This window comes from Oncorhynchus masou, chromosome 5 (genome assembly GCF_036934945.1).
Source record: "Oncorhynchus masou masou isolate Uvic2021 chromosome 5, UVic_Omas_1.1, whole genome shotgun sequence".
Classification (NCBI taxonomy): domain Eukaryota; kingdom Metazoa; phylum Chordata; class Actinopteri; order Salmoniformes; family Salmonidae; genus Oncorhynchus; species Oncorhynchus masou.
The window spans coordinates 54,295,736-54,366,656 of record NC_088216.1 but is presented as its reverse complement, the minus strand read 5'-3'; the positions used below and the strand labels follow the sequence as shown (position 1 = coordinate 54,366,656).

The window sequence follows — 70,921 nt, the reverse complement described above, 5'->3', positions numbered from 1 at the left end:
CATCTAGGCTTTTGTCATTATATTGTTCATTGGGTTGGTTATTATTGAAACCGAAAGATACCCATTTTACATTTCTATGATGATATCTGATAAAATTTAGATATATGGATATTCATAAATTGATCAGCATCACAGGAATTGGATTAACAAAATGCATTCAGTTTGTTAGGTTTATTTACTGCTTGCTTTGCTTTACCATTTAATCAAGGTATTTCTGGGGATGAGGTACTTGTGCTGAGGTACAGTGCCTTGCGAAAGTATTCGGCCCCCTTGAACTTTGCATCACAGTGCATGTGCATTTATACGGAGACTTGATTACACACAGGTGGATTGTATTTATCATCATTAGTCATTTAGGTCAACATTGGATCATTCAGAGATCCTCACTGAACTTCTGGAGAGAGTTTGCTGCACTGAAAGTAAAGGGGCTGAATAATTTTGCACGCCCAATTTTTCAGTTTTTGATTTGTTAAAAAAGTTTGAAATATCCAATAAATGTCGTTCCACTTCATGATTGTGTCCCACTTGTTGTTGATTCTTCACAAAAAAATACAGTTTTATATCTTTGTTTGAAGCCTGAAATGAGGCAAAAGGTCGCAAAGTTCAAGGGGGCCGAATACTTTTGCAAGGCACTGTAGTTGACCCTATGTAGCCAATATCTGGAGATGCTGCCAGCCCTGCAGCAGCCTGTGACTAAAATTAGCCTGTCACTAAAACCAATGCTATCGCCATCTACTTTCTAAATTAATAGCTGAAATGTTTTGAGTCAAAGTATTCCACCCCCTTGTTATTGCAAGCCTAAATAAGTTCAGGAGTAAAATTTGCTTAACATATCACAGAAGTTATATGGACTCACTGTGTGAAATAATAGAGGTTGACATTTTTAAATGACTACCCCCTTCCTCTGTCCTCCATACATACAACCTCTGTAAGGTCCCTCAGTCAAGTATTGAATTTCACAAAGATTCAACCACAAAGACCAGGGAGATTTTTGAAAGCCTCAAAGAAAAGCAGTGATTAGTAGATGGGTAACAACAACAAATCAGACATTGAACATATCTTTAAGCATGGTCAAATGAGTAATTATGATGTGGATGATGTATTAAACCACACAGACACATCAAAGATGCAGTCGCCCTGAACTGAGCTGCAGGACACAAGGAAACTGCTTATGGATGTCAACATGAGGCCATTGGTGAATTTAAAACAGCCACAGAGTTCAATGGCTGTGAGAGGAGAAAATGGAGGATGGATCAACAACATCGTAGTGACTCTACAATGACCTAAATGACAGAGTGAAAAGAATAAAAAATATACAGGAAATATTCCAAAACATGCATATGTATGCAACAAGGCACTAAAGTAAGACTGCAAAGGAATATATTTTTGGCCTGAATACAAAGCCTTATGTTTGGGGCAAATCCAACACAACGCATCACTAAGTAACTGCCTCCTTATTTTCAAGCATAGTGGTGGCTGCATCATGATACTGTATGGGTGACATCAACCAAGACGGCAGGTTTTAGGATAAAAAATCAAACAGGATGGAGGGTAGCCTAGTGGTTAGAGTGTTGGACTAGGACCTGAAAGGTTGCAAGTTCGAATCCCCGAGCTGACAAGGTACAAATCTGTTGTTCTGCCCCTGAACAGGCAGTTAACCCACTGTTCCTAGGCTGTCATTGAAAATAAGAATTTGTTCTTAACTGACTTGCCTAGTAAAATAAAAAAATAAAAAAACACAGGCAAAATCCTAGAAGAAAGCCTGCTTTACACCAGACACTTGGAGGGGAAATCACCTTTTAGCAGGATAATTAACCTACAACACAAAGCCAAATCTACACTGGAGTTGCTACCAAAAAAATGTATTAAAAAAATACAAAATCTTCCTCTTTCACAGAGTATTTTGTGTAGATTGTTGACAAAAATGACAAATCCATTTTAATCCCAATTTGTAACAATAAAATGTGAAAAAATCAACAGGGGTGTAGACTTTCAATAGCCACTGTATATTATAGGTTACAGTAGTCTCCTCTTCTCAGCAGTAGGCTGTATCAAAACTAAGTTTTTCTTGCGATTGTATTTTGACGTCAGTGCCATTGTGTAAAGTTTATTTAGTAGCCAACTATGTACACACGCACACACACACACACAAAACAATTCAGAAAGTATTCAGACCCCTTGACTTTTGCCACATTTAGTTTCATTACAGGCTTATTCTAAAATGGATTAAATTGTTTTTATTCCTCAATCTACACACAATACCCCATAATGACAAAGGAAAAAAAATAACATTTTTGCAAATGTATTACAAATATAAAACTGAAGTCACCTTAGTATCACATAAGTATTCAGACCCTTTACTCAGTACTTTGTTGAAGCACTTTTTGCAGCGATTACAGCCTCAAGTCTTCTTGGGTATGACGCTACAAGCTTGGCACACCTGGGCTCCCGAGTGGCGCAGCATCTCAGTGCTTGAGCATCTCACTGTGTTCTTGGGGTCCTTCAATGCAGCAGAATTGTTTTTGTACCCTTCCCCATATCTGTGCCTCGACACAATCCTGTCTCAGAGCTCTATGGACAATTCATTCAACCTCGTGGCTTGATTTTTGCTCTGACATGCACTGTCAACTGTGGAACCTTATATAGACAGGTGTGTGTCTTTCCAAATCCAATCAACTGAATTTACCACAGGTACACTCCAATCAAGTTGAAGAAACATCAAGGATGATCAATGGGTCATTGTCCTTTTGAAATACAAATGATAGTCCCACTAAGCGCCAACCAGATGGGATGGTGTATCGCTGCAGAATGCTGTCAGACCTCCTCCTCCATGCTTCACGGTGGGAACTACACATGCGGAGACCATCCATTCACCTACCCTGCGTCTCACAAAGACACAGTGGTTGGAACCAAACATCTCAAATTCAGACCAAAGGACTGATTTACACCAGTCTAATGTTCATTGCTCGTGTTTCTTGGCACAAGCAAGTCTCTTCTTCTTATTGGTGTCCTTTAGAAGTGGTTTCTTTGCAGCGATTCGACCATGAAGGCCTGACTCACGCTGTCTCATCTGAACAGTTGAGGTTGAGATGTCTGCTACTGGAACTGTGTGAAGCATTTATTTGGGCTTCTAAGGCTGGTAACTCTAATGAACATATCATCTGCAGCAAAAACTAACTCTCGGTCTTCCTGTGGCGATCCTCATGAGAGCCAGTTTCATCATAGGGCTTGATAGTTTTTGCGACTGCACTTGAAGAAACTTTCAAAGTTCTTGACATTTTCAGGATTGACTGACCTTAGTGTCTTAGAGTAATGATGGACTGTCATTTGTCTTTACTTATTTGAGCTGTTCTTGCCATAATATGAACCTGGTCTTTTACCAAATAGGGCAAAATTCTGTATTCCACCCCTACCTTGTCACAACACAACTGATTGCCACAAATTCATTAAGAAGGACAGAAATTTCACAAATGAACTTTTAACAAGGCCCACCTGTTAATTGAAACGCATTCCAGGTGACTACCTCATGAAGCTGGTTGAGAGAATGCCAAGCGTGTGCAATGCTGTCATCAAGGCAAAGGGTGGCTACTTTTGAAGAATCTCAAATATAAAATATATCTTGATTTGTTTAAAACTCTTTTGGTTATTACATGATTCCATGTGGTGGCAGGGTAGCCTAGTGGTTAGAGCGTTGGACTAGTAACCGGAAGGTTGCAAGTTCAAGCCCCCGAGCTGACATGGTACACATCTGTTGTTCTGCCTCTGAACGGGGCACTGTTACTAGGCTGTCATTGAAAATAAGAATTTGTTATTAACTGACTTGCCTAGTTAAATAAATGTTATTTCTTAGTTTTGATTTCTTCACTATTATTCTACAATGTAGAAAATAGTAAAAATAAAGAAAAATCCTGGAATGAGTAGCTGTGTCCAAACTTTTGACTGGTGCTATATATATAATCCAAATGATGGATTGAATAAAACAATTAATAAATGTTCCATGATGGTAGACTGCCCGTTACTGCTTATCACTTATTAACCATCATTTATCCACATTACTTTAATAAAATATTTCAGTTGTGTATATTACATTTGTTTTAGACCAATTTGATGACTTATTTCATTCCAAGTCATCACCTGATCTCTATAGAACTGCTGCCTTATACTGTCTGACAAAATCACTATTTTAGTAGTTCTTTAAAGTAAATAAGGCATACTTTTATGACAGCTGAATAACAATTACCAATCTTAGATCCTGTCTTTTCAGGAAGAGATACCACACGAAGCAATTGCTCTCTATCCCTCTCGATCGCACATTCTTCTGTCTCTTCTCTCCGACATGTCGGTTAATTACTCAGCAATACTTGCCATCGACTATAATGCAATATGCAAATATGCCTGAAGCATAATATAAAACACACCACACCAAATCATATTACCTCAGAATCCCATGCTGAATCACACAGAGTATACCAAACATTAGGTACACCTTAGTAATACTGAATTGCATCCCCCCCTTTTGCCTTCAGAACAGCCTCAATTTGTCCACACATGGACTCTACAATCTGTCGAAAGCGTTCAACAGGAATATTGGCCCATGTTGACTCCAATGCTTCCCAAAGTTGTGTCAAGTTGGCTGGATGTGGTGGAATATTGATACCCACACACCCAGCATTGTTGCAGTTCTTTACACAAGCCGGAGCGCCTGGCACCTACTACCATATCCGTTCAAAGACAACAACAAAAATGTCTTGGCCATTCACCCTCTGAATGGCACACATACACAATCCATGTCTCAAAATCCTTCTTTAACGCATCTCCTCCCTTTAACCTACACAAATGAAAGTGGATTTAACAGGTGACATCAATAAGGGATCATAGCTTTCATCTGATTCGAAACCAAATGCACGCTGCACATACAGTCTGAGGAGTCTCCGAAGAGCAGGTGTTCTTAATGTTTTGCACACTCAGTGTATGTCTCTGCACTCCTTTAATTTTTATGCGTTGTAGTCAATGTAGTCCTGACATTTAATCCTAGTAAAAATTCCCTGTCTTAGGTCAGTTACGATCACCACTTTATTTTAAGAATGTGAAATGTCAGAATAATAGAAGAGAGAATGATTTATTTCATGCACTCAATTAGTATTGGGTAGCGTTGCCTTTAAATTGTTTAACATGGGTCTAACGTTTTGGGTGGCCTTCCACAAGCTTCCCACAATAAGTTGGGTGAATTCTGGCCCATTCCTCCTGACAAAGCTGGTGTAACTGAATCAGGTTTGAAGACCTCTTTGCTCGCACATGCTTTTTCAGTTCTGCCCACAAATTTTCTATAGGAGTGAAGTCAGGGCTTTGTGATGGCCACTCCAATACCTCGACTTTGTTGTCCTTAAGCCATTTTGCCACAACTTTGGAAGTATGCTTGGGGTCATTGTCCGTTTGGAAGACCCATTTGCGACCAAGCTTTAACTTCTGACTGATGTCTTGAGATGTTGCTTCAATATATCCACATAATTTTACCTTCCTCATGACGCCATCTATTTTGTGAAGTGCACCAGTTCCTCCTGCAGCAAAGCACCCCCACAACATGATGCTGCCACCCCCGTGCTTCACGGTAGGGATGGTGTTCTTCGGCTTGCAAGTATCCCCCTATTTACTCCAAACATAACGATGGTCATTATGGACAAACAGTTCTATTTTTGTTTCATCAGACCTGAGGACATTTCTCCAAAAAGTACGATCTTTGTACCGATGTGAAGTTGGAAATGAGAGACTGTCTTTTTTATGGCAGTTTTGGAGCAGTGGATTCTTCCTTTCTGAGTGACCTTTCAGGTTATGTTGATATAGGACTCGTTTTACTGTGGATATAGATACTTTTGTACCTGTTTCCTCCAGCACTTCACAAGGTCCTTTGCTGTTGTTCTGAGATTGATTTGCACTTTTCGCACCAAAGTACGTTCACCTCTAGGAGACAGAACGCGTCTCCTTCCTGAGTAGTATAACGGCTGCGTGGTCCCATGGTGTTTATACTTGCGTACTATTGTTTGTACAAATGAACGTGGTACCTTCAGGCGTTTGGAAATTGCTCCCAAGAATGAACCAGACTTGTAGAGGTCTACAATTGTTTTTCTGAGGACTTGGCTGATTTCTTTTGATTTTCCCATGATATCAAGCAAAAAGGCACTGCGTTTGAAGGATGGCCTTGAAATACATCCACAGGTACACCTCCAATTGACTCAATGATGTCAATTAGCCTATCAGAAGCTTCTAAAGCCATGACATCATTTTCTGGAATTTTCCAAGCTGTTTAAGTGCACAGTCAACTTAGTGTATGTAAACTTCTGACCTACTGAAGTTGTGATATAGTGAATTATAAGTGAAATAATCTGACTATAAACAATTGTTGGAAAAATGACTTGTGTCATGCACAAAGTAGATGTCCTAACAGACTTGCCAAAACTATAGTTTGTTAACAAGACATTTGTGGAGTGGTTGAAAAACAAGTTGTAATGAAGCCAACCTAAGTGTATGTAAACTTCCGACTTCATCTGTACCGGTTCATTGTTCTTAATGGCATTCACCCTTTGGCTGCTCCAATCCTAGTTAAGCCATGAGTCCAACCACACAGACCTCCTCTCATACTGCCATGACCAGGAAGGCGTTTGATGACTAACAACAATATATAGGTCAAGTCTAAGATCTCAACTAGACCACTGTCTCGCCACCACTGAGATACAAACACACAAGTGACTAATAGTTAGTAAGTTGGTGATATGCACATCCCAAACTTTAACAACAGTGCTTTGCCAAAAATGCAGTACAGATTTGTGGTGCAGCTTGAATTAAACAACAGCATATGCTGTGGGTGAGCTTCCTTTCATTACGCAAAATGACTAATAGGAAGAAAACAATGCGACAGAATGAATTATGACTTCCTGTATATGTGTACTAACAGGGATGACAAAGCACAGTCAGAGGGAGGACGAAGACTGTTGCAAGTTTATACGATGAACAAGAACTTATTAAACCACACTCCCACACTTACTGGTCAGAGAGTGCAGAAGGAAACCAAACTTGAACGTCAACAAGTGGCATTTTGTTTGTTTTACAGGTCACTGACTTTTGTAAGCTCACCATATTATCAATTTGTAATGTGTAATCACTTAACTAGGGTTGCAAAATTCCAGGAACCTTCAATAAATTCCCATAATTTATAATCAGGAGGGAATAAGCATGAAATTCGGTAGCCTCCATCCAGGATTTCTGAAAAACTACAGAAATTATTGAAAGTTCCCGGGATATTGCAACCCTACTCTTAACATAATGAGACATATTGTAAGGATAGTCACTGTCCTCTCACAACAAGCAGTAATGTATCCATATGTTGTGAAACTATTGAATTGATTAGAGACTATTTGAGCAGTTTGGTTTAAATAGCCTCTTCAAGTATAGAATGAACTCAGCATCATCTATTAACAATTGTTTTGACTTGTTTGGTTTAATTTGTGATGTAAAGAGACACCCCAGACGTTTGTTCTGCACGCTGAACTCAATGATGCACAGATGTGGTGATGTTGGTTTTACAAGGATGTAAATTGGCCGAGACAGTTTCCTGGAAACAACAAGGTTATTCCAGCTGGCAAAAGAGAGAGGGAGGAAGGAGGAGGCCGAGAAAAAAACAGGCTGGAGAGAGCGAAATAGAGAGAGAAAGACAGACGTTGTGAGGAATCGAACAAGAATGAAGAAAGATAAACGAAGGGATGAAAAGAAAAACAGAGTGAGAGAGGGGGCAGACAGCAGAGAGAAATAAAGTAGGTTTATGATGTTCAAGACAACAAACTCAGCGTGTGACCAGACCATAAAACCAGGTACTCATTCCAACATAAATGAACATTGGAGAACATCACCTGTGGAATCTGTAGATAATCTCTGAGTTTGCTCTTCTGTTATGAAGTCAGAGCCAAAGTCAACCTCTGTGATAATAAATGGAAACAAATGATACATCTAGGGAGAGTTGACTGAGAGGAGAGAGATAGGGCACCCAGTCAGACAGAACCATGCAGGTGTCTAAGTGACATGGCGAGATGCCAGACTAACATTTTCTGACAGAGCACATTCTTCCCACCCACCCGACACAAATAAGAGGGTCTTCACACTTACTAGACTTTTCACAAAATTACCCTCGACTACACATATACTGCACATGTAAACAGAATTGTTTCGTTGAGCCAACACTCTTACAATAAAAAAATGTAATAGCAAAGCAATGTGTTTGAAACAGCAGAAATTTACAGACACTTTCCTTATTTTTTAGACTAGTTTCATTGAGTTTTTACAGCCTGTTACAAACAAATTATTGCTGTAGCTTTAAATCTCAAGTTTTTTTGCTTGATTGCAATGAGCCACCACTGAGGTACAGGCAAGAAGCAACGTTTTCAGTGGCAATTTGTTAAAACCTCATACAATAACTTCCATGATATAGATCAAATTAAGCCTGGTTTGTTCTAAGTTAACTTTTCTACGGTAGCTTGTGTAACTTTAATACCTTTGCTAATCAAGGGCGTAACTTTGTGTTGCATATTGGGTGGATCCGGGTCAATGGGTTCTAGGGTTGTTTCTGGTCAATTTTTAAGGGAAAATACATCCAAAACTTTCCTGATAATCTGGTCAATGACAGGAGGTTGGTGGCACCTTAATTGGGGAGGACGGGCTTGTGGTAATGGCTGGAGCGGAATAGGTGGAATGGTATCAAATACATCAAACATGTGGTTTCCATGTGTTTGATGACATTCCATTGTCCTCCCCTCACCAGCCTCCACTGTGGTCAAAATATCCCAACCCCAACTGAAATGCAATAATTTCAGTATTACTTTAAACTGTCGGTCTAACTCTATGATTTCAGAAAGTAACCATGCTTGGTTAGTCAGTTCTGGGGTGCGTTCAGTTCAATTGGACGTTTGCTACGATGCATAATGGGTTGTACAGGGGTGTCAGCATTTAAAGTCAGCCTTGTTGTGACTTGATAGTGGGTATTATGCATATTTTTCATGTTTCTCTGTATGCGCCATTCCACATTTAAATTAGTTAATTTACCATATGGTGAGGTTGAGTAGTGGTTGACATAGTACATGCCATTCTACAGACCTAATATTGTGGCGATAATTAAGGCCTGGGGTCATTTTTGTTTGTTTTTGCTGTTCTCCAAATAGCTTTTTAAAGTTTTTTAATTGTGTAGAAATGCAGTAAATGAGCTTCAACTTCCAAAGAATTCATTGGAGGAACACCCCACTTTGCCATACCCTAGGCTTAGCTGAACAGACAGACAGACAGACAGACAGACAGACAGACAGACAGACAGACAGACAGACAGACAGAGACACAGACACAGACACAGACAGACAGACAGACAGACAGACAGACAGACAGACAGACAGACAGACAGACAGACAGACAGACACAGACAGACACAGACACAGACAGACAGACAGACAGACACAGACAGACAGACAGACAGACAGACAGACAGACAGACAGACAGACAGACAGACAGACAGACAGAGAAAGACAGGTTATTGGCCAGTCAATCATGTTACAACCTGATCCACATTCCATCTCACCCTCTGCTTCACAAATTGCTTATCATCAGTTAGTAACACTGTTCTGCATGTACTCTATATCAAATAGAGGTCCAACATTTTTTCTGGTTCACTTGGATTGTCACTTGGAAAGTATCTGTCCTTCTGGAATTCCTTAGAGACTCAAGGAGTATGTTTTGCTGAAAAATCCCATTGGCAGACATTCATATTCCCTTCAAACTGCTATAATATAGGGAAGGGAAGAGAAAGGGGATGCCTAGCCAGTTGCACAACTGAATGCATTCAACCAAAATGTGTCTTCCCAACCCCTCTGAATTCTGTTCAATGCAGAATCTGTAGCTGTGACCCTGTGCTCAACCTTTCTCTTCCCCAAAGCTTACTAGACCTGGGATGAGTCGGAGAGAGCAGGCGAGTACTACAAACATTACCTTACTAATCCTTAATTTACAAGCACTGTAAGTAAACAGAACCTTAAGGTTCTGAGAAAAGGTCATTCGATGTAGTTTTTTTCTCAGGGAGTCTACAGGGATTTCCAGGCTGTGGACGTTTAGTCACACGGCATGATACACTTACATTACCACTGGTATGAATCAGTGAGAGAGAACTTACAAAGATACAGGACTGGAAAGATCAAACTGAGGAAAATATAGCAAAAGAGAGTCTAAGGCACCTGAGGAATACCACTGTTACAATACTTCATCCAGTGTCTTAGGCTGAGCCCCAGAAATAATATCTGGAAATTGTCAGTCGCCCATGAACAATAAACACTAGCTCAGGCATATGACAGTACAGACTTAAGAAGGAAACCTTTGCAGTATGTGGTTTGAGGTTTTGGCAGAGTCTGTGGTACAGTCTGTGTAGCAATACCCAGAAATTGTGCTAGCAGAACAAAATCGTTATTTTTTATTTTATTTATTTCACCTTTATTTAACCAGGTAGGCTAGTTGAGAACAAGTTCTCATTTGCAACTGCGACCTGGCCAAGATAAAGCGTAGCAATTCGACACATACAACAACACAGTTACACATGGAATAAACAAAACATACAGTCAATAATACAGTAGAACAAAAGAAAACAAAAAATCTATATACAGTGAGTGCAAATGAGGTAAGTTAAGGAAATAAATAGGCCATGGTGGCGAAGTAATTACAATATAGCAATTAAACAATGGAATGGTAGATCGGCAGAAGATGAATGTGCAGGTAGAGATACTGGGGTGCAAAGGAGCAAAATAAATAAATACCAGTATGGAGATGAGGTAGGTAGATAGATGGGCTGTTTACAGATAGGCTAAGTACAGGTGCAGTGATCTGTAAAATGCTCTGACAGCTGGTGCTTAAAGCTAGTGAGGAAGATGTGAATATCCAGCTTCAGAGATTGTTGTGGTTGTGGCCCCATTCCTCTAACTCTTACACTTCAATGGCTGTTGCAAACTAAGCTCCAGACAAAACATTCACCATCAAAGACCTTCACCATGAATCTAACCTCTGGCTCAATTGCTAGGGAGAGCCAGATGGTAGATGAGATTACTCAAAGTTTTTATGGAAAGGAGTAGCTGTGCTGCTTGCATGACACCACGTATTCACATCACACAAAAACAATTCCCAGTGAAGACTGGACCATGCCAAAACCACACAAAGCCTCCTATCTGCCCCCAGAGTGTCTATGCTGTCTGCACCTTGTAAGGCTGATGACAGTGATTTAGAAGAGGTATGTGTTAGAGTGGACCTTAATGATGGCTGACAACTGCACAATCCCAGCCAGACCCATTATACCTGTGCCACCCCATAAATCCACTGGCACCATTGGTCTTCTATTACAGCATGGCACATGACAATAAGGCAGACTGGCATGCCACTTCCCATCCCCACAAGCATTGTTTTCACATCTCTGTCTTGTCCTGAGGCTGTATTTATTGTAGCTAGGGATTTTAACAAGGCTAATCTGAAAACAAGAATCCCTACATTTTATCAGCATATCGAATGCGTGACCCGGGCTGGCAAAATTCTGGATCATTGCTACTCTAACTTCCGCGACGCATACAAAGCCCTCCCTCTCCCTCCTTTCGGGAAATCTGACCACAACTACATTTTGTTGCTCCCAAACTATTGACAGAGCTAAAACAGGAAAGGCCCGTGCTCAGGTCTGTTCAACGCTGGTCCGACCAATCTGATGCCACGCTTTAAGATTGCTTTGATCACGTGGACTGGGATATGTTCCGGATCGCATCGGACAACAACATTGATGTATGTGCTGATTCGGTGAGTGAGTTTATGAGCAAGTGCATCGATGATGTTGTACCAATGGTGACTATTAAAATCTTCCCCAACCAGAAACCGTGGATTGATGGCAGCATTCGCGCAAAACTGAAAGCGCGAACCACTGCTTTTAATCATGGCAAGGCAACCCAGAAACATGTCTAAAGGGTGCGGCAGGGTAGCCTAGTGGTTATATCGTTAGACTAGTTAACCGGAAGGTTGCAAGTTCAAACCACTGAGCTGACAAGGCACAAATCTGTCGTTCTGCCCCTGAACAAAGCAGTTAACCTGCTGTTCCTAGGCCATCATTGAAAATAAGAATTTGTTCTTAACTGACTTACCTAGTTAAAAAAAGGTTTTAAAAAAACAGTGTAGCTATTCCCTCCGCAAGGCAATCAAACAAGCTAAGTGTTAGTAAAGAGACAAAGTAGAGTTGCAATTCAATGGCTCAGACACGAGACGTATGTGGCAGGGTCTACAAACAATCACGGACTACAAAAAGAAAACCAGCCACGTTGAGGACACCGATGTCGTGCTCCCAGACAAACTAAACAACTTCATTGCTCGCTTTGAGGAGATTACAGTGCCACTGACACGGCCCGCTAACAAACCCTGCGGGCTCTCCTTCACCACAGCCAATGTGAGTAAAACATTTAAATGTTAACCCTCACAAGGCTGCGGGCCAAGACGACATCTCTAGCCACCCTGCTGATCCCCAACACTGGGTGCCCGCTCCTGTACTCCCTGTTCACCTATGACTGCGTGGCCATGCACGTCTCCAACTCAATTATCAAGTTTACAGTGGTAGGCTTGATTACCAACAACAATGACGACAAGGCCTACAGGTGAGGGCCCTCAGAGTGTGGTGTCAGAAAAATAACCTCACATTCGACGTCAACAAAACAAAGGAGATGATCGTGGACTTCAGGAAACAGCAGAGGGACAGCAGTGGAGAAGGTGGAAATTTTTAACTTCCTCGGCGTACACATCACGGGCAAACTGAAATAATTCACCCACACAGACAGCATGGTGAAGAAGGCGCAACAGCAACAGCGCCTCTTCAACCTCAGAAGGCTGAAAAAATGTTGCTTGTCACCAAAAACACTTACAAACTGTTACAGATGCACAATCGAGAGCATCCTGTCGGGCTGTATTACCACCTGGTACTGCAACTGCTCCGCCCACAACCGTAAGGCTCTCCAGAGGGTAGCGATGTCTGCACAACGCATCACTAGGGGCAAACTATCTGCCCTCCAGGACACCTATACCCCCCGATGTCACAGGTAGGCCAAAAAGATCATCAAGGACAACAACCACACGAGCCACTGCCTGTTCACCCTGTTATCATCCAGAAGGCGAGGTCAGTGCAGGTGCATCAAAGCTGGGACCGAGAGACTGAAAAACAGCTTCTATCTCAAGGCCATCAGACTGTTAAACAGCCATCACTAACATTGAGTGGCTGCTGTCAACATACTGACTCAAATCTCTAGCCACTTTAATAATTAAAAATTGGATGTAATAAATGTATCACTAGTCACTTTAAACAATGCAACTTGATATAATGCTTACATACCCTACATTACTCATTTCATATATATATATATATATATACAGTACTCTATACCATCGACTGCATCTTGCCTATGCCGTTCAGCCATCGCTCATCGATATATTTATATGTACATATTCTCATTCATTCCTTTACACTTGTGTGTATAAGGTAGATGTTGTGCAATTGTTCAATTACTTGTTAGATATTACTGCACGGATGGAACTAGAAGCAAAAGCGTTTTGCTACACTCGCATTAACAACTGCTAACCATGTCTATGTGACCAATAAAATTGGATTAGATTTGATTAGGCTATTGTGCAACTGCTTGAGGTTTTCTTAAGTAAATAGATGTGGGAGTCAGCTACCACTACTCAAACTACCCTGCGGCGCATGGCTGAGGGAACCTGCCGGTTAGGCTGAGGGAACCTGCTGCCAACACAAGCTGCACTATCCAGAAAATGGCTTCTCTTTGTCTTTATCTTCCACACCCTCTCGCTGCCATGGACTGTGAAAGGACAGAGAACAGCTGTTGTACTATCAGACCCAGTGTGTGCCAGATCTGACAAACCCTTGTGTTGACATAATAATCACAATATCACTATAACTACCACACATACACAAGGGGAAGAGAAGCAAGAAGATGCATTTCAGGTACCAAGCCTAGATACATTGTGTGAGTTTCGATGTTGTTTCAACCATTGTGGGGTCGAAGGCAAATACATTAAATATGTTTATGTCACGTTTATGTCAAGTGACCATACTTCCTTTGCTTTGTCTTTGTTTTAGTATGGTCTGGGCGTGAGTTGGGGTGGGCAGTCTATGTTCTTTTTTCTAAGATTTAGGATTTCTGTCTTTGGCCTGGTATGCTTCTCAATCAGAGGCAGCTGTCAATCGTTGTCCCTGATTGAGAACCATACTTAGGTAGCCTGTTTTCACCCTTGAGTTGTGGGTGATTATTTTCTGTTGTGTGTCTTCACCAGACAGGACTGGTTCGTTGTCGTTTCGTTCTTTCACTTTATTGTTTTGCATTTCAGTGTTCAGTTTGATGAATTAAATATTTACATCATGAACACATACCACGCTGCGCTTTGGTCCTCCTCTTCTTCCAACAACGGCCGTTACAGTTGATTTGGTTCCCCATAGTTGCGCCAAGTCAGTTTTGTTGCTAAACAACCAACCCGTCTATAGCTTTAATGATCAGAAAATAGGAAGCAAGGACTAAGATATAAATCACTGAGGTTTCTCTACAAACAGCTGTGGAATGTTATCATGATTTGGTTGCTGAAATTGTACTTACTGTACATGCACACAGCACATACTCAAGAAGAATGAGTTCAAGTTCAAGTTCAGACTCTTTTTCTTGGAAAGCCTGCAGGCGGACCAAACGAATACATTGTGAATGAATCTCTTTGTTAAGCTGCAAAACTGATTTCTGAAATGCCAACCTGAGTATGTCCTTGAAAGGTGTGTGAGGTTTTGAACATTATTGTAGCATGCCCTCATAATGTTGATAAGTTGGAGGAGGATGTAAAGCTACACAAAAAAAGATATCAAAAGCCGTCAATTCAGAATGATAAACTAACTAAGACTATGGTTTTTGCTTTTCCACTTATTGTATATCAGCAGCACGTTAATGGTATTCTCACACTCTGGCTTCAAACCAGTGCACTGCATTTCTGTCCCTGAGACAGTTCTGTGGTTTGGTCATTGGTATCTATTGGCACCTTGTTGCATGCTGAGGAATGTACAGCTGTGCAGTGAAACTATGGTGTGTACTTCACTTCAGAATTTCTCCAGTGTCTCTTTAAGCCCTCAGGACCCCAGGACTGTGTAAAAATCAACGCAGGAAAACATTGACCATGATCTTACAAACATAAATGTATATATGTAATGTATATACTGTATTTTATACCATCTATTGCATCTTGCCTATGCCACTCTGGCATTGCTCATCCATATATTTATATGTATATTTTCTTATTCCATTCCTTTACTTAGATGTGTGTGTATTATGAAGTTGTTGAGGAATTGTTAGATTACATGTTAGATATTGCTGCACTGTCAGAACTAGAAGCACAACCATTTCGCTACACTGGCAATAACATCTGCTAACCATGTGTATGTGACCAATACAATTTGATTTGACAAATGTATCAAACCTTAACACAAAATATAAGCAGTTATGATGGCTGATGGAAAACGTACTACCCTTGCAGAGGTCAAATGATTAGACTTGAATACGGTCTTGCTTGCACAGCCACTTGAAAGGAGCACTTCAATGTGGTCTAAAAAGGCCATATTATATTATCCCATATAGGCTACTTCTCTTCAAGACATAATATGACATTGAGCCAAAATAACATTGAGGGTGAATTCGTAATAAGTGGGCACTTTTTGCATTTTCGTCTTCTGTAACCTCTTTCGACATCTATTCAACATACAGTGCATTTGGAACGTATTCAGACCCATTGACTTTTTCCACATTTTCACCTAAAAAAATAAAATAATAATCCCTCACGAATCTACACACAATACTCCATAATGACAAAGCAAAAACAGGTTTTTAGACATTTTTGCAAATGTATTAAAAATAAAAACCTGAAATCACCTTTACATAAGTATTCAGACCCTTTACTCAGTACTTTGTTGAAGCACCTTTGGCAGCGATTACAGCCTTTTTGGGTATGATGCTACAAGCTTGTCACATCTGTATTTGGGGAGTTTCTCCCATTCTTCTCTGCAGATCCTCTCAAGCTCTGTCAGGTTAGATGGGGAATGTTGCTGCACAGCTATTTTCAGGTCTCTCCAGAAATGTTTGAGCGGGTTCAAGTCCGGGTTCTGGCTGGGCCACTCAAGGACATTCAGAGACTTGTCCCGAAGCCACACCTGCATTGTCTTGGCTGTGTGCTTAGGCTCGTTGTCCTGTTGGAAGGTGAAATGTCCTGAGCACTCTGGACCAGGTTTTCATCAAAGGTCTCTCTGTACTTTGCTCCGTTCATCTTTGCCTCAATCCTGACTCCTCTCCCAGTCCCTGCCACTGAAAAACATCCCCACAGGATGATGCTTCCACCACCATGATTCACCGTAGGGATGGTATTGGCCCGGTGATGAACGGTGCCTGGTTTCCTCCAGACATGATGTTGGCATTCAGGCCAAAGAGTGCTTGGTTTAATCAGACCAGAGAATCTTGTTTTCATGATCTGAGAGTCCTATAGGTGTCTTTTGGCAAACTCCAAGAGATTACTCAAACTACCCTGCTGCACTTTCGGTTAGGCTGAGGGAACCTGCTGCCAACACCAGCTGCACTATCCAGAAAATGGCTTAACTTTATCTACATCTTCCACACCCTCTCGCTGTCCTGGTCTGTAAAAGGACAGAGAACAGTGTGTGCCAGCTCTGACATACCCTTGTGGTGACATAATAATCACAATATTGATATAACTACCACACATACACAAGGGGAAGAGAAGCAAGGAGATGCATTTCAGGTACCAAGCCTAGATACATTGTGTGAGTTTTGATGTTGTTTTAACCATTGTGGGGTCGAATCTTGTTTCTCATGGTCAGAGAGTCCTTTAGGTGTCTTTTGGCAAACTCCAAGCGGGCTGTCATATGCCTTTTACTGGAGAGTGGGTTCCTTCTGGCCACTCTACCATAAAGGCCTGATTGGTGGAGTGCTGCAGAGATGGTTGTCCTTATGGAAGGTTCTCCCATCTCCACAGTGGAACTCTGGAGCTCTGTCAGAGTGAGCATCGGGTTCTTGGTCACCTCCCTGACCAAAGCCCTTATTCCCCAATTGCTCAGTTTGGCCAGGCGGCTAGATCTATGAAGAGTCTTGGTGGTTCCAAACTTCTTCCAAACTTCTTCCAATGATGGAGGCCAATGTGTTCTTCGGGACCTTCAATGCTGCAAAAATGTTTTGTTACCCTTCCCCAGATCTGTGCTCAACACAATCCTGTCTCAGAGCTCTAAGGACAAAGGACCTTTGAACTCATGGCTTGTTTTTGCTCTGTTATGTACTCTCAACTGTGGGACCGTATATAGACAGGTGTGTGCCTTTCCAAATCATGTACAATCAATTGAATTTACCACAGGTGGACTCCAATCAAGTTGAAGAAACATCTGAAGAATGATCAATGGAAACAGGATGCACCTGAGCTCAATTTTGAGTCTCATAGAAAATGGTCTGAATACTTATGTAAATAAGGTATTTCAGTTTTTTACATTTTTATATATTTGCAAAAATGGCAGATTAATAAATTAAATTAATTAAATTAATTAAATTAATGATTTTTAAAATCAATTTTAGAATAAGAATGTAACGTAACAAAATGAGAAAAAGTGAAGGGGTCTGAATACTTTCCGAATGCACTGTATTAGCCACAATTATACATTTATGAAATCCTCAAGCTGTTTCCTAATCACACAAAAAAACGTATGTTGATATTATATTCACAGGAGGCTTGACACACCCATTTGTGTACACTAAGTCAAAACCATATCTTCAGTTCGCATTTGGTAGACTGGGACAGCAGGTTAGATAAACTGGGACACCATAATTGTAGTCATAATTGTATCCCAATGACAATTACATTTTGTGTGATTAGGAAACATCTGAAGATTTCAGAAATGTATCATGTGTTGGATAGATGGGCAATTATGGTGGATAGATGTCTGAAGAGGTCACAGAAGAGGGAAATTCAAAAGTGTCCCAGTACAGGGGTCCCTAATGTAAACTGGATATCTTCCCTCCATTGGAAAAGCCTATTAGAGTGTACCACTTTAGCTAGCTATGGTTGGTAAAGCAACAACAAAAAAGAAGACAATTACAACACTTAAAGGTGCTACACGTTCATTTTGTTGTTGTTGAATTTTTACATTGTTCTCCCATCTCCACAGTGGCGATGGCAGATATATTAATGTCCATAATATATCTGCAGTAATAGTGGAATGATAGTGTTTCACAGTATTTTTTTTTTTATTTTTATTTTTTTATTTGACCCCTTTTTCTCCCCAATTTCGTAGTGTCCAATTGTTGTAGTAGCTACTATCTTGTCTCATCGCTCGGGAGAGACGAAGGTTGAAAGTCATGTGTCCCCCGATACACAACCCAACCTAGCTGCTTCTTAATTAACACAGCACCATCCAACCCGGAAGCCAGCCGCACCAATGTGTTGGAGGAAACACTGTGCACCTGGCAACCTTGGTTAGCGTGCACTGCGCATGGCCTGCCACAGGGGTCACTGGTGTGCAATGAGACAAGGATATCCCTACCGGCCAAGCCCTCCCTAACCCGGACGACGCTAGGCCAATTGTGCATCGCCCAACAGACATCCCCGGTTGCGGCCAGTTATGACAGAGCCTGGGCGCGGACCCAGGGTCTCTGATAGTACAGCGCCCTTAACCACTGCACCACCCGGGAGGCCGTGTTTCACAGTACTACTTACCCGCCAATGTTGTGATTGACTGTGATATTCGCCTATTAATTTCACCCACTGGGCCAGCTTCTTTTGTCAAAATAGGAATTTGGCCGTATTCTCTAGTGGAAACCAGGGATGTAGAAATCGCTCTTTCATTTCCTGTTGCTAAAATTCTACACTGTTCGATCAATTTAATTCTATGTGAGAAAACAATCACTGAATAGTGTGTAGGGAATCATTGTATGATCTAAATCACTGTGAAATATATTTTTAATAACAAAAAATATAGTTCTTACAGCTGCTTGAAGCTGGTGGACCAAAACTGAAAGTAAAAGGCTCAAGTGTATTTGTTTTGAATGTAGCCTATTGCTGTTGCAATTCACCTAGCTTCCAAATAGTGGAGAAATTCTATTTGTACCACCTTTAAACATAATATTACATCACAATTTGGCACAGTGCATTATTTATGACAATTTTATAACCTTTACTTCAAAACAGAAAAAAAGCTATGTCACTGATCTTACTGTGTGCTTTGCGGGTGAGTTTCCTGTTTGAAGCATGCTTTGCCCCCCCCCCCCCCTATGATGAAGCGTTCTCTGCCCTCCTCTATGAAGTCACACCAATAAAGTGATGGGATTTTGATAATGTGGTTTCTCTGCAAGGGTAATAATAGGTTAGATGTTCTCTTGTCAGACCAATAAATAAACACGTCAGGATTAAGCTGTCACAGTTTATATAATGTCCCACTCTTTCCCGAATTCACCCTATTCATTATTGTATATTCAAAGTCTTGGATTGGGCTTGATAGGCCTACGCCACCACCATCACATACTGCAAGGTTATATTTTAACCACCACACACTGACACCTGGCTGACACAGTTGGTTGGGCTTGGGAAACTGTATTATGGAAAAGCTTTGCTTAGCGACCAATTGTGCAGTGTTACAACTTCTTTATGCCAATGACGTGGTAAAATGTGTCTACTTTGTGAGCACTGTTGGGAAAAAGGTCCAGTGCTAACAGTAACCCTTGCGATTTCCTTATCCCATTTAAGTAGACATTTAAAATGGCTACGGCACGGGTTAAGGATAGGGTAAGAGTAGGGTTTAAGGTTGGGGTTGTCGGTAGGTACATCCCTATGATTCCGGGTAGCACTGACAGTGTCAGGAATCCATGTGCAACGTTGCGTTTTTCTCTTGTGCATTGACGTTTGAAGCGCGTAGTTACCGTGGGAAATAGCCCAATAGGCTGAAGTCTCCCGCCAATGTGTGTTATTCATGAGACGCAGGAGGCACGTGGTGTGTGGGAGTTGGAGAGCTTCGGAAAATGGTCGACCACTGAATTTGACTGTTTCAAAGTGAAACCATTTCGCCCGTTGCTCCAGGCTCATTCCTCAGAGATGGATCATCACAGTTGGTCAGGGCTGACTCACTCAGCACTTGAGTTATAAGCCTCCAGAACATACGGAAGAAAGCCAGTAGAGTAAAGTTTTGGGAGAGTAACAGATAACGATGAACGACAAAAACATTTTTTTCCTAACTAATGTTTAATAAGTATATATATATTTTTACAAGTAATCAAGACAAGAGCGTCCTGCAAAGTGTGTTACGGACTTCATATTTGCTTGCTTTTCGTAACGATTAGAGCAGTTTTTCCAGCATAGAAGTTTTGCGAAATGGGTTACCTTCTGCAGTTGACGGTGCTCACGGTGCTCGTGCTGTGCGTAATGACCGGAGTGATGGACAGGAGGATGGAGGCGACTGAAGCAACGGTAGGAATTTTACAGCTTTTTGAAGTAATGTCTATCTTCATTCTTTGAATTACATTGCAACTTCTGAATACTCAGCATTATTGTGGATGTTCACACTCATAATACAAACTTGATCAGAAATGCTTATGAACTGGACCATCCCTATAGGCATATGTGATGAAAAGGGACATATGTGTAACCTATCATATTATCATATGGCTTTCATGTGGCTGTTGTCCTGCACAGTGTAAGAGGTGAATAGGATCACTTTGAAACTTCTAAAGTAACCCTTGTATCCCCACTGGTTATTGTGTTACCAGGCATACCTGAAGAGGTATGGCTATCTGCACACTCCGCTGGATCCTCAGAACAAGGGCATCCAGACAGAAGATATCATTGAGGCCCTCAGGTAAAGTAGATCCTCAGCAACACAACCTACATTCTATGAACACAACAACAACTTACATGTGTGATTCCTCTTCCCCAACAAACCTGAACAAGCAAAACATCTGAACATACTTACTCTAAATGTCCCTTTGTGAATTCAGATCCAAACACAGCTCTGTTCTATAGCTTTTTGCAAGTCACATTGACACATGCACCACAATCAATGCAGTTCTTTAGCATAACATTTCCCATTGGCAGGAAATGTTTCCTTGCCTTACATTTACAGTATGCACATGCTGCATCTGCTATTGGAGATTTCAGTCCTTCCTTTCCCCAGGGTCTTCCAGAGAGTGACAGGCCTGCCTGTCAATGGAGTGATTGACAAGGCCACCCTAGAGATGATGAGACAGCCTCGCTGTGGCATAGAGGACACCTTCAACCAGAAAACCCTAAAATACAGAGTGCTGGGTGAGTGTGGAGAGGATATTGTATGTGGGGGTGGGATGAAACAGTGTTTCCCAGATGGTGGGTTGGGACATAAAACTTAATAAGAATAATCTTCACCTACACTATGTGGTTTCTCGTCTAGACCTGTGTTTATGGTAAATGCATGTTTTTTCTTCTTTAGGTTACTGGCGCAAGAGAAACCTGACCTGGCGAATCTACAACTACACTCCAGACATGCCAAAGAGTGAGACAAAGAGGGCGATCCGCTCTGCCTTTAAGTACTGGAGCGACGTGGCTCCACTGAGCTTCCGCGAGGTTGAGTATGGACGAGCCGACATCAGGATCTCATTCCATGCGAAAGATGCCACTTGTGCCGCGCCTTTTGATGGACGGGGTGAGTGTGCCTATGGGTCGGATACAGTTGGGTTGGAGTTACTGTAGTTTTAGGACCGGGATTAATGCTGCTCTTCGCTAGATCCACATTATAGCATGCTTGACATTCTAAAGGTGAATTCTAATTGAGCTGACATCTGCAGTGTTTACCTTAAATGCAATCTCCACGAACGCTGTCACATTGTTGCCTTTAAAAGCTGGGTTGTCTACAAGCGCGATCGGCTTGAATCTCAGCCTAACACACGCACACACACACACACACACACACCAAACATACAGTAGTTAAGTACCCCATGTTTCACTGTTGATACTTATTAATTGCCATTGAAATATTTTGTAGGTCACGTGCTGGCCCATGCTGAACCCCCAGAGTCAGGCATTGTTCATTTTGACGAGGATGAGTTTTGGACAGAGGGCAAGTTCTATGGCATTAACCTGCGTATCATCGCTGCCCATGAGATAGGCCACGCCTTGGGCTTGGGCCACTCCCAGTACAGAAGTGCTCTCATGGCCCCTCTCTACACCGGTTACCGTAACAACTTCCGTCTGCATTTTGATGACGTGAAAGGCATCCAGGCTATGTATGGTGAGTAGAGCCTGGGTTGGTCTGGTACCAATGTTTTTGGACTTTTTCACTTGAAAAACAGTACACCCTTCTCAGAAAGCTATATATTACACATCACCGGTAATGCTCTCATCCTCCCTCAAATCCTTTGTCCAATAATCTGTTTTAGGTAAACGTGATACAAGTGTTACAATTGAGCCCTCGGTGGCACTCCCCACATACAGCCCCCCTGGTGCTAAGGGAGACATCCCAGACCCCTGCACTGCCAAGCTGGATGCCATCATGCTGGGTAAGATGTCTGCACACAATACTGACCAGCGATATACAGTCAAAAGTGGTGATGCTCACTGTAGTGTACATGTCTCCCTTGGAAGCTTTTATTTCTGCCTTACAAATTGTAGCGTTACACTATTCAAGATTGTAGCAATATTTTTTTACTCTGATAGATTTAACTAACCACATTTTTGCTCTCTGCAATGGAATTGAGACGACAATGGAATTTGACAGGTTGAGATTGGACCTTCAGTGTTCTATTTCATGCTCCTCCTTATTAGGTCCATGGAGGAAGACATTTGCCTTCAGTGGTGATTATGTGTGGACGGTGTCTGACATGGGACACAATGCACCCATGAAGATCGACCGGCTGTGGACGGGACTGCCTGGGAACCTGAACGCAGCCGTTTACTCTCAGAGAACAAACAAGACATACTTTTTTAAAGGTGTAATATTTTCTATAACTTTAAAATGTATTGTGTTTTTGACAAACAAATGAGGTAAAGTGAGATGATTTTAAAGATAGACCGATAGTATGAACTGTGTAATACTTGACAAGTGATTGATTGACAGTGATCCGGCCCAGAATGTGTGAATGTGTTACTGTTTCTGTCCACAGGTGATAAAGTGTGGAGATACACCAGTTTTCTCCTGGACTACGGGTACCCCAAAGAGCTCAAACGCATCCCACCTAATATTGATGCCGCTTTGTACTTAGAGAAGAATAAGAAGCTGGTCTTTTTCAAGGTAACCCAACACACTTATATCAATACTTTTTAACCTGTAAACTCAAAATTGATACAAATGACAACTGAGCATTATGGATTCAGTAAGTTGTTATAGTAGATTAATGACAACAAAAATTGAAGCAGTAGCATTTTTACCCACTTGAATATGATGAATATGCCAAATACCCAGCATGAAATACTCTTTGTACTAATCATCTTTGTCCTCTGTTGTTCCTCTCCTCAGGGTACAGGGTACTGGCAGTGGGATGAGCTGCGCCACAGTAACCTCAACGTGTACCCTAAACCCCTCTCTAATCTCTTCACTGGGGTGCCCTCCAACCCTGATGCTGCCTTTACCTGGACCAATGGAAACATCTTCTTCTTCAAGGGAGACAAGTACTGGCGTGTGAACGGTCTACTGAGTGTAGACAAAGGCTACCCGCTCAGCATGAGTGAACGCTGGATGCGCTGCTAGGAGCTAGACACTAGAGGGCAGCAGACACCATAAACCTCAATACGTTGCTGGTGAGATGTGTTCACAATTAACAGTTCAGGGAACCACACAACAACAACAACCACAACCACTCTGTGATAACATTGTGTTCACACTGTGAAACCAATATAATAACATATTTCCATGTACCAGTAGATGTTATCAGTCATAACAACTGATATGTTATGTCAAACGAATTCTTCGAAACGTGAGATAGAATCTTTATCAACGTAAGTAGTGGGAAAGCCATTTGAAGTAAGACATACGTGCTTATATAAGGTTGAGTATTGAGTGTCATATTGTTATGGCCTACTAGTTCTCTGTTTCCATGTAACGCAGGCAGGACCTCGACCCAAACGTGTTAGACTAAGTTCTGAGGGAGTGTGTGGAGAGGCTGTTTGTTATGCTCTCTGGGTGCCTTCCAGGGGGGCCCTTCCTATCCCTCACAACAGATGTGGATGGGATTATTCAGTTGTTGTTTGCCCTCTTTTCAGTATGTGTACTGATTTCAATGGTGTTCACCCAGCACTTTGAAACTTCGTTTTCTTTTGACGTTTGGCTTGTGGACGGGTCTGAAAAAGTATTTGTGAGTTTTTTGTCGCCATGTTATGCGTTTATAGGGCTAGAGTATGGCCTTCCCACATAAAGAGAAGCCTAATATCATTGGTGTTGCGTCAGACTTCCAAGGTCAACACCAGCTTTCACATCACGATGTCCACATTTTATAACTGGCTTATAATTGTGTACTGATGTTTCTGTTGAACCTCATGTTTATTGATGTTTTCATAGTCATGTGACTCCTACAAGCTAAAGGGAATTCACAGTGTGTAGGCCTACAGTACCATTTGGAAATGTTTATATATGTGTGCAGTGATTTTTATTTAGCTGTTAATTCATCCAAGATGTAGTTGTACAAATGAGTAATGACAGTCAACAATAAAACCATTTCAACAGTCCTTGTTTCCTTTGATGTAGACGGAGTATAAAAAGCATTAGGAACACCTGCTCTTTCCATGACATAGACTTACCAGGTGAAAGCTATGATCCCTTGATGTCACTTGTTAAATGCCAGACAGCTAAAAGAAGGATTTTTAAGCCTCGAGACAAATGAGACATTGAATGGCACACATACACAATCCAAGGGTGAATGGGCAAGACAAATGATTAAAGTAGTTTTAGAAGGGGTACGGTAGTAGGTGCCAGGCGCACCGGTTTGTGTCAAGAACTGCAACGCTTCTGGATTTCCCGTGTGAATCAAGAATGGTCCCCCACCCAAAGGACATCCAGCCAACTTGACACAACTGTGGGAATCATTGGGAGTTAACATGGGCCAGCATCCCTGTGGAAGGCTTTCTTGACACCTTGTTGAGTCCATGCCCCGACGAATTGAGGTTGTTCTGAGGGCAAGGGGGGGGGCAGCTTTCATGCATGATACTTGAGGGTTGATAAAGTTTTGGAGCTGCCACAGCAACACCACTGCTTAAACCACCAGGGAGCAGGACCCCCCCCCCCCCCCCTGTTGTTGCCTTTGAGACCCTCTGTGTTTCTGATTCTAAGGGTGAATTTGGCAGCGGATGTTGCTAGGTGACCTTGAGGAAAATATACAGAGCCATTTATTATCCTCAGAGGAATCACTCAAACAGCTTTTGTTTTTAAACTAATTTAATGGTTTATCTTTTACATTTCCTATTGACAATTCTGTACAGATTCAGAATAGTCAGAGTACTATCCCTCTAAAATTCTAAAACAACAGTAAATGACCATTTCAAAAAACACATAATTCTTTAGTAACCTAGAATTTGGCAAATGTGTACTCTAATTTTACCATAGCATAGTCCTTCAACATTATTAATCATATAAATTAGTGAATACAGGTACTGCACAGGTAAAACTGCCCATCAATTGTCATGAAACAAGCTACTGCTCCAAAATAAATGACATAACGAGTGTGGTTTGAAACATTGTATATACTGTATAGTATTGCTACCTCTAAAAAAGGCACTGTAATTCCTATGAAAAAGAAACATACATTTCACTTGTAACAGTTGCCCATGTAATAATCTTCAATGTATTGAGGCACAAAATGGCTGCCGTGTATCTCTCTGGACCTGAATCTTCTACACCCAACTATACAGGCATTTACCTACAAAAAGGGACAAGTAAACATCAACACACACCATAACATTACAAACGTACACACACTCGCACAGACAACAAACACAGATCAGAGAAATGTGTCTTGACTTGTCCTCGTCTTTGTCCAGTCACTGTGCATCCTCAACAACAGCTGCTCTCCTATTCTTTGAGGAAGTCAGGTGACCAGAAGTTACATGCCACTGGTTAATTTCAAGTCATTAAAGCACAGATAACTCCAATTGTAAAAGTTGATATTACTCGAGGAGGTAGCTCTCGTGCTATTCATAGCCATTTCCATCCCCATTATTGGTTCCTGAACAGCAAAAATAGTCTGTTTTCATCAGACAAGTGATTTTTCCCATATATAATCAATCATAATGGCACCAAAAAAAGTATATGACCTAAGAAGTCAGATGAGATTATTTCTGCTCTTTCTCCCTCTCTCTCTCTCCCTCCCTCCCTCTTCAGTGGCCTTCCGACTTTTCACATGGACCTCCCACGCTCAGAGCAGACAACACAGGGAGAGGCCACACAGGCACAGTCTATTGACACAGAGTGGTTACAGCACACATCAAACAAGAGGCCAAACGTCCCTCCCAACAACTCTTAGGGAACAGCTCACAGACAGAGGAACCATTCCATCACTCTCAAGTCGGCCATTCCAAACGTCCAACAATGATAGGCTGAGAGTTACACTGGAGTTGTGCTAGGAACTATTGGTGTAATGATCTTCACTTGGACAGCATTCAAGGCCCTATTCCAGCTCAATGGAATGTAGATTCACTATTCAATAGACTCGAACATTGCCTAAATAAGAGCTGAGGCCCTAAAATAACTGTGGAGGAGGGACAAGAAACAAGTGGTTGGTCTCCTGCTTGTCCCTCGGTGCATCAGACCCTGATGACTGGTGTAGTGGCGGTAAGGGGCACGGTGGAGCCAGTCTCGTAGTCAAAGTCAATCATGGTGTGGTTGGCAGTGCCCAGGCTGCTGAGGGAGTTGCCTGTGCCCATCTGTCTGTCCCTCAGACTCTGCAGGTAACTCTGAGAGAAGGAATACAGGAGAGAGGGGGAGAAGAGAGGAGATAGGGAACATGGTCAGAATCAACCTAGAAATAGATTCTACACATTGGTATTAAAATACAATAGTGTGTGTGTGTGTGTTTTACTATCCCACAAGCATAGTAAATCAAGGAACATTCTCCCCCGTGGGGACATTTCCCAGGTCCCCACGAAAACAAAGGCTATTTTAGGCTTAGAATAAGGTTTAGAGTAAGGGTGAGGGGTTAAGGTTGGGGGTTAAGGTTAGGGTTAGGCAAAAAATAGGATTTTGAATGGAAATACATTTTAGGTCCCCACAAGGATAGTAAAACATATGCTGTGTGTGTGTGTGTGCGTATGTATGTGAGACTGACCTGTGTGTGCGTGTGTGCGTGTGTGTGTGTGTGTGTGTGTGTGTGTGTGTGTGTGTGTGTGTGTGTGTGTGTGTGTGCGTGTGCGTGTGCGTGTGCGTGTCTGTGTGTGTGTGTGTGTGTGTATGTATGTATGTATGTATGTATGTATGTATGTGTGTGTGAGACTGACCGGTGCCAGCAGGTCTCCTGCGTAGCGTTTGACGGGGGTAGGCTTGCGACGGTAAGTGCCCTCTTGTCCACCGCTCTGCTGCCGCTTCTTGGCATCTTTCTGCCTGATCCGCATCAACTGGACCCGCTTCTGCCTCCTGCTAATGATGACTGAGAGGAGAAAGAGAGAGGGAAAGGGAGAGGTAGAGAGAGATAGGAGAGAGGTAGAGAGGGAGAAAGAGAGGGACACGTGTTAACTCATTTCTTATTTCTTAGTAATTCGGCAGAGCACACGAGAAATTCTTAATCACCCAAAATCTAATATGAACCCTGTTTAGAAAAAAATGTCATAAGAATGTTCTCTAAAACAATGAAACCCTTGTAGCAGTTAATAGAACATAATAGAACCCATACTCCATATTGAGATATACAGATGCATCATACTCTACAAAAGGTGTCCTCTACCTCTCATTCTTTCCACAGAGATCCTATAAATCAGCTTCTATATAGAATTCTATGATGCTTACCCTCAGTGTGTGAGAAGCCTTCAGCCGTCAGCTTCCACTGCACCAGCACCCCCATAAAGCTGAGTGTCGGCCAGATACCCAGGATCACCCAGCTGTACCAGCAGAGCGGCGGCGGCGGCGAAAGTCTCAGGCACTCGTACACGTGGCTGGCAAGAGCCAGCATCTCCACAAAGTAGTCGGCGCACACCGTCATGATGGCTGCCCCGAACACGGACGTAGACAATACAGTGAAGAGCTTCTGCCACTGCAGGGTGAGCACGGCGAACAGCATGCCTGTGCCCAGCAGTGCCCCCAGGGGCACCCAGACGGTGGTGGGAGTGTAGAACTGGTGGGTGACCAGAAGGGCGGCGAGGGCGAGCAGCAGGCCCAGAAGGAGGCCTGTCATGAAGAGGCCCACTGAGCGCACCAGCATGGTGACCAGGCCACACAGCAGGCCGATGCCCAGGCCAATACCCGCCGAGGCCTCCACGCTCAGCTGGGTGTCCAGCACCCGCTCCTTGTGGCACAGCAGAAAGATGATGACCGAGCCAAACATCAGGCCCGACAGGAACATGACAGCTTTGAAGCAGCGGTAGCCTGTGAGAGGAGTGTAGAGAAAATGGTGAGGGAGAGAGGAGAAGGGTAGAGAGGTGAATAGAGGGGGAAGAAAATAAAATAATACATATGTAGCCATTTCATAATTAATAAACATTATGTAAATAAAAAACACTGACAAACCAGTGTTTCTATGTCAAACAGTTTTCTTTATATTTCAGTCTTCTGTGATGTATATAAAGTGTAATATTGGGATGTAAACTTAAAATTGAATACATTTCAGCTCAATATCTGACATGGTACAGGTTTCTTCTTTTTTTAAGTCCATTTTTTTAAACTAGGCATGTCAGTTAAGAACAAATTCTTATTTACAATGACGGCCTACCGGGGAACAGTAGGTTAACTGCCTTGTTCAGGGGCAGAACGACAGATTTTTACCTTGTCAGCTCAAGGACTCGAGCCAGCAACCTTTTGCTTACTGGCTCTAATCACTAGGCTACCTGCCGCCCCATAACCGTCTGTGAGGTGTATACTTTTGTTTCAAAGTAGATTTGTTTAAGACTTACCAAGAAACACTCTGTGTGACCAAGAATGAGCCCACTGCAGTTACAGGTTTTAATTCACTTCAATGGGGAAGATTAAACAGCTTGAGGAATATAACTAACGGTAAGGAAATATGCAGGTGATAAATTAGGGCATTAAGTTCAAGTTAAATTGCTGAGGCTAGGACACAGCAACTACTATCCAACTGTATAAATGACAGAATATCAACTGTAAGCAATGTAATTCCGTATAAATGACCCTACAATTAAAACTAATAAGAGAGGTGGTGGTGTTGAGGCTAATTGGGGTGATGATGGGGGATTTGGTGAGAAAAATTACGCCCACCCATAGATTGTGGCGGCTGCTTGGCTGAGGGTGGAGCCCTCTCTCTCTGGGTAATGGTTCTCATCTGGGTGTGAGGGATTGCTCAGTGTGATTAACACACCATCACATTAGTCTGGGAAATGCTCTCATTAGGTACCAAATGGCCAGATGTCTTTCATTTCTCTCTAATCAGTTACGTAACAATTTGAAAGACAAAATGGGAGGTTTTGCCTTGAGGAATGATGACATGTCAGTGCGGGACTGTATTAAAGACTTTACCGAAGCATACAGAACAATAGACACATGACACAGTATGTCTGGATAGAAAGTACATGTTCCCTGTATCAGGTAGCCCGCATCATTTCATTTTCTAGTGTACCTTGGGGAACATTGGTATAAGGTAACCTGGTTGTACATTTTCTATATAACACATTAACAGACATATGATACGTCTGAATACACATTCCCATGCTCTGTCATTTTGGTTCTGTCCCATATGACACCCTATTCCCTACATAGTGCACTACTTTCGATCAGAGTCCTTTGTCAAAAGTTGTGCAATATATAGGGAATAGTGTGCCATGTGGGACGCATCCCGTGTTATTGAAGTTTAAGTGTACTCGTTGACATGACGTTATTGAGGTATGCCTTGACCCCGTGGTAACCTTACCGAAGAAACAGTAGATGATGCCGAACAGGCAGCACATGGAGCAGATGACGGCAGGGATGACCTCATACTGCCTCTCGATCTCCAGGCTGCAGGCATCCACCTCGGCCAAGCCCTCTCCCACAGACCCATTAGGGTCTGTCATCCTGGGGCTCCAATAGACCAACCAGACAAGGAGGAGGAGGAGGTGGGGGTTAAAGGTTGGGGCTGGAGGATGAGGAGTGGTGCTGTTATCTGGGGTCCATCAGAACAGCTTGTGTGCCTGTAAAATGAAAGAAAATTTGGATTAAATCATACACTATATATACAAAAGTATGTGGGCACCCCTTCAAATGAGTGGATTCGGCTATTTCAGCCACACCCGTTGCTGACAGGTGTATAAAATCAAGCACACAGCCACACAACCTCCATAGACAAACATTGGCAGTAGAATGTCCTTACTAAAGAGCTCGGTGACTTTTAACATGGCACCGTTATAGGACGCCACCTTTCCAACAAGTCAGTTCTTCAAATTTCTGCCCTGATAGAGCTGCTCTGGTCAACTGTACGTGCTGTTATTGTGAAGTGGAAACATCTAGGAGCAACAACAGCTCAGCTGTGAAGTGGTAGGCCACACAAGCTTACAGAAAAGGACCGCCTAATGCTGAAGAACGTAGTGCATAAAGATCTTCTGTCCTCGGTTGCAACACTCACTACTGAGTTCCAAACTGCTCCTGGAAGTAACGTCAGCACAATAACTGTTTGTCGGGAGCTTCATGAAATGGGTTTCCATGGCCAAGCAGCTACACACAAGCCTAAGATCACCATGCGTCGACTGGAGTGGTGTAAAGCTTGCCGCCATTGGACTCTGGAGCATAGAAACGTGTTCTCTGGAGTGATGAATCACGCTTCACCATCTTGCAATCTGACGGACAAATCTGGGTTTGATGGATGCCAGGAGAACGCTACCTGTCCCAATGCCTAATGCCAACTGTAAAGTTTGGTTGGAGGAATAATGGTCTGGGATTGTTTTTCATGGTTCTGGCTAGGACCCTTAGTTCCAGTGAAGGGAAATCTTAAAGCTACAGCATACAAGGATATTCAAGATGATTCCGTGCTTTCAAATTTGTGGCAACAGTTTGGGGAAGGCCCTTTGCTGTTTCAGAATGACAATGCCCCTGCGCACAAGGTGATGTCCACACAGATATGGTTTGTCAAAATCAGTGCGGAAGAACACCTTTGGGATGAATTGGAATGTCGGTTGTGAGCCAGGCCTAATCGTCCAACATCAGTGCCCAACCTCACTAATGCTCGTGGCTGAATGGAAGAAAGTCCCCGCAGCAATGTTCCAATATCTAGTGGAAATCCTTCCCAGAAGAGTGGAAGCTGTTATAGCAGCAAAGGGGGGACCAACTCCATACAAATGGCCATGATTTTGGAATGAGATGTTTGACAAGCAGGTGTCCACATACTTTTGGTCATGTAGTGTAGATCATCACAGAGCATCACAATGCGTTAAAGTGACCGTTACTTTTTTGTTAGGACTCTCTGTTAGAATTAGAGAAAGAGAACCGGCAAAGAGAACAGAGCAGACCTCTCAACGTAACTTCAGTTTACAATTGGCTCATTCATCCCCCTCTCCCCTGTAACTATTCCCTAGGTCATTGTTGCAAATGAGAACGTGTTCTCAGTCAATTTACCTGGTAAAATAGCAGATGAATAAATAAAAACATTTAAAAAACTTTGTAAACCTACAAACACTGCCTTAGATGACCTTACCCACAAAACAGAGATTATATAGTGGTTAGTTGCAGCGGGACTCCATTCATGCTGAATGACTCAAAAGTTTAACATGTTGCACGTGGAGCACTCCAGAACCCCCCTCCACCTCACCCCCACCACCCCTGCTTCAGACCGCTGTTCTTCGAGGCTTCAGGAGAAGTGTGAAATCTGCCGGCCAACTGTGACTTCTCCCTGGTGACTATGCATTTGGGGCCTGCCAGGCACTCTGCTAGCCTCCCATGATAACACACAGTACTGTATACCACCACACATACACCCTGTTGCCATGACTACAGTCTGGTTGAATCACATAAACATGAACAGCCAAATACTCCAGGGACTTCCTGTAGTACCTTGCTGAATTTTTTTAACCAAAATAATTACATCAGTACCGACGGCACATCTTATAGAATAGCTTTTTGCAGAGTACCGGCATTGCTGTGTGTTTGTCTGCATGTAATTATGACACTGCATGTAATTATGACAATTCTAATCTACATAGCTGCAGATGTCCAGTGTCCACTCAAGTTTGGCATCTATTTAACACCATCCAATTTAACATACACTTGACCCATTTTCTGTGAGCATATTCAGCACTGATATCATATCAGCACCAAATACCCACTCAAGTTTAATGGGGTCGACTTTGTTTTCATTGTTTATCTACAACTCTCCTAAATTGGGCTTGAGGTGTCAGTGTCATACATTTAAACTAGGCTATGTAGTAAAAATGTCTGGGTGAAAGTAAATTACTTAATTAAAAGTGGGGCTACGGACATCGAGTGGTGCTAGTGAGGGGTTAATCAGGCAGCCCCAACCCCCCTCTCAGTCTGCCTGTTGCAGGGGATTGGGGAGGAGGTGTAGGGTCTCATGGCTCAGGGTGGGCCGCTCTCTCTGGGGCTGCTGCCTGGCCTTCTTTATGATCTCACCCCAGTTCCGATCCGATTACAGCTAACTCACGTTCTCAGGCTCAGGACAAAAAACAGTCACGCAGCTGGCTGCCTGCTCTCCTCATCTGCTCTCTCTCTTCTCAGTCTCCCCCCTCTTTCCCCTCATCTGTCTTCTGTGTCACTATCTTCCTCCCTCCATTCTCCCAAACGTTCCTTCTACTTTTAAACTCCTCCTTCCTTCTCCCTCTGTCTCCGAGACACATGGCTATACATTATGACCTGGCCATGACTTGACATGGAAAGAATGAGGTCCCAGCTCTCTTGTCCCTTCTCTTTTTCCAGAGCTGGAGGGAGAGTTCTTGCTACATTCACGTGTCTGCCTCTCGGTCTCTGCCAGATAGTCCTATCTGTTCTGTCTCACTTGTTTTCTAAAGGCCAGAGGAAAAGGAAAGACAAATGATCTGGCCAGCTGAGAGTTCCACAATCCTACTGGTCTGCTGTGTCTGTGGCACTCCTGAGAGGGTGTGGACAGTATTATGAACGCTTTAGAGTGAGACAGAAATATGATACAGAGAATATGTTCAGCAAATAATGTGCTGTGCAGTATCACCCATATTGTGAAGCATGAGGGCATTTCACCTTGAGGTTATTATGGACTTCTCTTTCATCATGTTCAGTTATGGCGATATGTATAGATTTCGTGGCATTACCTTACACCTGCCCTAGTCAAGGTTTAAATGCTATACCATGAAATGGTACTATTACAATGCCAAATATAAAGCCAAAACAAACAACCACTGATTGTGCACAAGTCAAAAGATAGAACTTTTGTAAACTATGAAAGATTTATCTCCATATCTGATTATAGTCCAAAATGGTCAAAACACCCTCAGAGAGTGGGGTCACGGCAAGGGACCAGCCATTATTGACTGCGACCCTGGAGCAATTAGGGTTAAGTGCCTTGCTCAAGGGCAGATTGACAGATGTTACACCTAGTCAAGGTCGTGGATTCAAACTAGCAACCTTTAGGTTACCGGCCCAACGCTCTAACCACTAGACTCCACTCAACTCAAATCAAACATTTGGAAAGCTGTTCTCAGCTAGATCAAAACAAGGACTACAGTAGGAGACGGTTCTAAACGCAAGGGGAGACTGAGATAACTGGTCACAAAAAGTGATTGTTGTGGGTAATCCATCAAGACAAACGACTTGTGCATCCGACCATACACACTCACACACACAAATTCCCTCACACGTTTGTATTCACACACACACCAACTCTTTCCCACGTCCGTGTGTCTGTCCCCAAATTGTCACAATGGTGGTCAGTGTGAGAGGCCTGGAGTCCATGCCTCTCAGGGATAATGGAGCCATTATGGGGCGGCACAAAGGCTCTGAGACCCCAGCCGTGACCTCTACTGGCACACACAGCAAAGCATGCTGGGAGAGAGGGGCATACAACATAGAGATGGAGGCAACCAAGGGAAAGGAGGTGGTGTGTGTGTGTGTGTGTGTGTGTGTGTGTGTGTGTGTGTGTGTGTGTGTGTGTGTGTGTGTGTGTGTGTGTGTTTTCCATTGAGAATGTGGGTGGTTGAAGGATGAAGGGAGTAGATGGGGTCTAACTGTCCGGAATGCTGATATTATCACCCATTCTCACAAAATAAGTATAAGTGACGTGGCTCCATGTCTAGCCTTGTAGAAGTAGAAGTTGAGAAATACTCTCTTCGATACATTTTGATGAAGTATATATTGAATGACCTCATAATTAGAGGTCGACCGATTAATCGGAATGGCCGATTAATTAGGGACGATTTCAAGTTTTCATAACAAAAATCGGTATTTTTGGACACTGATTTAAAAATATATATATATATATATTTAACTAGGCAAGTCAGTTAAGAACACATTCTTATTTTCAATGACGGCCTAGGAACAGTGGGTGAACTGCCTTGTTCAGGGGCAGAACGGGGGGATCCAATCTTGCAACCTTACAGTTAACTAGTCCAACGCAATAACGACCTGCCTCTCTCTCGTTGCACTCCACAAGGAAACTGCCTGTTACGCGAATGCAGTAAGCCAAGGTAAGTTGCTAGCTAGCATTAAACTTATCTTATAAAAAACAATCAATCATAATCACTATTTAACTACACATGGTTGAGGATATTACTACATATTATCTAGCGTGTCCTGCGTTGCATATAATCTGACTGAGCATACAAGCATACAAGTATCCAAGTATCTGACTGAGCGGTGGTAGGCTGAAGCAGGCGCGTAAACATTCATTCAAACAGCACTTTCATGCGTTTTGCCAGCAGCTCTTCCTTGTGCGTCAAGTATTGCTCTGTTTATGACTTCAAGCCTATCAACTCCCGAGATGAGGCTGGTGTAACCGAAGTGAAATGGCTGGCTAGTTAGCGAGCGCTAATAGCGTTTCAAACGTCACTCGCTCTGAGCCTTCTAGTAGTTGTTCCCCTTCCTCTGCATGGGTAACGCTGCTTCGAGGGTGGCTGTTGTCGTTGTGTTGCTGGTTCGAGCCCAGGGAGGAGCGAGGAGAGGGACAGAAGCTATACTGTTACACTGGCAATACTAAAGTGCCTATAAGAACATCCAATAGTCAAAGGTTAATGAAATACAAATGGTATAGAGGGAAATAGTCCTATAATTCCTATAATAACTACAACCTAAAACCTTACCTGGGAATATTGAAGACTCATGTTAAAAGGAACCACTGTGATTTGGAGTCCCATAGGGCGGTGCACAATTGGCCCAGCGTCGTTCAGGGTGGGCCGGGGTAGGCCGTCATTGTAAATAAGAATTTGTTCTTAACTGACTTGCCTAGTTTTTAAAAAAGTATACAGAGATAAACAAAAAGCAAATGTTTTAGTGGTAAGCCTCACAGTCACACTTAGATGACTGAGCATGTTGGTATGAAATACTTTAGAATGTTGTCGGACAAACACCAGGGAGGGACAGAGGGTGGGACGGGGTTAGCTCAAGCCACAACAGCTGAGAAACAGACAAGAACATGCCTGGGTTCCCCACATAGCTAATTGGGTGTGTTTAATTAACCACTGAGGGGGTTGCTGGGGTGTGAGAAAGGTCAGGGATTCCAAGGTGCTCTGGTTTTAAGGCAGGTGGCAGCTGAGAATTCAACGTTAGAGCCCAGCTGTTTGGAGGCACAGGTTGGCACAGGGGGGTATGTGTGACTGTGCCATGGTCTCCCCCTGACTGGGCATGATGCCCGTGGGTCTACAGCTACCCCCCTTTACTGCAGCTATAAACGTAATCCTCCATGACCACTAATGCCAAAAACCGTACCCACCGTGTCCTGCCCAAAGACTGGCAGTGGAGACTGGAGAACAGTCTGGACATGATGGGAGCAACACACTTCATGGCGTCCATCTTGTACCAACAGTGGTTGCCTTAGAGAAACATGTGTGGATTCATGCATACTTGGTTGGTTGGAATATTGTCCTGACCATGTCTGCCTCCTAAAGTGAACCATAAGAACAAATAACATAGATACATGCATATGTTTTCCACACTAGATTATTGGGTTTCCTGACCCTCCATCCACAAGGCCGGAAACTTTAACCTCAAACCTCTGACCCCTAACCCCACTCCCCCCTCTGCTCTCTCATTGGCAGGAAGCTGTGGCCCAGAAGAGGAAGTGGAGATCAGTGGCAGGGCTGTTTTGGAGGTGAACCTTCCCTGAGGGCAGGAAGCAGAGCAGGAAGAGCAGAGTTGGATTTGGAGGCTGGAGTGTCAACACCAACACTGATTATCTGACTAGTTAAATCTAGTTTCAAGTTTCAAAGTTTATTTGCCGTAAAACAGTACAGTGAAATAATTACCTTGAGAGCTCTTTCCCAACAAAGCAGTGATAATAATAATAATATAGATAACAATAGAAAATAGAATAAAACATTACAATTAAAATAAAAACCACACAAGGACTACAATGTGAGTTAAAGAAACACGAGAATGCAAGTATATACAGGTCAGTGCCAGTACCTTATTCAATGTGCAGGGTTACTGAAGTGGTTGAGGTGGGTTTATACATAAAAAGTGACTGATAGTAGGGCCAAAGACATCCAGTGTCAAGACTTTTAAATGCACAATGTTTTGACTGAAGCACACTTATTTTAGTCTTACCTCAAAAAAAATTCTAATTTATGGCCGATTACCGATGTATACAGTATCTAGATTTTTGATTATTTTTTTCTCTAAATACATTTGGTTGTACAATTAAAGGTCAAATTCACTGTATTTCAAACAGTCAGCAATAATCTCATGAATTCAGGGTTTGTGAAATTATACATAGGCCACAACCAATAATCCCTGATCTGGCTTTCAAATCCGTCTATGAAAATGTCCTTTTTGTTACAAATGTAACCAGACCCACGCACAATGCACATCCACTAATAATGACTAACTTCTGGTAGCAGACACGATAGAAAAATAACACAGGTCTCATAAACAATCCCTCAAACACAAGCCCCCTGCTAGTGAGTAGCCAGCTAATCTTTATATTTCACCCTTCTGTGTGTCTCCATCTGTTTGAACAGCATGCCTGTCCTTTTTCAGATGCTGAAATCTAGTGGCCTACCTTAACAACTGATTGGAAATATAATGGAGATGGAGGGAATATCTGGCTCTGAACAACATTCAGTCTGTAGAAAAAGGCTTCCCAGTTTGTATAAACATGGAATTCTTGATGCGCATGGATGGGGATAATTAGAATGTGTGGATTGGAGCTTGTATATTTGCGTGAGTGTGTGGGTGCGTGACGTGTGGGTCTGTTGATGCATATTTTGTGGGTGTATGTGCGTGCGCTTGTGCCTGTGCCTTGAATCGCCAAGTCTGTCTGGGTGTTAGTGGGAGTTATGTTGGAACATGCGTGGAAGTAGGGGTGTGTCTACTTGTGTGTCCTCTTGTGTCATACACACGTGACTCTGCCTCTCGAAAAGGCCTCTCATTGTTTCTCTGTTACTCCACTTACTGTAGGCTTTTCCCCTTTTTTATAAGGAGCTCTCTACAATCAGAGTTGAAAGGCCTTCATTGTCTGGGCTTTTCTCAAAGGCAAGCTTGGGGTGGAAGGGCTTGATGGAGAATAGGAACTCTCTCTGAGACTGTTAAACTATTTGAATATTTAAAGGGATATACAGTATGTTAGACTGTGTTAGACCATGTGTTAAACAGTGGGTTTCCTGGAAACTCATTCAGACATAATATAAAAGATATGTACACCATTGGAGACCGTTTTCACAGGTACTGACTTGTCTGGCAAGTGAAGAAATGTATAGGCTACATAGGAGTTAAAAGTAGATACATTTTAATTGATGTAGTTCTGTTCTTGTTTATTCATGTTCTGTATTAGGGCATGTTTTATCTTTTTGTTTGGACCCCAGGAAGAGTAGCTGCTGCTTTCACAACAGCTAATGGGGATCCTAATAAAATACCAAATGGTTTGGAGGGTTGGATAGTGATGTATGATCTTTTATGATGACTTTACAGAGGTTTGTTATTTTGGAAAATCTGCACGTTTGAAAGGTCAGTGTGTATGGTCTTAGAGTGCATGTCAGTGTTAGGCCTAGTTGTAAACTTACTGCCCCTCAAATCACTTTCTATACATTCTCACTCTGTAATTACTACTTTCTGAAGGGTTTACAGCCTACATTCTCTCTCTCTCTCTCTCTTACTCTCGCTCTCTCTCTCTCACACTCTTTGGAGAGCACTGTAGGGTCCAGATAACAGTGGGGACATTCATGGGGAGAGCTCTCTGCTCTCGGCCAAGCCTGGCTGAATGAAGGCTGGAGACATGTAGGAAGGGGTGCCACGGTGCCAAAATCACTGCAAGCCCCCCCCCTGCCTCATTTACTCTTGAGGAACAAAGTGTTGTTTGAGAGGCACTGGTCAGAGATTTAGGGAGAAGAGAGATAGAGACAGTCCGAGAGAGAGAACGATGGCGAGCTCTGGCTTTGACACCAACTTAGAAAGTCTGAATGTCTGAATGCGAGGATGTGAAAGGAGGTCTTTAGGACTAGTAGGTCATTCATTCCATTCGCGTTTCATGTTCAGATGAATAATTTCCTTCCTTAGTCAGCATGGATGAGTAAAGGTTATCATAGATCTGTGGTTTACCATAGGGGTCAACTCATGATACATTTTTTGGGGAGAAAATTCACTTAACTTGTAACCTTGGTATTTATGTTCCTCCTCAATACAACGTAGTATTCATTCTTTGCCTTATAAGAGATAAAAGCGAAGCTGTCTGTGGCTGTCTCTCAGTAGACCACTGTCAAACACTGTTTGATCTCATGTGGAGTGCATCTCATTTTCTTCTTGTTTTGGAGATGGAATGATGAACGAGTTGTCCCTTAATTTCCTGTCAAATGAGCTCCCAAATGGAACAGCCTGATTAAAAAGCGGGATTTTCATGTTTTCATTCTCTGCTCAAAACAGCCATTCACTTGTCAGGACTGCCTCGAGCATTCCTCAAGAACGACAAGATCAATTTAGCAACGACAAGGTCTATTTTGTGCAGCAATTTGACTTTATAAGAACAAAATGGAAGAGGTCTTGGTGCATTATAGATCAACATGTCTTTCATTACTGGATTTGATTTGATTATAAATAATTAGTGACCAGGTTTCAACATGAAAGTAAAGGTTCAGACAGGTCAGTGATAGAGGTCGACCGATTGTGATTTTTCAACGCCGATACTGATACCGATTATTGGAGGACCAAAAAAGCCGATACCGATTAATCGGACGATTTTATTTATTTATTTATTTGTAATGATGACAATTACAACAATACTGAATGAACACGTATTTTAACTTAATATAATACATCAATAAAATCAATTTAGCCTCAAATAAATAATGAAAAATTTTCAATTTGGTTTAAATAATGCAAAAACAAAGTGTTGGAGAAGAAAGTAAAAGTGCAATATGTGCCATGTAAGAAAGCTAACGTTTAAGTTCCTTGCTCAGAACATGAGAACATATGAAAGCTAGTGGTTCCTTTAACATGAGTCTTCAATATTCCCAGGTAAGAAGTTTTAAGTTGTAGTTATTATAGGAATAATAGGACAATTTCTCTATACCTTTTGTATTTCATTAACCTTTGGCTATTGGATGTTCTTATAAGCACTTTAGTGTAACTGTATAGCCAGTGTAACAGTATAGCTTCCGTCCCTCTCCTCGCTCCTACCTGGGCTCAAACCAGGAACACAACGACAACAGCCACCCTCGAAGCAGCGTTACCCATGCAGAGCAAGGGGAACAACCACTCCAAGTCTCAGAGCGAGTGACATTTGAAACGCTATTAGCGCGCACCCTGCTAACTAGCTAGTCATTTCACATTGGTTACACCAGCCTAATCTCGGGAGTTGATAGGCTTGAAGTCATAAACAGCTGCTGGCAAAAAGCACGAAAGTGCTGTTTGAATGAATGCTTACGAGCCTGCTGGTGCCTACCATTGCTCAGTCAGACTGCTCTATCAAATCATAGACTTAGTTATCATGTTATAACACACAGAAATACGAGCCTTAAGTCATTAAAATGGTCAAATCCAGAAACTATCATCTCGAAAACAAGACGTTTAGTCTTTCAGTGAAATACGGAACCGTTCCGTATTTTATCTAACGGGTGGCATCCATAAGTCTAAATATTCCTGTTACATCGCACAACCTTCAATGTTATGTCATAATTATGTAAAGGTCTGGCAAATTAGGCGGCCCAAACTGTTGCATATACACTGACTCTGCGTGCAATGAACGCAAGAGAAGTTACACAATTTCACCTGGTTAATATTGCCTGCTAACCTGGATTTCTTTTAGCTAAATATGCAGGTTTAAAAATATATACTTTTGTGTATTGATTTTAAGAAAGGCACCGCATCGATTATATGCAACGAAGGACATGCTAGATAAACTAGTGATATCATCAACCATGTGTAGTTAACTTGTGATTATGATTGATTGACTGATTGTTTTTTATAAGATAAGTTTAATGCTAGCTAGCAACTTACCTTGGCTTACTGCATTCACGTAACAGACAGTCTCCTCGTGGAGTGCAATGAGAGGCAGGTGGTTAGAGCATTGGACTAGTTAACTGTAAGGTTGCAAGATTGAATCCCCCGAGCTGACAAGGTAAAAATCTGTCGTTCTGCCCCTGAACAAGGCAGTTAACCCACTGTTCCTAGGCCGTCATTGAAATTAAGAATGTGTTCTTAACTGACTTGCCTAGTTAAATAAAGATTAAATAAAGTTGTAAAAAAAACAAATCGGCATCCAAAAATACAGATTTCCGATTGTTATGAAAACTTGAAATCGGCCCTAATTAATCAGCCATTCTGATTAATTGGTCGACCTCTAGTCAGTGAGAGGGGTTATTCAAATTCAGGAGGATTTGTTCATCTACCCAGCGAGCATATTTTACCTATTTGACCACATAAAAAAGGGGACTTTTTTTGTGTTCAAGTTGCGAGCCAGAGAGCATTCTCTCATTGTTTCTGCCACTAGGCTGTGAATGTTGATATCAAAGCGTGTCTCAGACATTAGAGCATGAGTGAGTGCATCTGGATCCATGGATGGAAGGCCCATATAAACACAATCATTATTATCAGTTCCCAGATCATTTTGAACATGTAGAGTGTTTTATTTGAATTGTTTAGAGATGATAACCGACAAAAACAAATGCAGCTGAACCCACGGTCAACGTGTTGTAATAGCCAAGGCATTCAAAACACTATCACAGAACTACTATATGAGTCTGTTATGTTGTGACACTATTGGAGCTATACCCTATAACCTATTGGATCCACGTTTCTCAACAGCTTCTATCCCCTGGCCGTGGCTAACAACTACTGCTCTCCCTCTCCCACAGACTATCTACACTTGACTTCATGTCCATCCATAGGTCATTACCCACTCAGGCACAACCTACGCTGCTGCTAAAGTGATTATTGATTACATTTATTTCTCCATTATGCTGCTGCCCATTGATTATTGATTGCCAATAACATTATTTATCCTGCTACTGGTCACAATTACTCTTGTTTACATGTATATACAGTATTACCATTAGCACATTTTTTCCTCTATAATATACTATCTAGAACCTAAAAGGGTTCTTCGGCTGTCCCTGTAGTAGAACCCTTTGAAGAACCCGTTCCACAGAGAGTTATAAGTCAAACCCAAAAGACGTATGTATCTCTTTTTCCTTGGAACCCTTTTTTCTTAGTGTATCATAAGTTTTTATATATTCCTGCTACTAGTCACTTTTCAGCCCTGTTTACATGTATATCCTACTACCAGCTAGGCCTGGGCGATTTAATGAATTAATTAATATTTTAGAGGAGTATTCAAAATGCCTTTATGGTAAGAATTTAGTATGTGGGCCTCCCAGGTGGTGCAGTGGTTAAGGGCGCTGTACTGCAGTGCCAGCTGTCCCATCAGAGACTCTGGGTTCGTGCCCAGGCTCTGTCGTAACTGGCCGCGACCCGGAGGTCCGTGGGGCGACGCACAATTGGCCTAGCGTCGTCCGGGTTAGGGAGGGCTTGGCCGGTAGGGATGTCCCTGTCTCATCGCGCACCAGCGACTGCTGTGGCGGGCCGGGCGCAGTGAGCGCTAACCAAAGTGGCCAGGTGCACGGTGTTTCCTCCGACACATTGGTGCGGCTTGGTTGGGTTGTGTATCGGAGGACACATGACTTTCAATCTTCGTCTCTCCCGAGCCCGTACAGGAGTTGTAGCGATGAGACAAGATAGTAGCTACTAAATATATATATATATACGTACATACACACACACACACGTACATACACACACATACATATGTACACACACATACATACACACACACAGTGTGGAAAACAAGTATTTGATACACTGCCAATTTTGCAGGTTTTCTGACTTACAAAGTATGTAGAGGTCTGTCATTTTTATCATAGGTACACTTAAACTGTGAGAGACGAAATCTAAAACAAAAATCCAGAAAATCACATTGTATGATTTTTAAGTAATTCATTTGCATTTTATTACATGACATAAGTATTTGATCACCTACCAACCAGTAAGAATTCCGGCTCTCACAGACCTGTTAGTTTTTCTTTAAGAAGCCCTCCTGTTCTCCACTCATTATCTGTATTAACTGCACCTGTTTGAACTCGTTATCTGTATAAAAGACACCTGTCCACACACTCAATCAAACAGACTCCAACCTCTCCACAATGGCCAAGACTAGGGATCTGTGTAAGGACATCAGGGATAAAATTGTAGACCTGCACAAGGCTGGGGTGGGCTACAGGACAACAGGCAAGCAGCTTGGTGAGAAGGCAACAACTGTTGGCGCAATTATTAGAAAATGGAAGAAGTTCAAGATGACTGTCAATCACCCTCGGTCTGGGGCTCCATGCAAGATCTCACCTCGTGACGCATCAATGATCATGAAGGTGAGGGATCAGCCCAGAACTACACGGCAGGACCTGGTCAATGACCTGAAGAGAGCTGGGACCACAGTCTCAAAGAAAACCATTAGTAACACACTACGCCTTCATAGATTAAAATACTGCAGCGCACGCAAGGCCCCCCCTGCTCAAGCCAGCGCATGTCCAGGCCCGTCTAAAGTTTGCCAATGACCATCTGGATGATCTAGAGGAGGAATGGGAGAAGGTCATGTTGTCTGATGAGACAAAAATAGAGCTTTTTGGTCTAAACTCCACTCGCCGTGTTTGGAGGAAGACGAAGGATGAGTACAACCCCAAGAACAACATCCCAACCGTGAAGCATGGAGGTGGAAACATCATTCTTTGGGGATGTTTTTCTGCAAAGGGGACAGGACAACTGCACCGTATTGAGGGGAGGATGGATGGGGCCATGTATCGCGAGATCTTGGCCAACAACGTCCTTCCCTCAGTAAGAGCATTGAAGATGGGTCGTGGCTGGGTCTTCCAGCATGACAACGACCCAAAACACACAGCCAGGGCAACTAAGGAGTGGCTCCGTAAGAAGCATCTCAAGGTCCTGAAGTGGCCTAGCCAGTCTCCAGACCTGAACCCAATAGAAAATCTTTGAAGGGAGCTGAAAGCCCGTATTGCCCAGCGACAGCCCCGAAACCTGAAGAATCTGGAGAAGGTCTGTATGGAGGAGTGGGCCAAAATCCCTGCTGCAATGTGTGCAAACCTGGTCAAGAACTACAGGAAACGTATAATCACTGTAATTGCAAACAAAGGTTTCTCTACCAAATATTAACTTCTGTTTTTCTGATGTATGAAATACTAATGTCATACAGTAAAATGCAAATTAATTACTTAAAAATCAAACAATGTGATTTTCTGGATTTTTATATATATATACATTTTAGCCAAAGACTGCTATGCTAGCTTTCTAGTCTGTGTTTTATACATGTGCAATAAGCATAAAACACAATTATCTAAGTAATTGTCAACTCGTTCTCCTTCTGAGAATTAAATAGCCTACAAGTGAAATAGGCTATAATAACAATATCTGATTATTTGGATAGTGAATGTAGTGTACTTATCATTAAAGTGAAAGAGTGATGTGGGGTCTTTGTGAGAGCAAACATCCAACATAAGAATTAGGTCTACACGTCACACAGTTCATAGCTACGAGACTAGAAAGGATTTAAGATATAATGATATAGAGAGTCATTACAAGGCCAGATTAGACATAGTATGAGGGAGTCACTATGAACACAAAAACCACTGAGTGGGTGTCTAGCCACAGCAAGTGGAGAAAGAAATCCACCTAAGTGTTGAGGTCAGTCAGGTTTGAATGTTTTTACAAAAACATTGTTTTTTTACCCCTTTTTCATGGTATCCAATTGGTAGTTACAGTCTTGTCTCATTGCTGCAACTCCCGTACGGACTTGGGAGAGGCGAAGGTCGAGAGCCGTTCGTCCTCCAAAACACAACCCAACCAAGTCGCACTGCTTCTTGACACCATGCCCACTTAACCCGGAAGCCAGCCGTACCAATGCGTCGGAGGAAACACGTGCACCTGGCGACCGTGTACTGCTCGGGATACCCAGGTTTGAATGTTAAACTGTAATAGTTTATCTCAAATATTGCATATATTTGTGGAACTCATCTCTTTAGCTGTCAAGGGTCTGGACAAGTCCACAACATTCTGCTGAGGTAATATTCAAATCTAACGGCACTGTAAATGTTAGCCTGCTAAGATAAGCTACTATCTGTAAGTAACAGTTAAATGGTCCTTGTATAAATGTATCCGAGTTGAGAGTTTAATCAAAATGATACTGAGTTGCAACTCCTTTTGCTCTCAGAACAGCCTTAATTTGTTGGGGCATGGACTCTACAAGGTGTTGAAAGTGTTGACTCCAATACCTCCCACAGTTGTGTCAAATTGGCTGGATGTCTATTGGGTGGGGGACCATTCTTGATTCACATGGGAAACTGTTGAGCATGAAAAAACCAGCAGCGTTGCAGTTCTTGACACACTCAAACCAGTGTGCCTGGCACATACAACCATACCCCACTCAAAGGAACTTAAATATTTTGTCTTGCCCATTCACCCTCTGAATGGCACACATACACAATCCATATCTCAATTGTCTCAAGGCTTAAAAATCCTTCTTTAACCTGTTTCCTCCCCTTCATTTACACTGATTGAAGTGGATTTGACAGGCAACATCAATAAGGATCATAGCTTTCCCCTTGATTCACCTGGACAGTCTATCTCATGAAAAGAGGAGGTGTTCCTTATGTTTTGTACACTCAGTGTACATATTACTTGCGGTAACAGCTAGACTCTATCTACTGTAGCGTGGAGTGGGGGGGAGTGATGGGCCTTGAAGTGTTCACTATCCCACACAGCGTCTCTAGCTCTGGTCTCTGCCACTTCCAGGTCAGCTCTGTCATTTACAGCAGCGCAGAACTGCTCTTCTATTCCACCCAACGTCTGTTTGTCTGGTGCCAGGGTATAATTGTACCTCCTTATGGTCTCTCCCGTCCTAAAATATCTCCCATAACCCCTCCTTTGTGTACACTACAAAGGTTCTCTGGCATCCTCTTAGCCAAAAGAAAACAACATCACCCAATACTTTGAGTCTATGAATGGGTGTGAGTGGAACTCCAAGACCCCAAAAACCAGCGCTACCCCTCTTTTAGGTACTCGGCTCGGTTAATGAGACAACAGGTCTCTTCCAAACCCAAATACTTCTCCACCGCCCCCCTCCTAGGCTAACGCTACAGGACAAGACTCTGTCCATCTCCTGGCCTAACCCACAACAAGCATCTCCTCCTGCCAACAAGGTTCAACATAGACTCTATTTCCAGGCTTTCTTAACTGTAGAGGCTCATTTGTGGGAGATCCTAGTGTGGTCAGTGTATAAATACACTCTGCCAGTGCAGGACCAACACAGTCCAGTACAGTAGAGTATAGGCTACTGTCCAGGGCAGTATATTGCCTAAACCAGGCTTTGGCTTGCCTTGGCTGGGGAGGCAGGTAGCCTAGTGGTTATAGCGTTGGACTAGTAACCAGAAGGTTGCAAGATCAAATCAACAAGCTGACAAGGTAAAAATCTGTCTTTCTGCCCCTGAACAAGGCAGTTAACCCACTGTTTCTAGGCCATCATTGAAAATAAGAATTTGTTCTTAACTGACTTTCCTAGTTAAATAAAGGTAAAATAAAAATTAATTGCCTTGGCTTGTAGAGCAATGCATCACAACCATGGGATATGATGAAAATCAGGACTGTAACTCATTCACTATTTGATGACTATTTTGTATTAGATGATTATGTTGCTGCTAAAATTATTTTCAATTAGGACAAACACATTGTAGGGGAGAGTTGAGCCGCCCTTGTTTCTAGGAAATCATACACAAAATTCATCATTTGACCAATTTTTAGGAAGAGGTCATCATTTCGTGGAGAAAAAACATAAATAGTGGAGCAAGATAGGTCCAAAAAAACCTTTTCACCAACTCAAATGAATTTATAGAGGTTTCATGATGCTTGTATCTAAACCAAAGTAAATAATTTAAAGATTGTTCTATACATCTGTTGGGGTCTTGATAAGCTTCAATATGAGGTCCTTAACCTAGCATGAAAAGGCATCCTTGTAGCTGTGTGGGCTAATATAGTCAAAATGGTTGCCTTGGGTTAAGTTGAGCCAATGGTTGAGCAAACTGAAGTATTTTCTTCCCAGGCATAAGGCTAGTATGGTATGATGTAACAACAGAGCCTGGGCCTACGTTAAAAGTGTTTTAAAAAGTACTAAGTGTTTGTTAGGTGTTAAGCCTGTGTTAAAAGATGCTTAAAATTATTCAAAGATTAAAAAGCAATTGTGATTTTGTTGAATTGTGTTTGGGAAATAAAGATAGACATTGTTTCAAAAAAGGTAGCGGTAATATTTCATTCAGTAAAGAAATGTGTAGGTGGCTTAACTTACCCCGTTCCCGGAGTGAGTTGTGCCAAGAGACAAGCTGTTTTCAAAACTGTTACGTTTACATGAATTGTGATTATTTCCAGGGATACACAACATCCTGTAATATATGTAGATATCTTTGTTAGAAAGAATACTGGTAACACTTAATTTGGATAGTTCATCTGTAGATACTCTACAGACTAACCCTAAACCTAGCCCTAACCTGACCCTAAACTTAACCCTTATTCTAAACCTAACCATATCCTTAGAAAGCAGTTTCTTATCAACAGAGAGTTTGTTGATAGAATGACCATCTACAGATAGACAACCCAGACTCTCCAAATAAAGTGTGACCAGAACACTATATTTCCATTGATTACTATATATTTCCATTTATGCTGGATGTAAAAATTGCTTAAAAAACCCCACTCTCCCCTACTGTGACTGGGAGTCAACACTTCATATACAGTGTGATAAAATACAAGAATACTGTATCACTGAGGCTTTTCTCTATCAGAACCCAAGCCGATAAAGTAGCTGAAATCCACATTACAGTACTACTGTGTCCCCTCGATGAATTGCAAGGGGTTAAAGTGAAAGGAATTAGGGGTAATCCCAGACACTTCAGATGTACTGAGGTAGAACAGCAGGAGACAGAGACGTGTGGCCAGCCAGAGTAGGAATGCTAATCTGGGTTTTAGTTAAGGGTTCAGAGGATGGAGACATGGATCAAGTCATTGCACAGTGACAGGATATTACTGTACTATGAAGGCCTGCACTTTTAAACAGAGCTAGCCTTGTTTTTCTGAGCTCTTGTCCAGTGACTTAGCTACTTGAAGGTCTGTGACACAAAGAAACTAGACAGTGAGACTGATTTATTTTTTTACCTTTATTTAACTAGGCAAGTCAGTTAAGAACAAATTGTTATTTTCAATGACGGCCTAGGAACAGTGGGTTAACCGCCTGTTCAGGGGCAGAACGACAGACTTTGTACCTTGTCAGCTTCTGGATTTGAACTTGCAACCTTTCGGTTACTAGTCCAATGCGCTAACCATTAGGCTACCCTGCCGCCCCAGGGAGAAGAGAGTGTTGGGATTCTTGAGACACAGTTTAGAATGTTACTTGGCATTATAATCAATTAAATGCATCTGGTGATAAACATTATCATGTGAGAGACTGCCCTTGTCTGCATATTCAAGGACGTCTGCTCTGTGCAGTCATTACTTCCAGTTTTACCGTAAACAATTTTACAATGCGGATATAGATATGGCAATAACATTACAGGGGACAAAACACTGGGATATCCAGTCCCAGAACACGTCTATGAAGAGAGGTCCCTGTACATGATAAGAAACAAAAAATGTAGAGGATCTATCAATCACAGGCCTGAAATAGCCTGATGCTGAGAACACCCAAGCAGGCTTGTCAGATAATGGAAAGTTCAACTTCAACAAACTTTCAGTTCTACATTATCTCAAAACTGCCAACTCAGCAGGTCCTCCTGAGTAGAGCAGTGGATCGCAGTGGCGTCACTACAGACCCGGGTTCGATCCCAGGCTGTGTCACAGCCGGCCGTGACCAGGAGACCCATGGAGCCGGCGCACAATTGGTCCAGCGTTGTCCTGATTAGGGGAGGGTTTAGCAAGCTGACTTTGGTCGCCAGCTGGATGGTGTTTCCTCTGACACATCGGTGTGGCTGGCTTCCGGGTTAAGCGAGCAGTGTGTCAAGAAGCAGTGCGGCTTGGTTGGGTTGTGTTTCTGAGGACGTATGGCTCTCGACCTTCGCCTCTCCCGAGTCCGTAGGGGAGTTGCAGTGATAAAACAAGACTGTAACTACCAAATTGGATATTGCGGCAAAAAAAGGGGTAAAAGTACAATATAAAAACTGCCAACCATGCAAAAAGGGCCAGGATAGTCTCCCGGGTGGTGCAGTGGTTCAGGGCGCTGTACTGCAGCGCCAGCTGTGCCATCAGAGACTCTGGGTTTGCGCCCAGGCTCTGTCGTAACCGGCCACGACCGGGAGATCCGTGGGGCAACGCACAACTGGCTTAGCATCGTCCGGGTTAGTGCGCGCTAACCAAGGTTGCCAGGTGCACGGCGTTTCCTCCGACACATTGGTGAGGCTGGCTTCTGGGTTGGATGCGCGCTGTGTTAAGAAGCAGTTGTGTATCGGAGGACGCATGACTTTCAACCTTCGTCTCTCCCGAGCCCGTACGGAAGTTGTAGCGATGAGACAAGATAGTAGCCTCTAAAAAACAATTGGATACAACGAAACTGGGGAGAAAAAGGGGTGTACATTTTTTTTTTAAATAAATTTTAAAAAGCCAGGATATTCAACTGCATTACAGATCAACAGGACAGGGAGCGTGCCTCGGATGCTGCACTCTCCACCCCCCTCACTGATGGTATACCACTTTCCCTGGCTTTGCAACAGCAGTCTTATTTAAACATGACCTCTCCCCGCCCCCCTCAATCCTCCTACAGATGAAGAGATGCTAAGCTAATGTTGAGACCTTTCAACTCTCTGACGGTTCATGTTGTTGGCCGGAACAAACGAGCCTCGGCAGGGTTGACCTTTGCTACCACAGCTGATGGTCTATTATGGGGATGTGGAGTGGAGTGGACAGTAGAGTAAAGGACTTTTTTACTTCACTTGGACACCACCAGTAGAAGAGTTTCCACAATAAGGCCTGACTGACCAATGACTATTATGAATAACCTAGCCTTCAGAGGGGGTACAATAAGGGCTACAATAAGGCCAGACAAGTGTGTCTCTCCTCTTACCTCTCCTTTCAATTCTGACCCTGTTACAATCCTGGTCCTAAAGCAGGGCTGATGCCATGCAGGTTGAAAATATTGTCAACCTGTTTGCCCTAGAAATACCCTGGGATAAAAATGCCAGTGTGAAAATGGCTATTTGAGAAAACCATGGATGGATTTCCAGTCACTATACATCTCACCTATGTACTCTCAAATCAGTGGTGGTGAGTGAAATTAGACAATCAGGAAATTAAAGTAGTTTCTAGACAGTCAGAATTAGGACATCCCTGGTGGCTGAGGCTGAGACGGGCCCCTCCTGAGGTCAAGCCCAAGGCTGCTGGTTGGGGGACCCAGAGAGTGATGATGAGTGCTTCAGCGCTAATTAAAAGGTAAGAGTGGAAAAACAGCTCATCCACAGTACACTACAGGCCTTCAAGGACTAGGAGTTAAGTAACACACCCCAACATTTGCTCTTTCCTCCTCTCTTTGATCTGCCTCTCTCTCTCCGGAGCTGGGAAGGGCCCCATCTCTGCATTTTCACAGAGTGGTTGAGGTAAAGCCATCTGGCCCGAGCTAGTCGACTGGATTTTTTTTGTAGATGGCTGGGGGATGTGGGAGAGAGCATTAAGGGGGGTGTAGCTAGAGACGCTGTGTGACTCCTCTGCCATGGAGGGACCCCCCCCCCCCCCACCCCAAAAAAAGCAAGGTGTAACTATAGCTAACAAAGAGAAAATACATAACAATGCTTATCTGGTCAATAAGATCAGGAATGCACATCTGATCATGATAACAGTTGTTAAGATAACAAGCAATCAATTTCAGGCTTTTCTCCATACAAAGGCTGACTGCCCAAGCTGTTTACATTGGTATATTGTCTGATAGCCCAATAGGTTCTACTGAAATTATCTTGAGACAGAGCCCAGACATTAATTTACTGGAGAGTGACATCAAAAGAATATGATAAATGACTGAATGAATAAAACAAAAATGTAAGTTTAGCCTATACTTACTCTATGGAATTAATTATTAAAATCATGTTAAGAAGGGTGTACAGTCACTAAAACAAGTTTATGAGCATCTCACAGCAGACTTCTTCAAACAGCAGGGAAAATATACAATGTAACAGAAGAAGCTCTTCTACAGGAACTACACTGTTACATTTCACAGTAGAATTCAGTTACATTGGCCTTCTACTGCTGTTTGAAGGAGCCTAAAGTTGATACATTGTATTGTCGGCGGTGGAAGGATAATGGGCTGTAATTTACAATAATTAATTTATGCTGTACAAAAGAACACTTACCTACTGCGAGCGGCTATGTGGGTCTGTTTCCGTGGGAATTGTCAGGCATGAACACAACGGAAAACAACAGAACATCGAAGCAGCAGTGGAAAAACAGGTTCCTATGCACATACAGTGAGCACAAAAAAGTCCTTCTTCACTGTTTTTACAACAAACGTCGGCTATTCAAAAGGAATCAGCCACGTTCTCGTCTTCTTCAAAAACGGTGTCCAAAATTAAATCGGTCGGACGTTATTTACACTCTCAACGGATGAGCTTGCGTGAACTTGAGCTCTTGGTTGATCATGTTTATTCATAATCCCATGGCATTGTATTAACAGGCTGTTTGTCAGTTGGCGAGCTAGTCACGTCTGTAAAAAGTTGGCTACAGCGAGCCAAATGTCTCTCCCTTTACACACCTCCTCTTTCCCTCTCTCTGACGTGGACTGTATATCGATACCCAAGGGGGTCTAGTTCTCTAGAGCTCTAAACTACTTTATTTTAAAATAGTATTTTTCTCCATGAGTCTCTCTATCCCCTCCAACGTCCAGCCAACAGCTGAAAACGCTTGACATCATAGCCAACGCCAACAGACCATCTGGTATTGCCTGTTGCATTCAAATTTGGGACTCGAAGGGGGAGGTGGAGGCAGGCTAGGCTTAGATGGGATTGAGTTTGTCTTCCACAATAAAAACAACAATAATAATAATACTAATTGAGAATAGATTATAGAAAATATAGAAACGATAATAGATAAGCTATAATATATAATAAATGTGTAATCATTTACAGTAGGCCTACTGCACTTGTGTGTGTGTAAGAGAGACGTTTTCAATAGAGCCGATTTTCTAATTGGGTGATTTGAACACAAACAATGTAAGTGACAAGACAATAAATTAGGAACAGGCAGGGGATCCTGCTTGCACATGGGGGGATGGAAGGAGATATTGGCAAAATACCCCACCTCCCAACCATCAAAAATCAACAGATAATGTATCACTTTTCATGACAAACCTCAACCCTGTTGCAAACTATACCCCCACCACCCTCCTACTACACCTGGCCATAGCAGCATTATCACCAGTACCTTTATTACATTGAGGACTCTAACCCTTAACCCCTTTCTCGTGACCTGGGGTTAATCTGTCTGAAAACCAACTGATTATAAATCAGTCACCCACTGAAACAAAGCCTTTACAACTTTTGCTTTCCAAAATGTCCTCTGTTTGTATATATTTATCTTGTTTATAGGGGAGCAGTGTTCAAGGACACAATCTAATTTAAACTGAATTGTCTTTATACACAACCAATTTTAAGACAAATATAAGTAAACCTAGAATATCGCATTTCCTTGTGTAATTTCTACATTTTCCTAAATAAAACAAACTCAAGAGGACATCTGCACACAATGACGCACTGTATTGCTCAAGAAGCTGAAGTACAGTATAATTCGGTGAACAGTATTTGATTGTAGTGTAGGTGTGGTCATTGTAATATTAAACCCTCATCTCTCTGTTCTGCAATGTTTATAAAAGATCTGTGGCTGGATTTACTTCACCTGGGTTTGACTTTAAGCGATGTCATTCTGTATTCTTCTCTCTAAGCTCTGTACAGTCCTGGGGTTCCAGTGCCATTACAGACAGCCAGCATGGCCAGACGTAGAGTCTATAGTGGGTCGACACGTTGGAGCAGTAAGTTGGTGTTCTGTACTGTAGCCTATACACATGGCACACATATGGGTACACAAGAAGAAGGGGGATTTGATGTTCATATTTACAAGGCATTCTGTTTGACTAGAGGTGCAAAGGCTTTGAACAGCCTATAAAACAGCAGCTTTTCTGTACTGCACGGGGAGGTGGGAAGTTCAGTCAACTTGAAGAGTAAATGAGTTCATGAGGGAACAGAACACTTCTACATTTAAGACATTTAAGTCATTTAGCAGACGCTCTTATCCAGAGCGACTTACAAATTGGTGAATTCACCTTCTGACATCAGTGGAACAGCCACTTTACAATAGTGCATCTAAATCATTTAAGGGGGGTGAGAAGGATTGCTTTATCCTATCCTAGGTATTCCTTGAAGAGGTGGGGTTTCAGGTGTCTCCGGAAGGTGGTGATTGACTCCGCTGTCCTGGCGTCATGAGGGAGTTTGTTCCACCATTGGGGGCCAGAGCAGCGAACAGTTTTGACTGGGCTGAGCGGGAACTGTACTTCCTCAGTGGTAGGGAGGCGAGCAGGCCAGAGGTGGATGAACGCAGTGCCCTTGTTTGGGTGTAGGGCCTGATCAGAGCCTGGAGGTACTGCGGTGCCGTTCCCCTCACAGCTCCGTAGGCAAGCACCATGGTCTTGTAGCGGATGCGAGCTTCAACTGGAAGCCAGTGGAGAGAGCGGAGGAGCGGGGTGACGTGAGAGAACTTGGGAAGGTTGAACACCAGACGGGCTGCGGCGTTCTGGATGAGTTGTAGGGGTTTAATGGCACAGGCAGGGAGCCCAGCCAACAGCGAGTTGCAGTAATCCAGACGGGAGATGACAAGTGCCTGGATTAGGACCTGCGCCGCTTCCTGTGTGAGGCAGGGTCGTACTCTGCGGATGTTGTAGAGCATGAACCTACAGGAACGGGCCACCGCCTTGATGTTAGTTGAGAACGACAGGGTGTTGTCCAGGATCACGCCAAGGTTCTTAGCGCTCTGGGAGGAGGACACAATGGAGTTGTCAACCGTGATGGCGAGATCATGGAACGGGCAGTCCTTCCCCGGGAGGAAGAGCAGCTCCGTCTTGCCGAGGTTCAGCTTGAGGTGGTGATCCGTCATCCACACTGATATGTCTGCCAGACATGCAGAGATGCAATTCGCCACCTGGTCATCAGAAGGGGGAAAGGAGAAGATTAATTGTGTGTCGTCTGCATAGCAATGATAGGAGAGACCATGTGAGGTTATGACAGAGCCAAGTGACTTGGTGTATAGCGAGAATAGGAGAGGGCCTAGAACAGAGCCCTGGGGGACACCAGTGGTGAGAGCGCGTGGCGAGGAGACAGATTCTCGCCACGCCACCTGGTAGGAGCGACCTGTCAGGTAGGACGCAATCCAAGCGTGGGCCGCACCGGAGATGCCCAACTCGGAGAGGGTGGAGAGGAGGATCTGATGGTTCACAGTGTCGAAGGCAGCCGATAGGTCTAGAAGGATGAGAGCAGAGGAGAGAGAGTTAGCTTTAGCAGTGCGGAGCACCTCCGTGATACAGAGAAGAGCAGTCTCAGTTGAATGACTAGTCTTGAAACCTGACTGATTTGGATCAAGAAGGTCATTCTGAGAGAGATAGCGGGAGTGCTGGCCAAGGACGGCACGTTCAAGAGTTTTGGAGAGAAAAGAAAGAAGGGATACTGGTCTGTAGTTGTTGACATCGGAGGGATCGAGTGTAGGTTTTTTCAGAAGGGGTGCAACTCTCGCTCTCTTGAAGACGGAAGGGACGTAGCCAGCGGTCAGGGATGAGTTGATGAGCGAGGTGAGGTAAGGGAGAAGGTCTCCGGAAATGGTCTGGAGAAGAGAGGAGGGGATAGGGTCAAGCGGGCAGGTTGTTGGGCGGCCGGCCGTCACAAGAAGCGAGATTTCATCTGGAGAGAGAGGGGAGAAAGAGGTCAGAGCACAGGGTAGGGCAGTGTGATCAGAACCAGCGGTGTCGTTTGACTTAGCAAACGAGGATCGGATGTCGTCGACCTTCTTTTCAAAATGGTTGACGAAGTCATCTGCAGAGAGGGAGGAGGGGGGGGAGGGGGAGGAGGATTCAGGAGGGAGGAGAAGGTGGCAAAGAGCTTCCTAGGGTTAGAGGCAGATGCTTGGAATTTAGAGTGGAAGAAAGTGGCTTTAGCAGCAGAGACAGAGGAGGAAAATGTAGAGAGGAGGGAGTGAAAGGATGCCAGGTCCGCAGGGAGGCGAGTTTTCCTCCATTTCCGTTCGGCTGCCCGGAGCACTGTTCTGTGAGCTCGCAATGAGTCGTCGAGCCACGGAGCGGGAGGGGAGGACCGAGCCGGCCTGGAGGATAGGGGACATAGAGAGTCAAAGGATGCAGAAAGGGAAGAGAGGAGGGTTGAGGAGGCAGAATCAGGAGATAGGTTGGAGAAGGTATGAGCAGAGGGAAGAGATGATAGGATGGAAGAGGAGAGAGTAGCGGGGGAGAGAGAGCGAAGGTTGGGACGGCGCGATACCATCCGAGTAGGGGCAGTGTGGGAAGTGTTGGATGAGAGCGAGAGGGAAAAGGATACAAGGTAGTGGTCGGAGACTTGGAGGGGAGTTGCAATGAGGTTAGTGGAAGAACAGCATCTAGTAAAGATGAGGTCGAGCGTATTGCCTGCCTTGTGAGTAGGGGGGGAAGGTGAGAGGGTGAGGTCAAAAGAGGAGAGGAGTGGAAAGAAGGAGGCAGAGAGGAATGAGTCAAAGGTAGAGGTGGGGAGGTTAAAGTCGCCCAGGACTGTGAGAGGTGAGCCGTCCTCAGGAAAGGAGCTTATCAAGGCATCAAGCTCATTGATGAACTCTCCGAGGGGACCTGGAGGGCGATAAATAATAAGGATGTTAAACTTGAAAGGGCTGGTAGCTGTGACAGCATGGAATTCAAAGGAGGCGATAGACAGATGGGTAAGGGGAGAAAGAGAGAATGACCACTTGGGAGAGATGAGGATCCCGGTGCCACCACCCCGCTGACCAGAAGCTCTCGGGGTGTGCGAGAACACGTGGGCGGACGAAGAGAGAGCAGTAGGAGTAGCAGTGTTGTCTGTGGTGATCCATGTTTCCGTCAGTGCCAAGAAGTCGAGGGACTGGAGGGAGGCATAGGCTGAGATGAACTCTGCCTTGTTGGCCGCAGATCGGCAGTTCCAGAGGCTACCGGAGACCTGGAACTCCACGTGGGTCGTGCGCGCTGGGACCACCAGATTAGGGTGGCCGCGGCCACGCGGTGTGGAGCGTTTGTATGGTCTGTGCAGAGAGGAGAGAACAGGGATAGATAGACACATAGTTGACAGGCTACAGAAGAGGCTACGCTAATGCAAAGGAGATTGGAATGTCAAGTGGACTACACTTATCGAATGTTCAGAACGTTAAGCTTACGTAGCAAGAATCTTATTGACTAAAATGATTGAAATGATACAGTACTGCTGGAGTAGGCTAGCTGGCAGTGGCTACGTTGTTGACACTACACTAATCAAGTCGTTCCGTCGAGTGTAATAGTTTCTACAGTGCTGCTATTCGGGGGCTAGCTGGCTAGCTAGCAGTGTTGATTACGTAACGTTACGTTAAAAGAACGACAATAGCTGGCTAGCTAACCTAGAAAATCGCTCCAGACTACACAATTGTCTTAGATACAAAGACGGCTATGTAGCTAGCTAGCTACGATCAAACAAATCAAACCGTTGTACTGTAATGAAGTGAAATGAAAATGTGATACTACCTGTGGAGCGAGGCGGAATGTTGACCGGGTTGTTGAAGTTCAAATCGGAAGACGTTGGCTAGCTGTTGGCTAGCTAGCTAGCAGTAACTCCTACGTTAAGGACGACAAGTAGCTGGCTAGCTAACCTCGGTAAATTAAGATAATCACTCTAAGTCTACACACTCTAAACTACACAATTACCTTGGATACGAAGACAGCAAAGACAACTATGTAGCTAGCTAACACTACACTAATCGAGTCGTTGAGTGTAATAGTTTCTACAGTGCTAGTGGACGTTCGCTAGCTGCTGGGCAGATACGTTAGGACGACGAAATACGATAATTACTCAATTATCTTTGATACAAAGACGGCTATGTAGCTAGCTAAGAAGAAGTTGCTAAGATTAGACAAATCAAACCGTTGTACTATAATGAAATGTAATGAAAAGTTATACTACCTGCGGACCGAAGTGTAGATGCGACCGCTCGCTCCAACCCGGAACTCCAACTTCTAGAAAGAAAACAGCTATGGAGTTCTTGAAAATATCCTCTTTTATACCTTTACACATTCTTATAGACACCGGTTGACATTCACACTTTTTCATAAACCTTTATTTAACTAGGCAAGTCAAAGAAGAACACATTTTTATTTACAATGACAGCCTGCCAAGAGGCAAAAGGCCCCTGCGGGGACGGGGGCTGGGATTAAAAATTAAAATGTATGACAAAACACACATCACGACAAGAGAGACACCACAACACTACATGAAGAGAGACCTAAGACACCACCACCGCATGGGAGCAACACATAACACAGCATGGTAGCAACACAACATGACAACCACACAGTAGAAAAATCATGGTAGCAGCACAAACATGGTACAAATATTGTTGTCTGTGCCTAACAAAGTGCAAATAGGTAGAGACAACACATCACATCACATTAGGAACTCACATACAGGAACTCAAATCCTTCTGTTCACCTGATTTAGAATTCTTCACAATCAAATATAGACCGCATTACCTACCAAGAGAATTCTCTTCGATTATAATCACAGCCGTATATATCCCCCCCCAAGCAGACACATCGATGGCTCTGAACGAACTTTATTTAACTCTTTGCAAACTGGAAACCATTTATCCGGAGGCTGCATTCATCGTTGTTGGGGATTTTAACAAGGCTAATCTGAAAACAAGACTCCCTAAATTTTATCAGCATATCGATTGCGCAACCAGGGGCGGAAAAACCTTGGATCACTGTTACTCTAACTTCCGCGACGCATATAAGGCCCTGCCCCGCCCCCTTTCGGAAAAGCTGACCACAACTCCATTTTGCTGATACCTGCCTACAGACAAAAGCTAAAAAAGAAGCTCCCACGCTGAGGTCTGTCCAACGCTGGTCCGACCAAGCTGACTCCACACTCCAAGACTGCTTCCATCACGTGGACTGGGACATGTTTCGTATTGCGTCAAATAACAACATTGACGAATATGCTGATTCGGTGTGCGAGTTCATTAGAACGTGCGTTGAAGATGTCGTTCCCATAGCAACGATTAAAACATTCCCTAACCAGAAACCTTGGATTGATGGCAGCATTCGTGTGAAACTGAAAGCACGAACCACTGCTTTCAATCAGGGCAAGGTGTCTGGGAACATGACTGAATACAAACAATGCAGCTATTCCCTCCGTAAGGCTATCAAACAAGCTAAGCGTCAGTACAGAGACAAAGTAGAATCCCAATTCAACGGATCAGACACAAGAGGCATGTGGCAGGGTCTACAGTCAATCACGGACTACAGGAAGAAATCCAGCCCAGTCACGGACCAGGATGTCTTGCTCCCAGGCAGACTAAATAACTTTTTTGCCCGCTTTGAGGACAATACAGTGCCACTGACACTGCCTGCAACGGAAAAATGCGGTCTCTCCTTCACTGCAGCCGAGGTGAGTAAAACATTTAAACGTGTTAACCCTCGCAAGGCTGCAGGCCCAGACGGCATCCCCAGCCGCGCCCTCAGAGCATGCGCAGACCAGCTGGCTGGTGTGTTTACGGACATAATCAATCAATCCCTATACCAGTCTGCTGTTCCCACATGCTTCAAGAGGGCCACCATCGTTCCTGTTCCCAAGAAAGCTAAGGTAACTGAGCTAAACGACTACCGCCCCGTAGCACTCACTTCCGTCATCATGAAGTGCTTTGAGAGACTAGTCAAGGACCATATCACCTCCACCCTACCTGACTCCCTAGACCCACTCCAATTTGCTTACCGCTCAAATAGGTCCACAGACGATGCAATCTCAACCACACTGCCCTAACCCATCTGGATAAGAGGAATACCTATGTGAGAATGCTGTTCATCGACTACAGCTCGGCATTCAACACCATAGTACCCTCCAAGCTCGTCATCAAGCTCGAGACCCTGGGTCTCGACCCCGCCCTGTGCAACTGGGTACTGGACTTCCTGACGGGCCGCCCCCAGGTGGTGAGGGTAGGTACCAACATCTCCTCCCCGCTGATCCTCAACACTGGGGCCCCACAAGGGTGCGTTCTGAGCCCTCTCCTGTACTCCCTGTTCACCCACGACTGCGTGGCCACGCACGCCTCCAACTCAATCATCAAGTTTGCGGACGACACAACAGTGGTAGGCTTGATTACCAACAACGACGAGATGGCCTACAGGGAGGAGGTGAGGGCCCTCGGAGTGTGGTGTCAGGAAAATAACCTCACACTCAACGTCAACAAAACTAAGGAGATGATTGTGGACTTCAGGAAACAGCAGAGGGAACACCCCCTATCCACATCGATGGAACAGTAGTGGAGAGAGTAGCAAGTTTTAAGTTCCTCGGCATACACATCACAGACAAACTGAATTGGTCCACTCACACAGACAGCATCGTGAAGAAGGCGCAGCAGCGCCTCTTCAACCTCAGGAGGCTGAAGAAATTCGGCTTGTCACCAAAAGCACTCACAAACTTCTACAGAGGCACAATCGAGAGCATCCTGGCGGGCTGTATCACCGCCTGGTACGGCAACTGCTCCGCCCTCAACCGTAAGGCTCTCCAGAGGGTAGTGAGGTCTGCACAACGCATCATCGGGGGCAAACTACCTGCCCTCCAGGACACCTACACCACCCGATGTTACAGGAAGGCTATAAAGATCATCAAGGACATCTACCACCCGAGCCACTGCCTGTTCACCCCGCTATCATCCAGAAGGCGAGGTCAGTACAGGTGCATCAAAGCTGGGACCGAGAGACTGAAAAACAGCTTCTATCTCAAGGCCATCAGACTGTTAAACAGCCACCACTAACATTGAGTGGCTGCTGCCTACACACTGACACTGACTCAACTCCAGCCACTTTAATAATGGGAATTGACGGGAAATGTTGTAAATATATCACTAGCCACTTTAAACAATGCTACCTTATATAATGTTACTTACCCTACATTATTCATCTCATATGCATACGTATATACTGTACTCTATATCATTGACTGCATCCTTATGTAATACATGTATCACTAGCCACTTTAACTATGCCATTTTGTTTACATACTCATCTCACATGTATATACTGTACTCGATACCATCTACTGTATCTTGCCTATGCTGCTCTGTACCATCACTCACTCATATATCCTTATGTACATATTCTTTATCCCCTTACACTGTGTATAAGACAGTAGATTAGGAATTGTTAGTTAGATTACTTGTTGGTTATTACTGCATTGTCGGAACTAGAAGCACAAGCATTTCGCTACACTCGCATTAACATCTGCTAACCATGTGTATGTGACAAATAAAATTTGATTTGATTTAAGTGTCCATGATTGAGTCCGAATGTAGAGATGGAGATAAAACTGTTCAGTTTGAGTGTTTTTTTTGCAGCTCGCCCCAGTCGCTAGCTGCAGCGAACTGAAAAGAGGAGCGGCCCAGGAATTTATGTGCTTTAGGGATCTTTAACAGAATGTAACTGGCAGAACAGGTGTTGTATGTGGAGGATGAAGGTTGCTTGCAGTAGGTATTGCAGATATAGGGGAGTGAAGCTTAAGAGGGTTTTATAAAGAAGTAGTAACTAGAGGGTCTTGCGTCAGGTATGGAGATGGACAGTTTACAGAGATGTGTCCTATAAGGATCATTGGTGGTAAATCTGATGGCCGAATGGTAAAGAACATCTAGCCGCGAGAGAGCACCCTTACCTGCCGATCTATAAATTACGTCTCTGTAATCTAGCATGGTCATCAGAATCAGAGTTAGTTTGGCAGCTAGGGTGAAAGAGCGAGCACATTTTTAAGATGTATTATTTAACTAGGCAAGTCAGTTAAGAATGAATTCTTATTTACCCAGACGACGCTGGGCTAATTGTGTGCCGCTTTATGGGACTCCCAATCACAGCCTGGATTCGAACCAGGGAGCGTTAGAGGAAACCAAGTATAGGTTTAACTTTAGTCTGCAGCTTGGATATGTGCGGAGAGAAGGACAGTGCACCATCTAGCCATTCTCCCAAGTACTTGTATGAGGTGACTACCTCAAGCTCTAAACCCTAAGAGGTAGTTATCACACTGATGGGGAGGGGGTCATTCTTCTTACTGAAACACATCGCCTTTGTTTTGGAGGTGTTCAAAACAAGGTTAAGGGCAGAGAAAGCTTGTTGGACAAAAACAAAGCTTTATTGTAGAGCGTTTAACACAAAATCCGGAGAGGGACCAGCTGAGTATAAGACTATCATCTACATATACATGGATGAGAGCTTCCTACTGCCTGAGCTGTGTTGTTAATGTAAATTGAGAAGAGTGTGGGGCCTAGGCTCAAGCCTTGGGGTACTCCCTTGGTGACAGGTAGTGGCTGAGAAAGCAGATGTCCTGACTTTACACAGTGCACTCTTTGAGAGAGGTAGTTCGCAAACCATGCCAATGACCCCTCAGACACAAATTCTCCTTAGCTGACCCACAAGAATGGTCTGCAGTATCAAACCTTCGGCCAAGTCAATAAAAATAGCGGCACAACATTGCTTAGAATCAAAGGCAATGGTGACATCATTTAGGACCTTTAAGGTTGCAGTGACACATCCATAACCTGAGCAGAAACCCAATTGCATACCAGAGAGAATACTATAGACATCCCTAAAGTGTAACAACAAAATAAACAATTAATTTGATCTAGTATACTACTCTATTGGTTATTTACATCCCTCATTGGCCCCCCCAAAAAAGTAAATATTTAATATCTGGGTCCTCATTCTTATAACAGGACACACAATCGTTGTGTTTGTACAGGCCCAGACCACTCCTGTGCCTCTCCCATCCCGGCTCTGGATCTGTGGGATAGGGGCTTGACCGGATGCTAGCGACAGGAAGTGGCTAACATGCTCCAGATGTAAGGACCAGAGGGACAACCCCCACCGCAGCTGGGAAAGGTGGGAGACCACAGACCCTGACGGTAAAGACTGGGATCCCTCTGAACCCACCCACTTTCTTCCCTTCCTAACAGCAACATGGTCTAGGGAAATAGAGATAGGCAAGTACAGGTAGAACCAGTAAAAAGACAGACAAATTAAGCCAACAGTACAGAATAGTTATTTTGCTCATTTGAGATAATGAACAAGGGGGTAGTCAGTAAAGATTAGGGAGGTTGAAATGTTGAAGGATTATGAATAAAAATGCATAAAATCTATTCAGTAGGAGAGAAATACTTTTAACATTGGTTCTTTCATCCACTGAAATATTTCCTGCTTTGCCCGATTAAATCCACCAGGAAATTGAGTTGGTGGTTGACAGAATCTACTCTACACAGTAAAACAATGAAATGTGCCTCCTAGTGGTGAAAAGGGCACAGTGCTGGTGTGTGAAATCAGCATGAGTGGATGAGCAGACGCAACAAACGTTTCACTCACATTTCATAACTTTTTTTGTTTATTTAATCATCAATTTATGCAGGTTTTACCCTGAACTTTAACATGAGAAACTACTTTCTGAAAACAGCTTTTTAAAAACAGCAGAAACAATCTTGAGTTTATATAATTTGCTTCCCAAATGGAATAGGGTGCCATTTGGGACACATACATGGATAGAACAACCTAGTTTGAGGTAACACATTCTAAAACCTGGGCATTGACCATACAATCCCTATATTGGCTTGGCTGGTCCTTTGAAATGAATACAAAACATTGAAGGATACTCAAAAAAGAGATTATATTCTTCAAACGACAAAAACATTTGAAAAAAACATCCTTGAACGAACATCCTATACTTCCTCATACTGCAAGACATCATTACTGTCAAAAACAAAAATAAACACCATGGTGTGTGTTCTTATAAGGATGTGAAAACAGTGGATACAATAAGCAACCAGACCACACAACCAACCAGTTGTTTTAACCATCTTAATTATACAATAGCCTTACCATCCGCTCCTTACAACAACGATTAAACAAACGCATGTTTATATTCAGAATAAATTAACAGTGAGCTGTCAATCAGGACTAGAATCTTTTCCAAATTGGTTAGTACAGGCAAAGGGGGAGGAGTCATCAACGCACCATGTTACCTAAAAACCTGGGGTTCTCTCCCTCTCTGGTCTTTTGTCTGAGAAGACTTGTATACCGCCTTCTCTGAGAAATATTTGGTAAGTGAGGGTCCCATGTTCCCCATCCTCAGTCTAAACACAACCCCATAGAGGCATGGTGTATGATGATGCTTCAATCAAATTGGGTCCAAATGGATGCCTCACATTGTTGGTGGATGAGGTGAGCTTTTCCCTTTCTCTGTAAAGCACATACGTGGAAAAGCGCTATACAGAATAAATCTAAATCAAACTGAAGACTTCTCCTCTAATCATCTTCCTCATCGTCAATCAGGACCCTCTGTCGTTTGCGCTTGGCAGGGGCGGAGTGCGCCTCCCTGTCTGAGTCAGCGCCCCCATCTGCCCCCAGGTCCATAGTGAGAGGAGAGTCCTCTGTCAGGAGAGGAGACGGCAGTGTTAGCAATACAGCCCCATGTTTAAATGTCGTAGTAAATAATCTTTAAGCCTGGATGCCAGTCCGTTTCTTCTTTAACAAACAGCAGTCATTGCCTAAACAGACTGGCACCCAGGCTACCATTTCTAGTTTATGGGTAAAAAACGAATATGACTAGATTATGATTAGACGACAGCACGGTACCTTCATCCTCATCACTGTCCAACACCACTCGGCTTCTCTTGGTGGAGGTCTTCTTCTGTGAAGATCTGTGATGGTAAAGGAGAAGAGAAAAAGTTAGAACAGAACATGCAGAGATATGCTATTACATAATAGAATGGAGAAGTGTCTCACCTCTGAGGTGCACTGTCTGAATCCTCAACAGGTGTGAAATCTGGGAAAAGACAAATGTCATGGTAGATATAAGTGGGTGTTTCCGAATATAAAGTAGTTATTCATATTCCCATTTTTAGTAAGACAAAATTGCAGCCGTATTAAACTTAGAAACGTGTAAAGAGTTTGATGGAAATATTACCTTGTCTCTTAATAAAGTCACAGTTAACAAAGCAACAACGTCGGATCAATCCTACGAGACCTCCACCGATAATCAGTTACAAGAGGTTTAAACTGAGTAGGAGATAACAGCTAATATATAGCGCACTTTTTTGAACCAGGGCACATAGTGTTCTGGTCAAAACTAGTGCACTATATAGTGAATAGGGTGCCATTTCAGACAACCAATGTCTAATCTGCTGACCTGTGTGTTCTGCTGAGGCAGAGGGCTGTTTCATCTTGCGGGCCAGCAGCAGGGCTCGGAGGGCCTGGGATCTCTGCTCGTGAGAGTCTGCCTCCCCCTGCTGCTGTTCCTGGATGGGGCTCCCTGGAGTTGGCTGTTCCGACTCCTCTGCCCCCGCTGCTAGGGCATCCTGACTGGGGCTAAGGACCTCTGCCGCTCCCCTCAGCTGGGATGGTCTCATCTGGGCTGGGATCCTCCAGAATGACTCCTAATCGATCACCAGACACATAGAGGAAATGTATTACCTATACAGTAGTCTATGGGAAATCATGTTGAAAAGCATCACTTCACTGCCTTTTATAAATGCAACTTTCTCAAAGTTTCAGTGCCTCATATCAGCAAAATCTTGCATATAAGTAATTAAATTGAGGATTATTCCTATAATTTTAATAATGTGGGTAGGACAAAAAATATAGAAATAACAGAGTTCTCTCCTAAAGCCAACCTGTTCATCAGCTGGTGCTCGGACCCCTATTTTCCGTAGTAACCTCTGAAAGCTCTTTTTCTCCATGGCATCCTCGTTCTCCTCAGTCAGAGGGACAACTGGCACGGGCTGAAACAGGTCTGATGGCGAAAATAGAGCATTAACTACCACAATAAATCACAAATTTCCTCAACCACACTTCAAGAATGCAGCAATTCACATTGATAAAGAAATGCAAAATGCTCAATGCTGCGTTGTTTCCCCCCAATATTTTTTAGGTCACATTTTTTAAAAGTGGATTATCACTCACCTTCTTCCTCGCGGTGATCTGCCGTTCTGTTCAGGCAGTTCTGTAGCCACAACAGGGGTCCTGACATACCTGTTACGAAATACAGCTTTAGGGACCATTTATCAACTGTTGACCAACACCAACTGTTATGTGGCCTTCTTGCCCATATTAAATCTTCTTTGATTAGCTTGTGAGGTTAAAATGAAAATAACATACTACTATACTGACACACAGAAGGGGTAGTCTGTATTGAAAACGTACTGTAAACATGAATGCTCTGCTCTCACCTTCCTGCCGTAGAGTGTACACCATGGTCCTCAGACTGGCATTCTTCTCAACCATGCTCTCCCTCTCTGCCATCCAGCTTTTCCGCCCTCTGGCTGCCGGAGCCTGTCTCTCCCGCTCCTCCCCCTCGCTCTCCTCTTCGTCTTCTTCCTCCTCCTCCTCGTCCATGGGCTCTTCGGTTAGACTTCCAGGGAGATGAGCCAAGAACTCTTCTTCAGTCTAACAGATTACACACAAATACTTTAATAATAGTGGTGTTAGTTTTATGACATTTCTAGATCGCCAACCTATTCTATAATACTGGACACCCAGTATTACAATAAGAGACAAAAAAAAAAAGGTGAAATAAATTCATGTCACCATTCCCATGGCGGCACTCTTCCCCGGAGCGTTGGGGTTGCGCCGTCTCTTCTTGTGGAGTTCCCGTCGGTCGGAGACCAGGCCCATGCTGAGCAACTTCTCCACCATGCGGGCCCGGGAACGTTTAGCTGTCACCTTTTTCAGGATGTTCCCCAGCACATCTACAGAAATGTAACAACCACTCAGAACTGGGTTCAAATGATATCTGAATTCAAAATACTTCAGCTGGGCTTTATTGAGCTTGTCTGGCACAAAGGAATCAATAGAATGGTCACAAAACAGCAAATTCTGAAAGCTTTCCAACACAGGTCTGCAACCATTATCACCACGGAGACAAACAAATATGGCAACAGTTATCGCCATGGTAATGTGGTATAGCATGGGAATCAAGGGCGCCTTCAGAACGTACCATCGGAGTCTCTGAACTCCTCAAACAGCATCTGTAGCTCTTCTTCCTGCTCCTCTGTCCACAGAACAATGCGAGTGCCTTTCCTTCAGGGATGTCAAATCAGAAGCTAAAGGTCAGGCTGTGTCCTTTCCATAATCTAACTAGCACTGACAAATAAACAGTACGTTACATCTACGGACATTAATATGGAATAGGTTCTCTATGGTAAAAGCTATCAGGTGACAGGATGCAGCCTAGACATGAATGACACTGACTAACCTCTGTTTCTTCAGTTCTTTTACACTGTCCACCAGTCCCATCGCCACCAACTGGGCCACCACCTGCCGACGCGTACGGGTGGTGTTGCTAAGCAACGGCAGCAGAGTCTCAACAATGTCAGGCACTGTGATAGCGCGAGAGTCAAAGGTTCAGAGACAATATGGGACAAGCATTCACGAACATACATTACCAGTCAAAAGTTTAGACAATCATTCCAGTTTTTTTTACATCGTAGAATAATAGTGAAAACATCAAAACTATTAAATAACACATGGTATCATGTAGTAAACAAAAATAGTGTTAAAACAAATGAAAATATATAATATATTTGAGATTCTTCAAAGTAGCCACCATTTAACTTGATGACAGCTTTGCACACTCTTGGCATTCTCTCAACCAGCTTCAATTAACAGGTGTGCCTTATTAAAATTTATGGAATTTCTTTTAATGCGTTTGAGCCAATCAGTTGGGTTGTGACATGGTAGGGGTGGTATACAGAAAATGGCCCTATTTAGTAAGAGACCAAGTCCATATTATGGCAAGATCAGCTCAAATAAGCAAAGAGAAACGACAGTCCATTACTTTAGGACGTAAAGGTCAGACAAAGTGGAAAATATCAAGAACTTTGAACGTTTCTTCAAGTGCAGTCGCAAAAACCATCAAGCACTATGATGAAACTGGCTCTCATGAGGACCGCCACAGGAAAAGAAGACCCAGAGTTACCTCTGTTGCACAGGATAAGTTCATTAGAGTTACCAGACTCAGAAATTGCAGCCCAAATAAAATCTTCAGAGTTCAAGTAACAGACATCTCAACATCAACTGTTCAGAGGGGACTGCGTGAATCAGGCTTTCATGGTCAAATTGCTGCAAAAAAAACACTGCCAACCATTAATAAGAAGAAGACTTGCTTGGGCCAAGAAACATGAGCAATGGACCTTAAACCAGTGGAAATCTGTCCTTTAATCTGATGAGTCCAAATTTTAGATGTTTGGTTCCAACCGTCATGTCTTTTTGAAAGGCAGAGTAGGTGAACGGATGATCTCCACATGTGTGGTTCCCACCGTGAAGCATGGAGGTGGTGGTGTGATGGTGCTTTGCTGGTGACACTGATTTATTTAGAATTCAAAACACACTTAACCAGCATGGCTACCACAGCATTCTGCAGCAATACGACATCTGGTTTGCGCTTAGTGGGACTATCATTTGTTTTTAAACAGGACAAATGACCCAACACACCTCCAGGCAGTGTAAGGGCTATTTAACCAAGGAGAGGGATGGAGTGCTGCATCAGATGACCTGGCCTCCACAAATCACCCAACCTCAACCCAATTGAGATGGTTTGGGGTGAGTTGGTCCACAGAGTGAAGGAAAAGCAGCCAACAAGTGCTCAGTGTAATTGGGAACACCGACACAGTTGAAAAAGCATTCCAGGTGACTACCTCACGAAGCTGGTTGAGAGAATGCAAAGTGTGTTCAAAGCTGTCACAAAGGCAAAGTACTTTGAATCTCAAATATATTTTGGTTTGTTTAACGTTTTTGGTTACTACATGATTCCATATGCGTTATTTCATTGTAGAATCAAAACTATGTAGAAAATAGTAAAAATAAAGAAAAACCCTTGAATGTGTAAGTGTGTCCAAACCTTTGACTGGTACTGTATGTATGGGATGGCTATGCCATAAAACACCAGATAGATTCAAGGATTGGTGATAAAAGTACAGGAAATTCAAAGGGGAGTGATGTCCTTTGTTTACCTTCAGAGTCGCGGTGCTCCTCATAGAGTGTTCGCAGCTCACCCTCTTCCTCTGGCGTCCATTTTGCTTTCTTATTAGACCCCTCTCTGAGACGAGCATGAGAACAATAAATTACTTTAAAAAATGGAAACCTTGAAATGCATTAAGTGTAGGAGAACACAGACACTTATTTAATTGACACCCAGGCGCGCGCGCACGCACGCACACACACACACACACACACCCTTCTCCAGGCTTGCTGTAGCCCTCTGTCATCTCGCGTGCAGCTCCCACACTCTTCCAAAAGAGCAGCTCTACAAAAGCCTTGTTGTTTTTAGCCGCCAGGGCAAAGAAACGGTTCAGCACAAACTTAGCAAAGGTCACCAGCTCCTGTAGGGGGAAGAGAAAAATATTGGAACATGTAAGTGTATTAGATTCCATGTGCCTTGGTTACAGGATTTTAAATCTGACGGGACTTGATATGTAATTTGAGTTACATGTGAGTATCTCCGGTAAAGATTCAGACCATCATTAGCCTGAAGCTGGTCCACTTGCTTACAAATGCACTCGTCTTTTCAGTTCATCGGTTCATTAATCAACTTCAAAACGACATCACAATCATTCCTCCCCTTCGTGTGAGATTACACTAGAGAGCTCCCAGGGTAGCACCCATCTACCCCAGTGTTTTGGTGGTTCAGGTTCATTTATCAGGCACAAAACAGACCGAAACAGAGAGGGACTAGCTGAACTTGTCTAATAAACACTATTTTAATTTTCCGTTGCAACATTTTGCTACGGTGTTCCCTAATGAACAGGACCCTGGTTAACCTTATAGGCAGTGGCAGCAGGGTCTCCTAGGATCTTGTTGAAGAGGCAGAAGACAGAAAGCTGGAAGAGCAGGGCGTCCATCTTAAGGTCGACGGCCAGGCGGTGCAGCATGCGTGTGATGCAGTGGTTGGTGTGGGGGGAGTTCTGGGAGTAAGACCGGAGCAGGAGCAGGTAGGGACGTACGATGTTGGGGTTGGCAAACCTAGTATGCAGGGCACATTGGGCAGTGAAGAGTTAAAACGGTCAGTGTTATCACAGGGCAAATGGAGTGTCTGGGGCTTATTCATTACAGTTTTAACATGTTCTGTTTTTATAAACGTTTTCGTATTCAGGAGACTGACACGGAGGCCCCGGTGATGCAAATCTGAGATCACGTGTACTGTAAACACTGAATTTGTGTCCCTCACCTCTTGATGAAGTCCAGGAAGTTGAACTCCGTCTCAGACACGCGTACAGACTCCAGCTCTTCCTCCTCCTCCAATTCTCCATCCTCCTCCTCCATCCCAGGTTCAGGGGGAGGTGGCCCTCAAAACAAAACAGTGTTTCTTAATCTACTTTATTTTTGTAGATATTAATGCATCTGCTAATATACACGTCAGATTAAATCATATCGATCCCATAGTTGATAAATTACCAGACCAGTGATGTAGTCAAGTCACCAAACCTCGAATCCAAGTCGAGTCCCATGTACCTAGTGTTCGAGTCCAAGTCCTTTATACTTGAGTCACTTGGTAGTACTAAAAGCTGCAGTCCAACCATTTTTAAAGGTAGACTTTGTTACATTGTTGCACATTTGTAAGGCTAACTACATAATACAGCTATATAACATTTGCTGTTGTAGCTAGTATATATATATATATATATATTATACAAAAGAGAGATTTTCTGACAAAGTCACCACTGGTCGAGTCCTAGTCGAATTACTTGTCATGAAAATTGTGAATCAAGTCAGAGTCAAGTCGAGTCCTGGACTCGAGTACTACAACAGTGCCACAGAGACACTCACTGGGCAGGTTGGCAATGAGGATCTGTTTGAGGAGCTCCAGTTCCTCCTCTGGCTCCACATCAGCTGAACCAAACACATCTCCCTCTGGCCACACCTCCCTATGATAGAAATATAGAAAGAGCATTATGACAACCACCATGTTTGTTATTGTAAAGTGAATGGTCCAAAAAGTAGCCTCAGATCAAAATGCTGTTTTGACTATTGGTGGATCGACCCACGTGTATGTAGGACACTGAGTTTAAGAAAAGCACTACCAAAATAAATAATAATATTGTAGTGTTCAATGGCGGATGCATCTATAACCGATTTTCCCAAAAGAAGTATATGAGTGCAGAGTCAGATTGAGTGTGTGACTGACCTCGCGGCTCGTAGCAGGCCCAGAGCCTCAGGGCCCCGTCTGTTGAGCAGGGTATCCTGGACACGCACCATGGCCTCAGTCCTCTGCTCCTCCAGGGGAGTCTCAGACGCAGCGTCAAATGGCACAGCGCCCTCTGTCAAAGACTCCGACAACTGCAGCCATACAGACAGACCCAGATTTAGCACTCATACACATTAACAGCAACACACTAGGGCTGCATCTCAATAGATTAAACAATCTTCCTCTACTTGTCTCCTGTCCTCCATCTGCACTGATCTACACATACAATAGGGGAAAGCCATATGGCATTTGCTTTCACAAGTGAATATTATGAAGGAAACGAGACAGGAAAGGAAGCCACTTTAGACAACTGAGATGCACCCATGAACTCCTTCCTAGCTGTCTGTTAACAGTGTAATGCTACAACATGAAGCCATGAAAGCACCAAGCAACAATCTGCCTCATTAAATGGAATGGAGTCTGGTGGTGAGTAGACGAGACAAGCTAGCTGCTCCATGTTTTAACTGTCCCCTGGCTGATCCCCAAGGCTGATCCTCA

The 70,921-nt window shown here is 43.3% G+C and overlaps 3 protein-coding genes across 6 annotated transcripts in view; 1 reads left to right on the top strand and 2 right to left on the bottom strand.

The window, feature by feature from the left end:
* The first annotated feature begins 19,878 nt into the window (after positions 1-19,878).
* mmp19 (matrix metallopeptidase 19) lies at positions 19,879-24,811 on the top strand. The gene is made up of 9 exons (XM_064966068.1): positions 19,879-20,590; positions 20,890-20,978; positions 21,294-21,424; positions 21,585-21,797; positions 22,137-22,382; positions 22,531-22,650; positions 22,916-23,080; positions 23,254-23,381; positions 23,607-24,811. The coding sequence occupies exons 1-9, from the start codon at positions 20,495-20,497 to the stop codon at positions 23,835-23,837; spliced, it is 1,419 nt and encodes a 472-aa protein (XP_064822140.1). The 5' UTR covers positions 19,879-20,494; the 3' UTR covers positions 23,838-24,811.
* A 662-nt stretch (positions 24,812-25,473) lies between these two features.
* LOC135539875 (transmembrane protein 198-like) lies at positions 25,474-51,830 on the bottom strand. Its single transcript, XM_064966067.1, has 5 exons — positions 51,272-51,830; positions 30,148-30,406; positions 28,077-28,652; positions 27,572-27,720; positions 25,474-27,031 (listed from the first exon to the last, which is right to left on the bottom strand). The coding sequence occupies exons 2-5, from the start codon at positions 30,287-30,289 to the stop codon at positions 26,882-26,884; spliced, it is 1,017 nt and encodes a 338-aa protein (XP_064822139.1). The 5' UTR covers positions 30,290-30,406; positions 51,272-51,830; the 3' UTR covers positions 25,474-26,881.
* A 10,719-nt stretch (positions 51,831-62,549) lies between these two features.
* The window catches only part of timeless (timeless circadian clock), a 39,762-nt gene continuing 31,390 nt past the window's right edge, over positions 62,550-70,921 (bottom strand). For all 4 annotated transcript variants that reach the window (XM_064966063.1, XM_064966066.1, XM_064966062.1 and 1 more), the window contains exons 16-31: positions 70,364-70,515; positions 70,006-70,103; positions 69,407-69,524; positions 69,000-69,201; positions 68,416-68,561; positions 68,193-68,278; positions 66,437-66,560; positions 66,179-66,261; positions 65,770-65,930; positions 65,412-65,628; positions 65,146-65,214; positions 64,857-64,975; positions 64,373-64,619; positions 63,970-64,009; positions 63,820-63,884; positions 62,550-63,614 (exon numbers count right to left, since the gene is read on the bottom strand). In XM_064966063.1, the coding sequence (XP_064822135.1) occupies positions 63,490-63,614; positions 63,820-63,884; positions 63,970-64,009; positions 64,373-64,619; positions 64,857-64,975; positions 65,146-65,214; positions 65,412-65,628; positions 65,770-65,930; positions 66,179-66,261; positions 66,437-66,560; positions 68,193-68,278; positions 68,416-68,561; positions 69,000-69,201; positions 69,407-69,524; positions 70,006-70,103; positions 70,364-70,515 (2,052 nt within the window). In that variant the 3' untranslated portion in view covers positions 62,550-63,489. The remainder of the gene's footprint in view (positions 63,615-63,819; positions 63,885-63,969; positions 64,010-64,372; positions 64,620-64,856; positions 64,976-65,145; positions 65,215-65,411; positions 65,629-65,769; positions 65,931-66,178; positions 66,262-66,436; positions 66,561-68,192; positions 68,279-68,415; positions 68,562-68,999; positions 69,202-69,406; positions 69,525-70,005; positions 70,104-70,363; positions 70,516-70,921) is intronic.

Excerpts from the sequence above, each read along its gene's own strand:
- mmp19 (XM_064966068.1), top strand. The coding sequence starts at position 20,495 with ATGGGTTACCTTCTGCAGTTGACGGTGCTCACGGTGCTCGTGCTGTGC. Across the intron at positions 22,651-22,915 it reads GCTGGATGCCATCATGCTGG|GTCCATGGAGGAAGACATTT; the intron begins GTAAGATGTCTG and ends CCTCCTTATTAG. Across the intron at positions 23,081-23,253 it reads CAAGACATACTTTTTTAAAG|GTGATAAAGTGTGGAGATAC; the intron begins GTGTAATATTTT and ends TTCTGTCCACAG.
- LOC135539875 (XM_064966067.1), bottom strand. The coding sequence starts at position 30,289 with ATGACAGACCCTAATGGGTCTGTGGGAGAGGGCTTGGCCGAGGTGGAT. Across the intron at positions 27,721-28,076 it reads AGGCTTCTCACACACTGAGG|TCATCATTAGCAGGAGGCAG; the intron begins GTAAGCATCATA and ends TTCTCCTCTCAG. Across the intron at positions 27,032-27,571 it reads CAGGAGACCTGCTGGCACCG|AGTTACCTGCAGAGTCTGAG; the intron begins GTCAGTCTCACA and ends TCCTTCTCTCAG.